The sequence below is a fragment of the Amblyomma maculatum genome, unplaced genomic scaffold (assembly GCF_055883805.1).
Source record: "Amblyomma maculatum isolate TAMU_Amacu unplaced genomic scaffold, ASM5588380v1 scaffold_15, whole genome shotgun sequence".
NCBI lineage: Eukaryota > Metazoa > Arthropoda > Arachnida > Ixodida > Ixodidae > Amblyomma > Amblyomma maculatum.
Window position 1 is genome coordinate 10,445,640 of NW_028146740.1, and position 72,089 is coordinate 10,517,728.

The 72,089-nt window shown below is 47.4% G+C and overlaps 1 protein-coding gene across 1 annotated transcript; it reads left to right on the plus strand.

The window, feature by feature from the left end:
* Positions 1 to 187: 187 nt before the first annotated feature.
* On the plus strand, positions 188 to 739 carry LOC146172025 (uncharacterized). Its single transcript, XM_084586236.1, has one exon. It carries the CDS (start codon positions 188 to 190, stop codon positions 737 to 739), a length of 552 nt encoding a protein of 183 aa, XP_084442362.1.
* Positions 740 to 72,089: the final 71,350 nt, after the last annotated feature.

Below are 72,089 nucleotides of genomic sequence, written 5' to 3' on the forward strand. Positions count from 1 at the left end.
GGTACTCGTTTCTTTGAAGGAATGGTCATGCTTAAATTCTTTGACGGTAAACAAAGAAAAAACAAAGGCAATAATATTTCATGCTAAGGGCAAGCTAGTAGGGAATGCGCCACCTATATTTTTCGGCGGCTTAAGAGTCGAATATGTCCAATCATTCACATCACTTGGCATAGATTTTAAACCCACAATGTCATGGGATACTCAGATAAACAAAGTCTGCACTAAGCTTTCTAAATTCATAGGCATTACCTCTCGTAATAAATATATTCTGCCAACAAAAACGAAACTTTACCTCTACTATGCATTCTTTTTCTCCTACTTAGGATACTGCCATTTGGTGTGGGGAAATACTACTATGTCCAATTTGAAAAAGCTTTTTGTTCTGCAGAATAAAATGCTACGCGTTATAACAAATTCCTCCTATGACGCCCCAATCCGTCCCATACGGATGAAATACAAAATATTTCCAGCCCTTAAGCTGTTCGAGTACAGGCTTGCTTGTTTTTATAAAAAACATGCCGCACGAAATGACCCATTTTTGTCCCGCATTGTACAGCTGGTGCCACACAACACGCCCTATGCTACAAGAAACCCCGAAATGTTTGAGGTACCCAGATGTAGAACAAACTATGGTTTTGCTATGTTGAAATATATACTGCCAATGTGTTTGAACTCTTTTCTTTACAGCAACATGAACAAAATGACTTTTTCTTTCCTCCGAGAAATGTTCACTGATTAGGTTGTATTGATAAGGAATGCGTCTATCGACAACTCATTTTTACTTTTTCCTTGTCATTGTATAATTTTTTTTTTCTGTTTCGAAGCACTGTCTCATTTTGTAACGCGTGAGATGTCCATTTTATATCGCACAAACTGCCGCTGCTGTTCATCGTCGACCTTACGGGTGGCGAAGCCCGTCAAGCGGTAATTACGAACTGCTTTTTTTTCATCACCCGCGCTTTTTGTACGACAAAAGCGGAATAAACATTCATTCATTCATTAATTCATATAGAATCGTTTCGCTTAAACGCGATTAAAAATGAAAGGTTTCGAGGATTTAGACTTATGGAAAGCGAAGTAAAGATATTGTCATATGCTCACGAGATAGCCGTTTTCTGTCAAGATCAAGACAGCGTTTCAGAAGCAATCAAAGATGCTAGTCGATTTTGTAGGCAAACGGCCTACGAAGACAACTGGGAGAAAGAAATGTTTGGGGCTATGGCATCGGGTTTGGTGCAACTCACCTTCCCTTTTCGAAAATGTTTCTTGGTCTGTCACACCTGCGAGGTATATTGGAGCGCCGCTGGAACAATACAAGGATACGAAAGATTACCGGAATGCTGAACGTGAACGTGTCCAGTCAAAAACAACAAAGTGGGCTGGCCTTGATTTATCAATGTACGCGCGTTCAACTGCATGTAAGTTGTTCATTGTTGCGAATGTCTAGTATGTTTTGCAAGCATTGTCTATGTCAAGGGTTAGCCTCCAGAAAATTCACCATTGCTGGCGGTTTTCGTCTGGATTTCGGTTTGGGAGAGAACAAGTCGTACAAATGTGTTTCGCTCGGTAAAAAGTGGAGGACTTGGTTTGACTCATTTACTTTTAGAACAAATAGTATCCAGGTTTATGTTCTTACGGAACCAAACCGACCCTTTTCTGCATACGGTTTTTCAAGTTAGACTGAGCCAAGACTTACTCGAATTTTTGGTGTCCTCTAGCAACTCTAAACACAGAAGACTGAGTGTTTTGTGCGTGAGGTTGTGGCTTTCTTTAACATTTTAAAAGTGAGATTCTCAAGGGAATACCTAAGCGCTGTAACCCAAAAGCAACTGTATAAGTACTGTAAGGCCGCAGTGAAAAGCGACTCGCACGTGGAGTCGAGCTGGCGGTCGAACCCCCCACGCGCCGAGGCCAAGGAGCGAGCGCTGTTGTTGTTTTTTCTCCTTTTCTCCCCTCTTCTCGGGCGCGGGCGCGCGCGAGGCTTGGGTTGTTTCGTCTCTTCGCCCCGAGGCGCCACCAAGAAGCGAACGGCAGACGCATCCTTATCAGCCGGGAACAACAGCGGCGCGCTTCTGCGAACCACTTTACGGCCGGCTCGTCCGGCGATCTCCCGCCGTGGCGCCAAGCATGGGTGCAGGGAGACGCCGTTAATGAAGCCTTTTGCACTGCCACAAGCGCTCACAAAATGTCCTGCAGAAGGCGACAATAGGCGCGACCCTTGGCCCTCCCAAGTAGGGAATCAGTCCAGAGACCTCCCGCTGTGCCGCCATACATCGGATGCAAGCAACGGCGACTGTACACTGCTCTGGGACAGTGCCGCCCCCCCCCTTTTTCCTCGAACGGGACGGCAGGTTGGCCTAGTCTCCAGATCCCCCGCGGCGTTTCTTTCACAAAGGCGCCAGCTGCAAGGTCGCGTCACAAACACGCTGAGGAGGGGAGGCAAAGACAGGCGCCGTGTGAGAGGGTTTGGGGACCAGCGAGTGGAAAGAGTGTGTGTTTTGAATGTTGTATTTTTATTTGACGTAATTAAGGACCTGGGTCCGAGATTTTTCCCAACCCACTGGGGTTGTGGCATGTTTTTAAATAATTTGATTGGCTGCTTCATTTTCGGGGCGGATCACCTATGGTGACCGCCCTTGGGTCTTTGTTGATGTCTGGTATCAAAAAGCGGTCCTCGGACCATGTTCGACAGTCACGATTGAGGCTCCGTGCTTTACACGTATTTACACCCCCTAGGTTTTAACCAAAACGCTCGGTAGGAAAGTAAGGGCCTGTAAAGTGAATTTTTTTGTGTGAGAGTCTTCATTTTCTTTTAAGTTACAGTTGTCTGTGTGACTTGTTGCTGTAACTTTGCCTATGTATACTATTTTTCTTCTATAAATATTTTTCTCCTTTCGACCATCATCTGATCATCGACTACTGCTTCCTCTACCTGCCGAAAACAGCATATTCATTACTGGCGCAGTACGACATGATTCGGCACCCTACCACAAAGCAGCAAGCAATAAGGCCTCGGGTAGCAGCAGCGGCAGCCAAAGGACGACTGTGCAAGCTACCTGCCGAGGACGACCAGCCAAGGCGTGACTCCCGGGCTTGGTGCTACTACCCGCAGCGACGCTGGTGACGGGTGAGTGGGATTTCTCGCGTCTGGTCGAGGTTGGCTTGGCTTGTGCTAGGGAAAGTGAGGTACTAGGCAGTAAGGACGCCAGATATGATTGAAAGCAAGGCTTACGCATATCCTCTGATGGAGGAAGAGCGTCTGGTAATTCGGCAACTTGAATTGGATTTTGAGCGAAAAAAACGGGAAATTCTGAGAGAGGAAGAGAGATTGATAAGAGCGCTGATGCGTGAGCATGCCGGCGGCGGAAAGGCTAAAACTGCGTCCGAAGCAACGGAGCAGCGACAGACCTGGCCCCGTGGCAGAAAGCACTAGTGCAGTTGAGGGCTGCCCCTCCCTGTATTCGACGAATACAGATACCCTGGACGAGCGAAGCGTTGCTAGCTCAGGGGAGGGAGCGGCGGAAACTGCTAGTGCAGCCCCACAGGCGCAGCTAAAGGAGCTAGCGTTAGGCGGCGAAACGAACTGCCCGAGCTGTCTTGTGGCGCGGATAGAAATTCGCGAAGATGCTGATGAGCCCTTGTCAGTATCAGCTATGGCTAAGTCTAGTGACTCCGTTCGAAAAGCTGTCGACACGGAGTGAGGCTCCGTGCTTAGCACGTATTTACACCCCCTAGGCTTTAACCGAAACGCTCGGTAGGAAAGTAAGGGCCTGTAAAGTGACTTCTCTGTGTGAGAGTCTTCATTTTCTTTTAAGTTACAGTTGTCTGTGTGACTTGTTGCTGTAACTTTGCCTATGTATACTATTTTTCTTCTGTAAATATAATTCTCCTTTTGACCATCATCTGATCATCGTCTACTGCTTCCTCTACCTGCCGAAGACAGCATATTCATTACTAGTACCTGCTTGATGTAATGATGCCACTGCCATTGTATCGATCATTACAATGTGGAGGGGAAGGTCAGGATGTCCTAAAAAGAGCTAAAAAGATGCGAGCACGGGCATCGGCAAGATTTTTTCTTCCTATTACACAGTGGTATTTTGTCTGTTAAACCATTGTTGAGGGAAAAAGGTGTCTTTTTTCCATGGCCGGTGGACTGTTTGATTTTCCATACGCCAGAAACCATAAACCATATTTTTCTTGACTGCTGGGATGCAGTCTCTCTGTGGGATATCTTGCAGAGGACTTTAAAAAAAGGACTTGCCAATTACACCCTACGGTATACGGTTCCTGCCATTCCATAATCAAAGTGGTGTGCCATAAGGCTTATTCATGTTGCTCAGCCTCCACAGTGTATGGAAAGCGAGAATGGCTGTGAGACACGCGGACGGGGATGCTCGCTCAGCGAAAGAATATTTCATTTAGAGTATCAACAACCTTGCAGCCATCTATAATAACCAAAGTCAGAAACCTGAATGGATGCCAGTTTTGAGTGAACTGGCTAACCTAAAGCGTTTTTAAAACTTTGTCAACCTGACTTTTGATAGAGCGCTTCGTGGCATTATACTTTGACTTTACCCCACTGTAGATATAATTATTAACAGGAAATAAAAAAAAAGCTTCACTGGCGAAATGGATTGACACTGAGCGAATAAAACATCTGTCGAATCCTGTAAGTGACACTTTGTTCTAATTTTTTTTAAATAAGAACGTTAAAATAAGCTACCAAGATCTTTCCGGGGGGCTCTTCCCCTTTAGGTTGCATTATGTGATGTTTTTAATTCTTAATAGCCGCAAAACCAGCCCTGAACAGAGCCACGAGGTGACGGCATGACAACGGTAACACTATTGACTTAGCTTCACCGTAATCATTTCCTGTCTTCAGTGAAGGTATGTTACCTGGATGGATGGATGGATGGATGGATGGATGGATGGATGGATGGATGGATGGATGGATGGATGGATGGATGGATGGATGGACGGACGGACGGACGGACGGACGGACGGACGGACGGACGGACGGATGGATGGATGGATGGATGGATGGATGGATGGATGGATGGATGGATGGATGGATGGATGGATGGATGGATGGATGGATGGATGGATGGATGGATGGATGGATGGATGGATGGATGGATGGATGGATGGATGGATGGAAAATATAGGAGCGTCCCCTTTGAAACTAGGTGATAGCAGTAGCTATCATGCTCAGTTTTCTGCCTATATCTTAATTATTGTTTTAGATTGGTTAACTATACCATCATTCTATTTATTAATGGTTTGTTTCTACATCATTAGCATAGTGTCACTTCTCTGCTTTTAAGCCATCAATCTTCCAGTCGTTTTTTGCTAGCTTCCACCACCGGTTTATTCACCCGGCCACAGGTATCTCTAAACGCCGGCCAGAGCTTCAGGAACAGTGACTGCGCCTGCATGAACTTCCGGATTGATACCATTACATTCGAGTATAATATGGTCAATTGTTTCACTGGAGTTACCACATACAGCACATGCGTCATCTTCATTGTTAAATTTCTTTTTGTAGCTGCGTGTCCTAAGGCACCCTGATCTAGCTTCAAAAAGTAAGGCACTGCCTCTTGAGTTATCAAAGAAAGCTTCCTTCCTGATCTGCATTTTCCACTTTCGGTATAATTTCACACTCTGTTTCTTTTCCATAGAATAATTTTACCTTTAGTGTTTTTCACCTGTTGCTTAATGCTCTTTATTTCTCCGTACTTGTGACTAGCATACTTGCTAGTTAGTTTCCTAGTTCTTTTCCTCCATTGTGAGTCAACGCTTTTTATGTACAGGTATTTAAATACTTTAGCTGCCCATCTGTTACTGTCCAATTTCCTCAGGCGTTCCTCATATAATATTGTACTCTGAGCTTCCCGTACTTCGGAAGATGCCCAGCCTATATCTCCTTGTACCGCCTCTTTTGTGGTTTTGCAGTGGGCACCTAGTGCTAATCGTTCAACGGCTCTCTGATTTATTTCTAATGTCGACTGCACCCCTGAATTTAGGCACAAAACCGCATTTCCGAAAGTAAGTCCGGGCACCACAATTCCTTTCTAAATACCCCTCAAAACCTCATACCTGTTGTATCCCCACAATGCCCTATGCTTCATTATCCCGGCATTTCTTCGTCATTTGGCCTTAAGTGATTGCTCATGCTTTCCAATGTATGCCAATCCTTCGTTTGCTCATACCCCCAGATATTTATATTCTGCTACTCTAGGTATTTCATGGCCTTGTATTTTAAGACCCTGATCAGTTGAGCCGTTGAAAATCATCAGACTCGACTTAACTGCGCTAAACCTGAAGCCTAGAGCGTCCCCTTCGTTTCCGCAATACTGAATTAGAGTTTGCAATTCTTCCAAACTCTCAGCTAGCAGCACAATATCGTCTGCATACATCAAACCGGGAAGGCGCTGCTTTACCGCCTTTCCACCTAATCTATATGACAGGTTAAAACCTAGGTTACTCTCTTGCATCCTCCGTTCCAGGTTTATCATATAAAGCATGAACAGCACCGGTAATAGAGGATAGACTTGGCTTAATCCTTTGCATACTTTGACAACTTCGGTACTTCTTATCCCTTCCCATGTAATTTCTACTTTGTTATCATGGTATATTTCCTGTAGGAACTCTATTATTTAATAACCGATACCTCTTTCTTTTAATATGTTCCACAGGAGTTCCCTGTTTAAGTTGTCGTTTATGTCCAGGAAGGCCAAATACAAAGGTCTATTTTCCACTCTAGATATTTCGATGCATTGGGTAAGCACGAACAGGCTATCATCTAAGCGCCTACCATTCTAAAGCCGTTCTGAGGTTCGGACCCAGCTGCACAAAAGGAGCTGGTGGGCTGGGCTCTAACAGTCGCTGAGAGCCACAAGCTCCCGGCCACCCTACGCGATATCGAGCCGACCCATCAAAACAATCGATAAACGTTTCAATAAACGTTTTTACCACCACCACCTGAGGTTCTCCGAGTATCTTATTTTCTACCCATGCTTGCACCTTTAATTTCACCGCCTGCACAACCAACCTGTACATAACAGATTTTATGGTAATCGGCCTCTAGGATTTTATGTGCATCTTTTCTCCTTTCCCTTTATAAATCAATTTCATTTTACTCTGCCACCAGCTGTCCGGAATTTGCTTAATCTTTACGACTGCTTCCAGAGCTTTTAACAACGTTTCCTTACGTTTTGGACCAAGTTCTTTAATCAGCTTGATCGGAATTCCAACTATTCCTGTAGATGTGTTTTAAGGAATATTTGTTTCTACCTTTTTCCAGTTTAGATTGGTCAGCTCTAAGCTGCTTTGTATTCTGCTACCTTGTGTTGCTTCCTGATTTGCGGAGATTACCCTATCGTCACTCTTAAATGTCTCGGCTATAACTGACGTAATGTAGTTCACTGCGTTGTCTTCCCTTAAACAATTTCCCTCGTTATATTGAATCTGATCCTGCTTTCTTTTTAATTATTCTGCCCTAGCCAGCTTATATGGTTCCAGAATTTTCTTGCTCCGCCTCTAGAGGCATCGTGTATGTCAGCCATCCAGCGATCGGTGGACTGCTTTATTTTACTTTGGACGAAGGCCTGTACCTCAAGTTCCTTTTGTCGATATGATTCCCATTTTGGTCGATTTCCTCCTGAGATACCTGTGCTTTCTTTGCCACTCGGTATTCCCTTGAAGCAGGCCGCCGTTGTTCACCTTTCGGATGCGTTCAGACACCTCTCGGAAACAATTGCTGTTTGACCCGCTCAGAGGTAACCAGTGAGGAAAAAGAAGTTGCGGGACTCTACTGTTGAGGAGACGGAATTACGCGCCCGCCACAGTTTTCGGGCAACGTCTGCCGCAAATCATGACGACCTTGACGGGGTACGACCCCGATGGAATGCGTATCGTCTCCATTCCACAAGCGAAAACGCCAGTTTTTTATAAGGTTGCGGAAGCGAATATCCAGTGCAAGATAGAGGAGTGGGAACGCGCATCAGCCCGAACAACAGCTCGGTACGGCAGAGAGGACTAACACCAGATGACCCTTTCCCCACCGCAGCTGACCGGACGCCGCAGCGGACACCACGCACGCAAGTCAAGCGTTGGAAGCCTCCTCCGCAGCCGCGTCTCGGCAAGCAAGAAGCAGTCATCATAATCAAGCCTAAAGGAACGCTGGATCTCAGCACATTCAAGGGAAGCAACATGCTCAGAAGTTCCATGCGCGTGGCAGCAGGCATGAACCACACATCAGCAGCGCTCAGCGTTTGGGCCATTTGGGAACAAAACACCATCGACGTCGGCGTCACCAAACAATGAGAAAATTCCTCGCAATTCAATAACTTAAATGAGGGGACACAGCACATGCAGTTTACTTCTACCTCCGGACCTCTGGTGACACGTGTAAAGGAGTAATGCAGGTAGACCCTAGGCTTTTCAACGAAGACATCACGGAAGCGCTTCGTTCCCTGGACGCCCCAGTGGTTAGCGTGAGAAAACTAGGTTCCTCCAGCATAGCGGCCGTCACTTTACAAGGCAGAAAGATCCCTTTTCACGCCTTTTACTACGGTAGGGTGCTTCCCGTATGCCTGTACAGGAAAACAACACCAGCCTGTATACTGTGCGGGAAACATGGACACTGAACGGATATCTGCCCTTGCCTTGCGCAGTCACGACGTCCACAGTGCGGTCAGGGAGATATTCAAAGAGCCCATGACTGCCAACCTAACTGCACAGTGTGTGAAGGGCGACGTCCCATGGGGTCGAAGCAGTGGAAGTATAAGCACCGAACATCACACCGAAAGCCCAAGACAGGTCAAGTCAGCCACCAGTCCAGGGCCAAGTTTCGAGACCGGTCCAGCCGTGGAGGCACATCGAGCAGCAGGGATCGACTGACCCACCAGGCCTAGTCCAACAGCAGCAACTCAGCAGCACACGGCTCACAGTCTTCAAGCTAAGGACCTGGCACTACCGACAACGCGTCACACCCAACCGGCAATCGTCCAGATGAGAAAACAACAGGATCTCATTACAAGGAGCAGCGCAACGACGGCAAGGTGAGCTGGGCAGATGTAGCTGTCTCCTCTCCCGAAGCGTTGGCTTAGAAACAACTTGAATCAGAGATCAAGAAACTACAGTCCGAAAATAGGAAACTATAAGAGCATTTAGGCATTGAAGCCAGTCCGAACAACATATTACCTCCATTGACGCAGCAGGCATGTCCGATGGAGGAGGGCAAGGTAGAGATACATCCTGCGCACCCAAAGCAGCTAATTACTGCACCCCTGAGAGGCAAATGACTTCATTAGAGACACCACAGCAGGCGCCACCGCCGCAGGTACCACAGCAGCAGACAGCGGCACCGCAGGCACCCACGCCGCAATATACCGAGAACACCCAAACGCAGGACCACACATTACCCGCTTGGAAAACACAGACCAAGATCTCATGGAGAATAAATTGCAAATTATGATCGAGACGACAATCAAAAGAATGTTAGAGACAGTTATCAAGCCCATGATGCAAAAACTTGAACTCATTCTAATCATGATGCAAGCGCAGGAGATTAGAATTGACCGCAAAATGCAGGCATTTTCGGATGTGTCTCACAACAAGGGCCCAAAACTACAGGCAGGGCAAACTGGGAAATCATCGCCTAGTCAGCTCTAAACTTGATTAGGAACCTGAAGGTGCACCAAAGGATCAGACACACCTTTCTAATCCTCCGCATGGCGCCACAGTCAGGACCTAAACTCACCATCCTACTATAGAACTGCAGGGGACTGACGCGTAAAAGGGAAACATCATAGCAATGCATAAACTCTTATGCTCATACGCCGCAAATAATAGACCTGCAAGAAGTGAACATGAAGGTAAAGATATGAGGATACTCAACACAACAAACTCCTCGACATGCATCTTGGTCCACAAATCATGCAAAGCAACCACTGTAGATCTTGATCTATACAGCGACTTTGAATATATCTTCATAACATTGCTACCACAACACAGACACAGCAAGGGCGCCAGTGCACTCAATACATATAGTCGCCCCAAAAAGCGGCGCGTAGCCTTTGACGCGATCTCTCTCAAAGCACTAAGAAAAGCTCCTACAGCTCCCCTAGCTATAGTCTGCGACTTTAACGCTTCTAGCCCATTATGGAGATTTCGAAGGGAAAACATGAAATGCAGGCAACTAGCATCCGCCATCGCTGACATGGCACTTACCTCACTCACGGACCCACAATACCCGACGCGACTCGGTACCAGCATAACACGGGATGCCTCCCCCGACTTCACGCGCGTCCGCAACGTCCGCAACTATGAGTGGCTTAATACGGGAGAGACCTTAGGCAGCGATCAGTACGTGCTGCAGACCATCTTTAAAAGTAACAAACACATCAAACCTCGAAGCCAAGCCAGAGTGACAGACTGGGAGATGTTTAGGAAGGACACCAAACTAGTTGCATCGGAACAAATAACTAGTTACGAAGAATGGACGGCATTCGTTCTCGACCCTAAAGAAAAGCTCACAAAAACTCTTGCCACCATGGAGGACCATCCAGCTGTTGACAACCATCTCCTACAACTTTGAGAAGCTATACGTAGTCTCATAAAACAACGGAAGTTGCAAAGACACAATCGAAAACTCAGAATTCGAATAGCGAAGCTAACTACTCAAGCAGACCAATACGTGTGGGACCCCGCTCGCACCAATTTGCTAAAAAGGTGCGAATTCCTCAACGATCGCCTAGACATCAAGACTACGTGGAACCTTCACGAACTGTGGCCAGCGCGTCTACCCGTACATCTACGATTTTCTTAAACACAGAACCGTCAACATCAGCATCGGCACAGAACGAACGACGCAAGTGAAGATGGGTACGATAGGCACCCCGCAAGGGGCAGTATTATCCCCTTTCTCGAAATCTCCCACCCCTTCTAAATCAAATACAGGGCATACCACACGTCCTGTACGCTGACGATCCATCCATCTGGACCACACTGGGAAGTATGGGAATTATTGAAGAAAAGCTACAAACAGCGGCAACAACAGTTCATAATTATGCACGAGCGTGTGAACTGACCTGCTCTCCCAAAAACATTCGAACTCCTAGTCTTCCCCGACCGCAAACTTTAGGCCATGATCGACATCCATGTTGACAACTCACCCATCAAGGAAGTCCAGACCGACAAGATACTGGGTATGTACATCAATAACAAGGGCAACAACCTCCTGGCCATTCAGAAACTCCGCCTTGGGAGCGAGCAAGTCACCACGATGACGTCCAGGATAACGACGCGGAAATCAGGGATTCGAGAAGAAGAAACACTCCGACTGTTGCAGACTTTTGTCGTGAACTGCGTTGTCTATGTAGCACCCTACCTCCGTCTCAAGACGTTTGGCATCAAGAACCTCGACTTCATGATCAGAAGAGCCTACAAGAAGGCTCTGGGCCTCTCTTACGACATCAATGAGCAGCTGTTACGACTGGGCGTCCACAACAAAGTATACGAGCTGATTGAGGCACACCTCAGGCGCAGGTGGTACGACTCTACACGGCTCTGACTAGCCCACAAGTCTTGAACGACTTGAACATCAATTGCTCCCGACAGATAGAGCCTAAAAGCGACATCCAGCCTCATGGAGAGGACAATTCAAGGGAACTCCATTGCCGACGAATATGCACCCCGAGTTTCACCAGCCAAGACAAGCGTGAGCGGAAACTATAAACGGCACTACGGCGGGCGCGAAGGCGTGTTCTATGTCGATTCTGCGGGTGCTGAACGAGGAATGGCGGCCGTTGCGGTAGTGCACTAAAATCAAACAGTGGAAGGACTAACATTGCCCAGCTAAGACACACTGGCTGCGGTAGAAGTGGCGGTTGCCCTAGCTGCAACACACACTATCGCAGAATACATTCTTACACATTCACAGACAGCATATCGCAATTACCTCAGGGGCAGGATTGCAACGCTAGCAACTAAAATCCTGCAAGATAGTTACACCCGTGGATACACAACCCACACAAACACATAATATGGCTGCCAGGTCACCAGGGCATCCCAGGGAATGAGAGCGCACACGAATCAGCCGGAGCATTTCTCCCTCGGGTACCCAATACGGATCGCGAGGAACTTCTACGCTATTGCTTGCTTACGCTGAAATACTTCAGCACGTAAGATTATCCCTCAGACTCTACCCTCCACCGGCTAAGACACTAGACAAAGGGGAGGAGATACACATCCGCAAGCTACCGAAAAACACCTTTAACAACCAACGAAGACTGCACGCAATAGATCCAGAGTCATTTGGCTCACAATGCTAATTTTGCGGGGTGAAGGCGGACCTGTACCATATGGTGTGGGCCTGCCAACAAAATCAGACTATCACTAATAATAACCACCCAACGCAGGAGGGGTGGGAGGCAGGTCTGACCAGCTCTGTCGCAAGGAGTCAAAAAGAACTCGTGGAAAGAGCGCGGACAGCAGCCTGCGCCAATGGAGTTCCGGATTGAGAACTCCAGCCGGCGCTAAAAACCTCCTGAACAATTCCATTAAAATATTTTCACCGCCAACAACATACGATACAGCCTCTTCCTTTCTCCAAAATAAACTTAAACAGCGAGAGGAGGTTACAGGGCGAAGAAATGGGCAGTAGAGGATTTCCAGGTCGGGGTACCAATGCAGCGTCACCTCCGGGAGCTGCATTGGCTAGTTTCCCATGAAGCGGCCGGCAGAGGATGGTGAGGAACTTCGAAACAAAATATTTGTAGAAATAAAAGGCGATATTAGAGTAAAAATTACAAATTCGCTTAGAGGGAAGGGAAGGCAGAATAAATGTCATAATCAGCAGATCGGCAGTAGGTGGGAGTGAAAGAGCGAGAGGGGCCACAGTGGAGGGCTGCGGAATGATTTCTACCACCTGGGGATCATTAACGTGCTCTGACATCGCACAGCGCACGGACGCCTATGCATTTCGCTTCCAGTACTAGCAGCAGTAGCAAAATTATTTGGAACAGAGGAATTTTGAGCTCGCCTGTCCCCAAACTACTGTACGGTCCCACTACACTCATTCGTTCACATATGCTTCATGACATAGGTAGTCCGGTATATGGCGTTCTTCTGCAGGACCTGACCCTCGGAATGTAACAAGGTCTCCATGGCCTCCGAGTTGAGGTGTACAACTCGCGACTAACCAGTTTAATTCTAAAGCAAAGTAAGCGTAGTAGGGGCGACAGAAAATTAGTTGAGTGGATGAGATTAAGAAATTCGAAGCGATGAAGTGTATGCAGCTAGCACAGCACCAGGTTAATTGGTGTAAAATGGCAGAGGCATTCACCCTGTAGTGGGTATAGTCGAGCTGCTGATGATGATGACCTCGCTGGTGATTATCCACGGGAATTAGAGTAGTATGTGGGCGACGGTGGCGCTGGAATGGTTGCAAAGGGTTGGTCATGGTTGCATCATAGCTGGCCCTAAATAAGGGTAAGGGAAGGTGCATGTTTCGAGGCGTCACAAGAGCGTCTGGTGATGGTTATCTAAAGACTAGTAATGTAGACGTAGAACAGCCGCACGGCCTTGACAGCGTTTTCTAGCTGAAGAATTGCATGAAATCGCGCGTGAATCCCAAGTTGGGCACCGCTGACGCTGGTTTAAACAACGTCGGGCTAACGCACTGGCGGCCTCGTTCGCGAAATTCCTAGAGTGCGGAGGGTACCGATATCAGCACCTCGTAGAGGGGCGGGTTGGAGGTTGGCGAGCTCGACGCGAAATTTACTATGGCGCGGTAAGGTTATACAGTGTGCTTCCGGGTTGCAAGCGACCAGGCGATGGCTGCTTCCTCCGCTGCTTCCGAATAGGTGACCGAGGAAAAGGAGACAGTAGAGAGATTTAGCCCACCGTGATCCGCGATCCGCTACCGTTATCCACCACCGCGCGTTCCACTGCGCATGCTCAGATCCCCTTGGCGCCGATAGATGGCGCCACATACTGGATGTTGGCACACAGACCTGCCGCATCGGAACCAATCAGCTTGTGCGCCCCGCCCACGAGCGGTAGAGGGCCACGGTGGCGGATCGCGGATCACGGTATGCTAAATCTCTCTAGTAGCAAGGGGTTGTGGGCAAGAATTGGTGACGGCTACAACCGCTTTCTTATCCGCGCATCCGGCGTCCCCCCATACATCTCTTTCGGTGCTATAGCTAGTATTTGTGTAGCGCCCCTGCTCGGGATCGGCGGCGCAGCTCGTGATGCTAGGGATGCATATTGCAAGGGAGATGTTTGATGAGAAGGTCTGGAAGGAGGGGGCGAGATATGGGAAAGAGGGTAGGGTCGTTTGCTGGGATATGAATGTGTAAAGTCTCCAGGGTATGGCCACCAGTGGGTGTCTGGCTGGTTGAGACGCCCACTGCTTTTCAAAATTGGACCTCTCTTACAAATAGTATAGCCACAAAATATTTCTTAAACAATTGCAGCGGGCGTTACAAGGCCCAAAGATAGGCGGCTTCATACAGTAAAAGAGCGTCAGCAGCGCTTCCGGTTTAGATCATTCGACAAATGAGCACTTGAGTCTGCCTGACTGCAAGCGCAATAACTGCGCGCATTTGGTACTGACGCAGTGGCTACCTGCAAGGCCGAGGTCGAAACGAAGTTGTCAACCAATCGCATTACGCCCGTCTGGCTCTCAGCTGATCCCAGCAGTCATGAAATGGAGATATCTGTGTCAGAAGCGCTGTGTTACTGTGGTATTTATGTACTGTAAGATGGGATTTTATTGGAAGGCAATAAGGCACTGGGGCAATAGGCAGTGACAACAGCAGTCCGTGGTCAAGCAGGTCCAGCCCGAAAACTCACACGAAGCGATAGCAATTCCACTCGCTAGAACGTAAAGACGTTCTTCATCGTAGCAATAGACCCCGGGCAGAAGAGCCACCCTAGCGAGTTAAGAGGTGGCCAAGATGACAGTGTTATATAGCTTAAGGCGCTGCATGAACAGACTAGCGTCCTTGTCGGGGAAGATTAGAAGAGGACGTCAGAGGTTCCGCTGCCTAATTAACGTGCTTCACGACTCGGTAAAGAAGTTTCGAGGAAAAACCCGGAAAGCTGGATGGGATTGAGAGCCACACAAAACTGCTAGAGGAAACGCTCGGGGTCATTTAATGGCTGTCGTGGCGCGATTTGTGAATATACTGGGTGCCAGTGGTGAGAGAGTGGGATTTTTGCCCACACTCTTCTGCGTGTCCAGCAGTTCGCGAAATTGAAGTATACTGATATGCATCAGGTTGGTAAGGGAGAATGGTATTGAGTGGAGCAGAAGGATGACGGCCGTAACTAGAGAACTGCGCCAAGTTCATTACATGGGTGTTTGCATTGCAGCCGTCGGAGATGTTGGTTGAGGAACACCCAATGCATGCTGAGCTTCTTCACTGACGACGTCCGCGAGCCAAGCTAGTTGGGGTTGCGTGGGCGATTGGAGGCGTAGGAGCAGCTTTCCCGGGCTACTTCACGGATCCGTTCCCGCCAGCCGTTGTTAGCTGTGGACCCAGTGTGCGGGCAAGCAGCGTAATCTTGCACTACACGGTTGTATTTTCGAGTGCGGGTGTCGAGGGTCCCTTCGACGTTGGAGGCTTCCAAGACGAAGTCGAACGGTTTTGGTGGGTTACTGAGAAGACAGGCAAACAGCGACTCCTTTACGCCTCGCATCAGAAATTTCATCCTTCTGCCTTTGGTGATCTCACAGCCACCTCTACAAAAAAGCGGTTTATAAGCTTCAACGTAAGGTAGGACCGACTCATTCGGGAGTTGAATTGGGTTTGAAGGTGGACCTGGACTCTTGTTCCGTACGACGTTTGCAAAAGCCATCGAAAACTCCCTCTTAAATGTCTCCCAATCCTTCAATAGACTACCGATTTTCGAACCAAATTCGTGCAGAATCTTTAAGAGCAAAGTAGACTTGCCAGAGCCTCGTTTCTTCATTCCAGACATTGTATGTGGACATGCGTTCAAATATGGCAAGCCAGACCTCCTCATTCGGCTGTCCTTGGAAGCAGGGGGCATCATGGGGCTGGACGAAAACGACCGGTACACTACAGGCCTAATGTTGGGGCCTTTTAGGGGTCGAACGGGGTTCGACAGCAGACCGTATCCGGGTTGGAGCCCTTGAAGTTGGCGGCTGGCTCCGTGACCAGCAGGCTGCTTCCCCAGGTTCCCCAGGGAGACAGGAACGATGCTGAGGTCATCGCGTGAAGGGGTAGGCCTAATCCCAAAAGACAGCACCTCCACCAGCTATCACGTAGTGGTGACAAGCCCAGTAGCCACAAATGAAGACATTGGTGCTGCACTTGAATAAAACTCTTACTTGGCTGACCTGCGCCTGCAAAAAGAACTGACAAGATCCGCGGCGGCGGCGATAACAAACCTGCTGGTAGGTCGTCGACCGAATTCCCGTCGTACCCGTCAACGCTCAATTTAGAGGCAGCCAAGAAACATCTAGGTAGAGCCGTAAACGGTGACTAGCACAACGTAGAACATTACAGAAACATACGCGAGTGGCCGGAATCGTCGAGACAATATCGCCGCATCCTGTGCAACTAATAATTTGATAAATCTGCATCTCGCGGCAACAAGCATGACCAAACAAAGAATACAAAACTGATCCGCGTGCCAGAATTACAGCAATAAGACTGCATGCCGCCGGCTGTCGAACAAAAAAAAAAAACAAATGCCGATTTGAATACTTTGCAGCGTATGTGTTAACATGGCCGACGCAGTCTAGTTGGTCCAGCACCGAGTCTAGGCATTCACCTAACATAACAGTTTACTCTTTGCCTCATTGAGGAGACGCCCAGAGAGCCGGGAGTACTCGGCACGTACTTGTGCAAAGCCCATCAAGCTATCCGCGTCGCGTACTAGAAGCGTGACGTCATCTACGTACAGGGGTAGTCACGACAGCGGTCAAGTCGTCAGGCAGGTACAACGCAAAAACATACACGAAGCGTTAGCATTGCCGTGCTCACTAGAAAGTTACATTCTTCACAAAATATATATGCGTGCGAACAAGACACACACACACACACACACACTATTTTCAGTGCTTCCTAATAAGTGATTGGTACACAGGAAAGGAAAGGCGAAGTATATCTCACACTTGATCTCTGCACACCGGAACCGCGCCGTAAGGTGGAAGTGAACGTTGAAAGAGGAAGAGCTACTGTAGTGAATGTATAGGGAGTAGTTTCGACCACCTGAGGATCTTTAACATGCACTGACATCGCCCAACACACAGACGACAATTCATTTCGCCTCCATCGACACGCAGCCGAAGGTGGTTGTGATCGAACCCAGGTAGTCTGATATAGTCGAGAATCTTAACCGCAGCACCACCGCGGCAGGGCATGGAAGTACACAGAAAGCCCGAAAGTATTGTCACGTGGTGGTGACAAGGTTGATGACACAAATGAAGACTCGATGATTGCACTGAAGAAACTCTTTATTGGGCTGACTTGCGCCCGCAAAAGAACTAAGCAACTCGGCGGCGGCGATAGCAACAAACGTGCTCTTCGATCGTCAAAGAATGCTCGTCACACTCGTCAACGCTCAATTTAAAGACTGCTCAGAACAATCTAGATAACGTCGCAAACTGCTACCAGCACAAGCTGGAACATAGTAGAAAGACACATGGTTGGCCGGAATCTTTGGGACAGATCTCCGCGCGTCTTGCGCTACAACGGAACTAATAAATGGGCGACCCACGACATAGAGCATTAACAAAGGAAGAATACAGAACTGATACGCGATCCAGATTCAGTGATAAGGCCGTATGCCAGCAGCTGTTAAAAAACAAATGCAGTCTTGAAGGTTTCGCGGCATTCATCCTCATCATCATCATCAGCCTGACTATACCCACTGCAGGGCGAAGGCCTCTCCCATATTTCTCCACTTAACCCGGTTCTGTGCTAGCTGCGTCCACTTGACCCCTGCGAACTTCTTAACCTCATCCGCCCACCTAACTTTCTGCCGCCCCCTGCTACGCTTTCCTTCCCTTGGAATCCAGTTTGTTACCGTGAGCGACCATCGATTATCCTCTCTTCGCACTACATGTCCTGCCCATGCCCATTTCATCTTAATTTCCACTAGAATGTCGGTAACTACAGTTAATACTCCGACCCACTCTGCACGCTTCCTATCTCTTAATGTTACCCCTACCATTTTTCGTTCCATAGCCCTCTGGCTTGTCCTCAACTTGAGCAGAACTCTCTTGGTTAGCCTCCACGTTTCAGCCCCATAGGGGAGTACAGGTAAGATGCAACTGTTATATACTTTCCTCTTTAGCGATACCCGTAAGCTGCTAGTCATAATCTGTGAGTGCTTGCCAAATGCATTCCATCCCGATATTATTCTTCTTGTTATTTCCTTTTCATGGTCCAGATCTACAGTTACTATTTGTTCTAAGTAGACATATTCGCCTGCTACTTACAGTACTTCGCTACCTAATGTAGACTGCTGTTAATTCCCGAGACTCTTGAACATTACCTTACTCTTCTGCATATTGATTTTCAAGCCTACCATTCTACTTTTCCTGTCTAAGTCATCAATCATTATTTGGAGTCCATCCCCCCAGTTGCTTAGCAAGGCGATGCCATCAGCAAATCGCAGAGCAGATTACTGAGGTATTATTCTGAGGTATTACTCCCCCTTTAAAAAAACATCGCCTCGATGTTCCAAAACAAAGCAACTTAAACATAAACAATTCAAAGTTTAAACACCGCAGATTCCTTAACGCGCGTAATATGCCTTCAGTCGTACATGTACAATTTCTGGGCGTTCGCGTCGCCGTTGTGATGCTGACGTTCCGTCGGGAATGACCATAGTCCAGCGGTCCGACGCGGCGAATGATTTTGTACGGCCCAAAGTATCGACGGAACAACGTTTCACTTAGTGCGCGACGGCGAATTGGTGTCCAATACCACACTTGGTCACCTGGATTGTACTTTACGTGTCGTCGTAAGTTGTATCGTCGGCTTTCGGTGCGCTTTTGGTCTTTAATACGCAGCCGTGCGAGTCGTCAGACTTCCTCTGCACGCTGCAGGTAGGCGGCGACGTCAAGGTTGTGCTCATTGGTTACGTGCGGCAGCACTGCGTCGAGCGTCGTCGTGGGCTCCCTGCTGTACACAAGCTTGAACGGGGTCGCTCTGGTCGTCTGCTGGACTGCCGTGTTACACGCGAAGATCACTTACGGCAAGATGGCGTCCAAGGTCTTGTGTTCAGCGTCGACGTACATGGCGATCATGTCCGTGATCGTTTTGTTCAGGCGCTTCGTAAGGTCATTGATCTAGGGATGGTACGCAGTTGTTCGTCGATGGCTTGTATGACTGTATTCTAGGATGGCTTGCCTCAACTCTGCCATAAACACCATTCCCCCGTCCGTGATGAGCACTTCTGGGGCGCCGTGGTGCGAAAGAATTTGTTCTACAAAACATTTGGCGACTTTTGTCGCGGTACCATTACGTAGTGCTTTTGCTTGGGCGTAACGGGTAAGGTAGTCAGTGGCCACGATGATCCACTTGTTACCCATAGACGAAGCTGGAAAGGGGCCGAGGAGATCCATCCCAATTTGTTGAAAGGGCAGGTCTGGGGGCGGAATCGGGTTTAGTAGTCCTGTTGGTCTGATAGGCGGCGTCTTGCGTCGTTGGCATTCACGACATGTCTTCACGTAGTGGGCAACTTCGGCAGGCAGTCGCGGCCAGTAGTACTTCTGTATTCGATGCAACGTGCGTGCCAATCCGAGACGGCCTGCTGTGGGCTCATCATGCAACGCCTGCAGAATTTCCTGCCGGAGGGCTTTAGGCAGTAAAAGAAGTTCTGCAGTCCTGTTGGGTGCGAAGTTCTTCACGAGGAGGCCATTGCATAACGCGAACGAAGATAAATGTCGCCTGAACACAACAGGAGGGGAAGCGGTCTTTTCTTCTAAGTAATCGGCTAGCGCTTTCAGCTCATGATCTGATCGCTGTTCTGCGAAACTGCTGGCGCTTACTTGTCCCAAAAAGGCGTCGTCGTCATCCTCCTTCGGGAGAGCGTTGACGGGAGCGCGTGATAAGCAGTCTGCGTCGGAATGCTTCCGGCCCGACTTATAGACTACAGTCAAGTCGAATTCTTGAAGTCGTAGGCTCCATCTGGCAAGGCCGCAGGAGGGATCTTTAGAATTAGCCAGCCAGCAGAGCGCGTGATGTTCGCTTACCACCTTGAATAGTCGGCCGTATAGGTATGGACGAAACTTAGAAGTGGCCCAGATTATTGGGAGGCACTCTTTCTCGATCATCGAGTATTTGACTTCGGCTTTTGTGAGGGATCTCCTAGCGTAGGCGATTACTTTCTCCTGTCCGGCACTCTTCTGGACGAGAACGGCTCCTAGGCCCACACTGCTAGCGTCGGTGTGAATTTCGGTCGCGGCGTTTTGATCAAAGTGGCCAAGTACAGGAGGGCACTGCAGGCGGCGCCTGAGTTCGTCAGAGGCTCCTCCTTGCGGCGCTTCCCAATTAAAAGGTACGTCAGCTTTTGTAAGTAGCGTCAATGGTTCGATGATGCGCAAAACGATTTTGATAAATCGTCGATAATAAGCGCACAACCCAAGCAATCGGCGCACAGCTTTCTTGTCGGCAGGCGGTGGAAACTGTGCGATTGCAGCTGTTTTCTCCGGGTCTGGGCGAATACCATCCTTGCTAACGATGTGACCTAGGAACCGCAGTTCTTCGTAGGCGAAGTGACACTTATCTGCTTTTAGCGTTAGTCCCGATGACTTGATGGCTTCCAGTACTGTCTGCAGTCATCTTAGGTGGTCTTCAAAGTTTCACGAGCAGACAACAACGTCGTCCAAGTATACCAAGCAAATTTCCCACTTCAAGCCTGCCACGACTGTGTCCATTACTCGTTGAAATGTGGCTGGTACGGAACACAGGCCAAATGGCATCACCTTGAACTCAGAGACCGTCCGGTGTGATGAATGCGGTCTTCTCGCGATCTCTTTCGTCGATCTAAATTTGCGAATATCCGCTCTTAAGGTCCATCGATGAGATGTACCTTGCATTGCAGAGCGGTCGAGAGTGTCGTCGATGCAGGGAAGCGGGTAGACATCCTTCTTAGTTATGCTATTCAAGCGGCGGTAATCAACGCAGAAGCGAATTGTGCCGTCTTTCGTCTTCACCAAAACGACTGGTGCCGCCCAGGGACTCTTCGATGGCTGGATTGCGTCATCACGCAGCATTTCCACAATTTGATCGCACATGGCCTGGCGTTCTCGCGGTGATACACGATAGGGGCTTTGGCGCAGAGGCCGGGCGTATTCGTCCGTTATAATGCTGTGCTTGACCAGTGGTGTTTGTCGTACCTTCGATGATGACAAGAAGCACTCCCCGTAGTTTCGAAGAAGACTGAGAATCTAGTCTTTCCTACTGTGGGTCAATGACGGGTTGATGTCAAATGTGGGCTGACGGAAATGGTCCGGTGCGTCTTCCAGCGTTTGGTCGTGGAGGGCAAATACATCTTTGAGTTCCACTAATTCGTCAAGAAAAGCGATCGTCGTGCCATTTTTTGAGATGCCGGTATTCTTCAGTGAAGTTTGTTACCAGCACCTGAGCTTGACTTCTCCGGAAATTCGCGATGCCTCTTGCGATGCCGACACCTCGTTCTAAGAGCAATTGGATATTTCCTTCGATGATGACATCAGCGGTTTCGATGTTTGCTCTACCTACGCAGACTGCGACGCTTGATCGGGGCTTCGTGGTCAATTCTGCATCGAGGACGTTTAGGGCGACGTGTTGCGTCGAAGTCGTCATGACAGGTATGGCTTTGTCTGCAGAGAGCTTGATGAGCTAGGATCGCAGGTCGGTGATAGCCCTATGCTCATTTAGGAAGTCTATGCCTACAATCACCTCGCGGGAGCACTGCTGCAAGACCACAAAGCTGGTGTGGTAAGTACGCCCATTTACGGTTATTCTTGCAGTGCATCGTCCCGACGGAGTAATCAGGTTGCCATCTGCGGTGCGAATCAGCTGGCCATCCCAAGCGGTTTTAACTTTCCTGAGATAGGAGGCTAACGGTCCACTGATGACAGAATAGTTAGCTCCGGTGTCTACTAGCGTAGTGACTCTGCGACCGTCGACATCAACTTCAAGGCCACTTGTGCACGTCCTCGCATTGCACGTGGGCCTTGGTATTCGATCTCGGCTCCATCGTTTCTTCAGGTCATGGCCGGAGCATACCGTTGTTACTTCGCTGGAGTGCGGTGTCGGCTTGCACTCTGGTCGTGTTGTCGTCGATGTCATCGTGAGAAGCGGCGGAGAAATGGTTGTGAATTCTGTCACGCGGTTGAAAAGGTCCATCCAGTCTTCTGCATCTTCACTGGGCAATCCTTGGAAGATGGGGGCTCCCTGGACTGCACGAAGACGACTGGGGCTGTTGACCTGGCAATTTCGAAAGTTGATGCCTTCCGGAGACGAACGGGGTCAGGCAGCAGACCGTGCTCGGGCCGTAGGCCTTGGTGTCGGCGGCTGGTTCGGTGACCTGTAGGCTGGTCTTCCAGGGAGAATAAAAAGGCTGAGGTCTTCGCTTGAGGGATCAAGGACAGCATCTCCACTAGATCTCACATGGTGGTGACAAGGTCGATGACACAAATGAAGACTCGATGATTGCTGACTTGCGCCCGCAAAAGAACTAAGCAACTCGGCGGCGGCAATAGCAACAAACGTGCTCGTCGATCGTCGAGCAAAGAATGCTCGTCACACTCTTAAACGCTCAATTTAAAGGCTGCTCAAAACAATCTAGATAACGTCGCAAACTGCTACCAGCACAAGCGGGTAACATAGTAGAAAGACACACGAGTGGCCGGAATCTTCGAAACAGATCTCGGTGCGTCTTGCGCTACAACGGAACAGATAAAGGTGCGACTCGTGACATCGAGCATTAACAAACAAAGAATACAGAACTGATACGCGATCCAGAATCAGAGTGATAAGGCCGTATGCCGGCGGCTGTTAAAAAACAACAAATACAGTTTTGAAGGTTTCGCGACAATATTGTGTAGCGAAGCATCCCTTTCCGCTTGCAGAGCTGAGGTCAAATAACGCTTGAAAATTACCTCTAAGGCGCGGCAGAGGCTTCCACAAAAAGTGTGACAGATATTGCGCCATGATGCATCACGCAGCAGAGTAGGCGACGACACACAGGAGAGGCACAGAAACACATAAACAAGGACAATGCTGCACTGACAACTGATTAAATCTAACACAAACATCTTCTTCTTTCTCCACTTCTAAGTACACACAAATTCTTTGACGGTCCTCCCAATGATCTTTTTTTTTCTTTTTTTCTTACACAAGCTTGCCATAAGGCATATTATAGAAACTCGTGTAAATTATTTTCGGTAAGGAAGCGGAGCAGGCTCCCACTCTTGTTGTCGATGAGCCATTTATAGAAATCCTCTTCTCGTGTTGTGGTTAGTCCCACTTCTCGCTGAACCTGTGTCCTTGATGCCCTTGTACCTGCACAAGTCCACAGCAGGAGGCGAACATCCGTTCTGCAGCTGGTGTGGAACACTTCGCACATGTGATTGGTCCGATGTCTGCTTGAGATTTCCATCGGCATGTTACCGACGGAGTAAGGGCCGCCCCAGCTTTTTTAAACCTCTTCCAACCTCGTTAAGTTACGAGGGAGTGGGAATGCACACGTGGGAATGAAGGTATGTGCACTTTTCCTTAAAGAGGATGCTAAGATGGGAACAGCGCAGATGGCTTCAAAAGGTAGCCTGGTGGTGGGAGCATTACTGCTTGGAACTTAGTGTGTAAGGTGGTCAAGTTTTTTCTGCTCAGCGTTCTCAGCATCGTCTTGTGTCCAATGTATCTGGATGTGTATCTTTGTTTTTTTATTGAGTGCGTGGATTTCCTGGGTTACACACAGCGTCGTTGTTACTTTCTTCAGTTGTTTTATGGCGGCTAAGGAGTGTGTATCGATGTGGGCTTCTGCTATGGAATCTATTTTATTTATGGCCTTCATAGCATTGCGGATTACATAGAGTTCCATCACAAGTGGGTCCGGGTGTTCTGAAACATATTCTTTTGTACCTTTAGTTCACTGTGTGTTGGACTAGTAGCTGCTGTTCTACCGCCATTTTCTATAATTTATGCGTCCGTATATGCAATGCAGGTACCTGAAAGTGCATCAACCAGAGGTCGACATGCCAGCTTTTCTTTGCGACGAAGCCGAGTTGTCTTGTTTGTCGTAATAGTCGGGAATTCCCACGGAGGAACATCAGCCACTGGTGGTGTTTGAACTGCCACTACGTTGTACAAGGATGCTATGGGCATAACGTACTTTCACCTCATATCCCTTGTTACCTCTCGTTGTTCAATTAATGCTGTCATCGTATTTATCTGTGCAAACTTTTGGAGAATAGGGATAGGGGTAAGTTTTGGTAATGGCATGTTAGTGCGCATTGCGTTTCTATTGATTGTTTCCAATTTCGCCCACAGCCGCCTCGTGAGTCTTTGGAATTGGGCCTGGTATAGTATCCTCGGCTGTAATACCGATTGTACAAGGCGTCTTGCCATGTCCGCTCGAGCTCCTCCTCCCCTAGACGAAATGCGTTTTATCAAGTTATCAAGGAAGTCGCAGCTACTTTTTTCACCTTATGAAGCCATTGTGTTCCAAGAACTCTAAGCTCGTTCACCTCTTCCAATTCCTGATTTCCAATCTTTAGGGTGACTCTTTGCGTTGCCATTTGTTTTCTTCCATTCTTGTTTGCAACATGAATGTAACTGGCTTTTTGAGGTGACAATTCCAGACCTGCATATTGGACGTACTCAGCTATAATATTTAAAGCCTCTTGCAGATACCGATTCTGTCTCTCAAGCTGTTTATGAACAGACCAAATTGTAACATCATGTCCGTATATCATGAACCACACTTCTCGTATTTCAGCTAACTTCCACGCCAATGGGATCAGTGCGATATTAAATAGCAAAGGTGCTAACACTGACCCTTGTGGCACGCCTCTGTTCGAGGTGTTATTGCCAATTTGTTTTCCGTTTATCCGGATAGAGAACGTCCTGTCCTTAAGCAGATTATGTACTGCTTTTATGACCTGCAAGGGAATGCCCATATATTCTAAGTTGCTAAGAATCTTGGCATGTAACACGTTGCTGTATGCCTTCGCCACGTCGGTAGCCACTACAGTGCGCACGAGGCGGCTATAAGGCGACACGTGTATGACCTCTTCAGCGAGCATAGCCAGTCCATTTTATTTGCCAAAGTTTGTTCGGAACCCAATTTGTCGAGCATGGTATTTTTATTACTTTCCAACCACCATGACAGGCGGGTGGCTATCATCTTTTCATAGATCTTGCAAATTGTGATGTTAGCGAGATAGGCCGCAAAGATTCTAGCCTTGTTGGAGGTTTCCCAGCCTTTGGTATTGGGACCACCACCGAGTGTTTCCAGCCGAGTCTAATGTCTCCTCCTTGCCATACCTCATTTACCACATCCAACAAGCTGTCAACTGCGGCTGCTTCTAAATTCTTGAAGACTTCATAAGGAATATTGTCATGTGCAGACGCAGTTTTACCATTCGCTTCTTCTATAGCAGCAAATAACTCCAATTCTGTAAATTGTGGTGTTATTCCTGTTTTATCAGCCGCATCCACTGTCGGTGAAAGCACCGGATAATGTGCACGGTTCGGTAAGAAAAGGGCAGCAGCCAGATTTGCAAATTCCTCTGGTGTAAGCTGTAATGCGAGTCTAATAACTTTCGCATGATCTTTAACCTGCCGCCTCTTTTGCATCCCAGGGAAAGTCCTCCAGAGGGCCTTGTTAGTCATTCCTGAGCCCAAACGACTGCACCATTCATCCCATCTTCTATGAGCCAGCTGTTTTTCATATCGGCGTGCGTGTGCTGTCACTTTGTTTACCACAATTTTCTTTGCCCATCTTCAGGATGCCGACCAGCCTGTATCTCGGCCCGTTTTCGGCGTTCCCAAAGTTTTAGTAGATGCAGGTCTGGAGTTGGCTCATCTTCGTTCATTGTAGTTGTAATGGTGTGATCCTTGAGTACCGTTTGAAGGGTGGTAACAAGAGTATTCGGGCTAACTGAATGAGTTCGAGTATCTTGCCGTACACCATTAAAAAGTGTTACAGAAGCTTTCTTTCGAATTTTATTCATATGTCCCAAACTAAGACCAATACTAATGGGACATGGTCCCTACCTCAAGCATCTAATTCCGCCTGCCACTGTGGTGCACCAGGGCCCTTCCACCACGTCAATTCTGCTGAGCGCGTTTGTGTTGCAGGTAGTGTTGCGACTCTTGGATGATTTAGAAGTGTAAATTCCATTTCTGTGAAGGCAGTATGAACTTGACCCCCCCTTTTAGAATCATAATCATATCCCCATACAAGGTGCGAAGCACTAAAATCTTCACCGATTAGTATTGCAATGGCAGGGTATGAATGGCAAATATGCTTAACCCATCCAAGATTAAGGAATTTCTTGGCCGAGCGTACACGAACACTAATATAAGGGGCGTTTTGTTTGGACGCGTAAGTACAGCAACGACTTCCTGCTGAGTGTTGCACCACTTGCTCAAGACAAGTGGCGTTTGGGGAATGTGGGCCCTAATATAGACGGCAGCTTTTCCTGGCGTTTCGGCCTCTGCTCTTGCTCGTTTATCACGGATAGGACACTGGTACCCTATATATCCTGTTATTGAATATAACCTATTGTGTTCCTGCATCAAGAACGCCCTTGGATGCAGCTTGCCATACAATATTTTTGTCCTGATTTCCCCAACTTTATTAGAGAGCCCTCTGCAGTTCCATTGTGTAATCTGTTGCCACTTGTTTTGGCTACTTCCATCTATAATGTAAGCTGCTCTGAATGAGGTGTGAGTTGCCTAAGTACGTTCAGTACTGCCTCGCATATTGGTGAGTTAGCGGCAGGTTTGCAATTCGGAGCATCCACTAACCTTGCTGTTGTACTGCCTGCAAGCATTTCTTTCTGTTTTTCTGAACTCTCCTTTCGGTGTTGGGCTATACGCGCTTTCTTTTGTCGCAGCTGTACAATTTGTGCTGAAAGCATCGCATTTTTTTTTCTATTGCATCCTGCAGGCTTGTGCAGTCTTCAAGTTCCGAAATTCATCAGCAGTGAATGCCACCGTACTCCGTTTTGTGCGTCGTCCATTCTTCAGCGTAGAAGCAAAAGATGCAGGAGGATCATCAAACAGGTCTTCGGCCAGAGCTGCAAATCTGTTTTTAACCACTAACGGTGCACATTGTTTCCATCGTCCAGCCCTTGCTAACTCGAGCTTTCGCTTTTTCGTCGGACACTGAGACGAAGTGACATCGTGATCATCAGATTTGCATAGGCCGCATTTGAATTTCACCTCTCCCGATTCAGTCATGTATTCGGGGTTAACTCCATATGGACAAAATTTCTGCATATGGCCTTCTCTGTAGCACCTGTAACAGTGCACCGGTCTAGGTTTGTACGTTTTGGGTCGCACTATGCGGCCATTGTAGTAAAATCTGTCCGAAAGAGTATCTGGTCTCTGTAATGTGATCAGAAAAATGCCTCTGTTCCCCATACGACGTGCGGCTAACAGGTATGTGTTCCTGATATGAGGTCTCTGGCAACCGTCTCCGGGGAATCTTGTAGGTCTAGGCCATAGACGACACATCGCCGAGTGTTTGTACCAGACGCAAAATACGTCTGGACGGGAAGATACTGCTCTGCCGTGATTGGAATCTGTGTTACTGTGCTCATTTTGTGGGCATCCTCAAGTGTGGCTAAATGTACTGTGACAGTATTAGATGCCCTGTGGCTTACAAACCCCTGGTAACCTGCGGTACCAAGCGCTGCGTCTATCACTCTCTATATAGCTTTGGCGGGTATCTTGTGATATGAAACTGCACTGTTGGTCTGATATGCACTCTGAAGGATGGCTGCAAAGCTGGTGTTGGATAAGCAGGCTCTAGCTTATCCGAGGCGGCCCTTACCTTTTTGCCGGTGGTGCTTTGACTGGTGGCCCAGGTAGTTTGACTAGCCGGGGTGTCCACTGAGAAGCGCTAGTGACGACTTCCCGTTGCACATCCATAGCCTGATGTGTATCATATAGCTCGGGTAGCTGCCCGAGCGTTGTCCTCGTATTCGAAGTAATGTACGCGTTGCTCTGTGGCCAAGTGTAACAGGTAACAGCTCGTTACCGCAGCCTGGAGTTGTAATTGCAGAAGTCACAGCTACTACCGGAGGGTCCATTGGCGTCCCCATTCTTGACATTGTATCGGCGCTGAGGCTCCGCGGAGCCCCAGTAAGCCTAGCACCAAGGCCGCGTCGGCATTCTGCTGCTCCTACCCGGGGGGCTTTGTCCTTGGCGGTCTTCTTGCCACGCACGGGTTGTTTGGCATTTATGCTCCTCTTCAAGAGTTTGATGGCCGCTGTGTGGGCGCGGACTACAGAAGTGGTTCGAAATCTTACTGGACACGATGTAGCCACGGTGCTCAGCGACACGTCTTCTTCCTGTTTTTCCCAATGATCTAAAAAGTTTTCTCTTTGACAGGAGAACAGAAGGCATGCTAGCGCAATCTTCACCAGCATAAGATATCTCCCAAGCTTCCAAAATCTATCTGGTTAATCTGTCCGTGTTCTTCCTCAACACTGCTACTTTATTAAGTTCTGTTCGAGAGATTCCTTTTTCACAAAGAGTGCAGTTCTTCAAGTGTATCGCAAGGTTAGTCCCGGACTTATCCAATATTGTAGAGGCATTTCTCTAATCCTATCATTTATGCATCTTCCGGTCTGGCCGACATAATGCCCAGGCAGATCGGCGCTGCAGTGCAAGGTCTTACCTGTAGTACCACGAAAGCCAGCATCTCCATGGGGCCGGTGTGGGATCATAATATCGTTGTAGTTGGAGTGAAGACAGAAACGCTGACCTCGAAGCTAATCGGAGAAGTTACGCTAGTGATTGGGGACTGCAAAATACCATTAATGGGACATTTAAATTCGTTTGTAGAAACCTGCAAGGGCGTTATCATCATTGCAGACAAGGAAACTTTGGAATCCCTTCACTACAAGCTAGACTCAATCGACGATGAAATCCTGTACGTGCGGAAACTAGGAGCGTCTAACGTTGCAGCGGTGACTTTCAAGGGACGTCGTGTTTCCAGAATCAATCACTCTTGTTCTGAAAACGTGCCAGTGCGTCACTACAAAGAACATTTCGGCATGCTACAGGTGTGGTAGGGTGGGCCACAGAGTGGATAGGTACCCCAATCGGAACGATCAGCGATGCATTCACTGTGGTGCGACGGTCGACATCAACCCGGGTGGCCCAGCGGCGCACACCTGCCAACTCGAGTGCCTCATCTGCGGTGAACGCCATCTCACCGGCTCATCGGAGGGAACAAAAAAAAAATCAGCAATGCGAGGAAGCCAGTTCCACTGTAGCAGAAGCATGGACAACCGGACCAATGCAACGCGGAGGACCCCCACCACATTTGAGGACTGCCGCTCAGAAACCACAGGGATCCAAAGAAAACCGTAATAGACAACTCAAGCCGAGCACTGTACAGGCCGGGGCGTGGTAGAAGCGCCTAGCCTTCGACACCACGGATTTCCCGTCGCTATTAGCCCACAACAAAAGGTGCGCCGTGGGGCACAATTCGCCTCTCAATCTGCCGGTATTACCTCCCCCTTCCCTTCCGAAGTCGAAATGAGAAAAATTTGGAAATTTACAAAAACGGATTGGCACTCCTAGAGCGAGAAAATCAGGCTTTGAAAGCAATGCACGCTTCATCACGACCAGAGTCGGAGTGTATGAAGATCTCGGCCAGCCTAAACGAGGAGCAAGAGTCCGGATCGGAAATATCATGCTGCCCTAGCTCCTCAAAAACCACAGTACCACTGTCAGAGGACATAGAGGCAGGTCTTAACAGACTGGAAATCAAATTTGAACAACAACATAAAATGGAAATTGAATAAAACAGGCTCATGCTGAAACAGATCACTCCACAGCAGGTAAACCTTGCAGTCCAGGCAGCTATCCAAGACCTGAAGCAGAGTCCTGTTTCGACCACCACGGGTAGCGTTCTTCAGCCTGAACAAAATTGGCTCTCCTCAACTGGAGTAAATCAAAGCCAGCATTACGAAGTCGGAACAACGCCGACTTAACATTGGTAATCGCAGTCAGACAAACTCTGAAGCAGATTGCGCCATAGAGCAACCTAGTGCATATCCAACTGAGATTATCATGCCTACTCAGGCTCCCTCGCAGGCCTCACTGGTGACGTCACCCCTTCAATAAGAAAATTACCACCGCGGCAGGGCATGGAAGTACACAGAAAGCCCGAAAGTATTGTCACGTGGTGTTGACAAGGTCGATGACACAAATGAAGAGTCGATTATTGCACTGAAAACTCTTTATTGGGCTGGCTTGCGCCCGCAAAAGAACTAAGCAACTCGGCGGCGGCGTTAGCAACAAACGTGCTCTTCGATCGTCAAACACAGAATGCTCGTCACACTCGTCAACGCTCAATTTAAAGACTGCTCAGAACAATCTAGATAACGTCGCAAACTGCTAGCAGCACAAGCTGGAACATAGTAGAAAGACACATGATTGGCCGGAATCTTTGAGACAGATCTCAGTGCGTCTTGCGCTACAAAGGAACTAATAAATGTGCGACCCACGACATAGAGCATTAACAAACAAAGAATACACAACTGATACGCGATCCAGGTTCAGTGATAAGGCCGTATGCCGGCGGCTGTTAAAAAACAACAAATGCAGTCTTGAAGGTTTCGCGGCATTCATCGTCATCATCATCATCAGCCTGACTATACCCACTGCAGGGCGAAGGCCTCTCCCATATTTCTCCACTTAACCCGGTTCTGTGCTAGCTGCGTCCACTTGACCCCTGCGAACTTCTTAACCTCATCCGCCCACCTAACTTTCTGCCGCCCCCTGCTACGCTTTCCTTCCCTTGGAATCCAGTTTGTTACCGTGAGCGACCATCGATTATCCTCTCTTCGCACTACATGTCCTGCCCATGCCCATTTCATCTTAATTTCCACTAGAATGTCGGTAACTACAGTTAATACTCCGACCCACTCTGCACGCTTCCTATCTCTTAATGTTACCCCTACCATTTTTCGTTCCATAGCCCTCTGGCTTGTCCTCAACTTGAGCAGAACTCTCTTGGTTAGCCTCCACGTTTCAGCCCCATAGGGGAGTACAGGTAAGATGCAACTGTTATATACTTTCCTCTTTAGCGATACCCGTAAGCTGCTAGTCATAATCTGTGAGTGCTTGCCAAATGCATTCCATCCCGATATTATTCTTCTTGTTATTTCCTTTTCATGGTCCAGATCTACAGTTACTATTTGTTCTAAGTAGACATATTCGCCTGCTACTTACAGTACTTCGCTACCTAATGTAGACTGCTGTTAATTCCCGAGACTCTTGAACATTACCTTACTCTTCTGCATATTGATTTTCAAGCCTACCATTCTACTTTTCCTGTCTAAGTCATCAATCATTATTTGGAGTCCATCCCCCCAGTTGCTTAGCAAGGCGATGCCATCAGCAAATCGCAGAGCAGATTACTGAGGTATTATTCTGAGGTATTACTCCCCCTTTAAAAAAACATCGCCTCGATGTTCCAAAACAAAGCAACTTAAACATAAACAATTCAAAGTTTAAACACCGCAGATTCCTTAACGCGCGTAATATGCCTTCAGTCGTACATGTACAATTTCTGGGCGTTCGCGTCGCCGTTGTGATGCTGACGTTCCGTCGGGAATGACCATAGTCCAGCGGTCCGACGCGGCGAATGATTTTGTACGGCCCAAAGTATCGACGGAACAACGTTTCACTTAGTGCGCGACGGCGAATTGGTGTCCAATACCACACTTGGTCACCTGGATTGTACTTTACGTGTCGTCGTAAGTTGTATCGTCGGCTTTCGGTGCGCTTTTGGTCTTTAATACGCAGCCGTGCGAGTCGTCAGACTTCCTCTGCACGCTGCAGGTAGGCGGCGACGTCAAGGTTGTGCTCATTGGTTACGTGCGGCAGCACTGCGTCGAGCGTCGTCGTGGGCTCCCTGCTGTACACAAGCTTGAACGGGGTCGCTCTGGTCGTCTGCTGGACTGCCGTGTTACACGCGAAGATCACTTACGGCAAGATGGCGTCCAAGGTCTTGTGTTCAGCGTCGACGTACATGGCGATCATGTCCGTGATCGTTTTGTTCAGGCGCTTCGTAAGGTCATTGGTCTAGGGATGGTACGCAGTTGTTCGTCGATGGCTTGTATGACTGTATTCTAGGATGGCTTGCCTCAACTCTGCCATAAACACCATTCCCCCGTCCGTGATGAGCACTTCTGGGGCGCCGTGGTGCGAAAGAATTTGTTCTACAAAACATTTGGCGACTTTTGTCGCGGTACCATTACGTAGTGCTTTTGCTTCGGCGTAACGGGTAAGGTAGTCAGTGGCCACGATGATCCACTTGTTACCCATAGACGAAGCTGGAAAGGGGCCGAGGAGATCCATCCCAATTTGTTGAAAGGGCAGGTCTGGGGGCGGAATCGGGTTTAGTAGTCCTGTTGGTCTGATAGGCGGCGTCTTGCGTCGTTGGCATTCACGACATGTCTTCACGTAGTGGGCAACTTCGGCAGGCAGTCGCGGCCAGTAGTACTTCTGTATTCGATGCAACGTGCGTGCCAATCCGAGACGGCCTGCTGTGGGCTCATCATGCAACGCCTGCAGAATTTCCTGCCGGAGGGCTTTAGGCAGTAAAAGAAGTTCTGCAGTCCTGTTGGGTGCGAAGTTCTTCACGAGGAGGCCATTGCATAACGCGAACGAAGATAAATGTCGCCTGAACACAACAGGAGGGGAAGCGGTCTTTTCTTCTAAGTAATCGGCTAGCGCTTTCAGCTCATGATCTGATCGCTGTTCGGCAAAACTGCTGGCGCTTACTTGTCCCAAAAAGGCGTCGTCGTCATCCTCCTTCGGGAGAGCGTTGACGGGAGCGCGTGATAAGCAGTCTGCGTCGGAATACTTCCGGCCCGACTTATAGACTACAGTCAAGTCGAATTCTTGAAGTCGTAGCCTCCATCTGGCAAGGCCGTAGGAGGGATCTTTGGAGTGTAATTTGGACTACTATTTATAAACATTCAATTGTTTGTAAAAGAAAGTGAACTATTTGAGCTTATTCCTCAATCACACACCGACACACGTACTTCACGGGTAGAACAGTCTAGCTTTTAAATGTGTTCTCAAACCTCATAGAGGGACGACGGGTAACCGTGAAGGGGACCCGGCGCCATTTTGATCATAAAGGCAGGAGTTTGTGACAACCACAATGCTGGTTTTGTATATATACATATATATATATATATATATATATATATATATATATATATATAGATATATATATATATATATATATATATATATATATATTGTTATGACGTTTATTTACACAGCTACAAGCTACAACCTTACAACGCTACGTTCATCATGGACATAGGATGAGCATCCACTATGCATGGCAGGGAAGTTCCTTTAGTCAGCACGAGGGATTCGTGGCAGCTACTCGCGCTGAGCCGCTGCGGAATCGTACAAGACTTGATGGGAAGGCAATTCGACGTGCAAGATGACGATGAGATGGTGCGATGAGTACATCCCCGTCAGTGATGTGTTCCGAAACAATGGTAACAAGCTTTTCGCACTGTGGAGGCAATACAGTATCAACTACGGCAATGAAGGAATGACGTCCTTCAGAAATGTCAGATGAAAAATCAATGTCTGTCATATGAAAGACACGGTCGCCACAAGAAATTAACGCTAAAGCGGTCGACAAAAAATCCCACCCAAAAATCATCTGATGCGCACACGGTGAAAGCACAGCAAACTGCACATGGTGGCGGACGCCGTCTATAACAATTCGAACTGTACACTTTGCTGAAGGATGTAGAGGGACGTCATTTGCTCCACGAAGTTCAGGTCCATCATATGGTGTTGTTACTTTCCGCAAACGGTGGCACAAATCAGCGCGAATAACAGAAATTATAACAGAAATTTCAGCCCCTGTGTCAAAGCTTCGACCGGTAATCCTTCAGCTAAAACGGAAATCATATTGTACGGGCGATGAGGAGGGCTTTTGGTAAGTTCGCAGAGTGCGGTTTCACCTCCGGAAACTGCATCGCTTAGTTTTCCGAATGACGGACAGGAACAGTTGTTGCTGGTTGAAGTGGAGAAACAGAGCAGCGGTATGGGGAAAGGTACCGGCGTCGGGATACATGTGCACCACTTGGTTCCGACGAGGATACCGGCGGTGGAGAGGATCGACGAGGTGGGCTGGGAATAGGTCGTCGCTGATAATATGAGGATACGTCACTTTCGAAGGCGTCGTAACCACGCCGCTCGTTCTGAATGCGTCGACGACAGAAGCGGGATATGTGTCCTCGTATTCCACAGTAGTAGCACACTCAGCGAGAGGGGCGCCAAGGTGCGTAATAGGATGACGTAGGCTAGGCCGTCGTCACGGCGTTGATGTGGTTGTAGGGCGATGCCAGTTGGGGCGGCGGAACAAAAGGAGGGGTGATGCTGCGACGTGCGCGTAAGTCGATGCTGGGCAGGGTGCAGGAGGGTCGGACGCCATAGGTCGGTTGACGGTTGCCAGCTTATCTTTAATGATGTTGCGGAGACCGGCATCATTAGAAGGTACGGAAGAATGATCGCACCCGTGTCGACAGACAGGCTTGACGGCTTGGAGCTCCTCCAGAATGATGGCTCGAATCAGTGCCCGCAGATCTAGGTCAGCAGAGGTCGGGCCAGTAGCAATGCCGGGCTGCAATCGGGAGGACTGCAGCTGGTCGATGCGTTGGCAGGTCGCAATAATGGCGTCAACAGTAGAAGGATTCTTGGCAATCAGGGTATTATAAGCCACAGAATTAATTCCTTTCAAGATATGGTGTACGCGTTTAGGTTCCGGCATGCTGGGACTAATACGCCGGCAAATTGCAAGTATGGCCTCAATGTAAGACGCGTGCGACTCATCGGGACCTTGGAGGCGAGAGGCTAGCTTGTTCTTCGCGACCTCAGTCCGAACTGCTGGGTCCGCGAAATATTGGCGGAACTGCTGCTTGAATGAGGTCCAGTTTGTGGTGTGGGGTTCGCGGTTAATAAACCAGGTTCTGGCGACCTCAATGAGGTAGAAAGAAATATTCAGAAATTTTAGAGCATCGTCCCACCGGTTGTAGTTACTGCAGCGTTCATAGGTGTCCAGCCAGTCATCGACGTCTTCATCGCGATCTTGATTCTTATAGCGCTGACGAAACACCACAGAAAGAAAGACACAAAGGGTGTTTCGTCAGCGCTATAAGAATCAAGATCATGTACCAACTAACCCGTCAAAACGTCCTGCTTCATCGCGACGACCAGCGAACAGCGGCGAGTCGCGTTGTCGTGTGGGCAGAGTCGGAGGGGGGAAGTGGCTCGCCAACTATCGCTCCTCCCTGCTTCTGCCGCAACCAACCCATCGATAGATTCTGCACTTCGACGCACCATCCAGGAGCAAGTTGCAGAAGTTTTACCGCCAAGCCCTCAAATTATGCCTGTGACAGCCCCGTTAACGTACGCCGCTGTCGCCGCCAGACCACCACCCTGCCCTGTCGCGTATGCTGCGCCGTTACCACCGCCACCACCTACACCCCGCCCTTATCTGCCTCCTCGACGTCCGGTCAACAATCCACGGCGGACCTCCGACAACCGCCCAATCTGTTATTCATGTGGCGTTCCTGGCCACGTCGCCCGGCTTTGTCGCCAGCGCGCGCAGTCATACCGCAATGGCCCCCGCCTGTACAGTTACAACTACAGTTCAAACTTTGAACCTTCCCCTCCCCCTGTCCCTGCTGGCACTTCTACGGATTCATTTTATCCTGACCGCTCCTCCCACTCCTCCCGTCGATCGCCGTCTCCCCGCCGTCGTTCCCTCTCGCCGCTGCGCCGTCGCTCTCCTGCTGGCCCGGAGGAAAACTAACAGCCGCAGTTCCGGAGGCAAGAACTGCGTTTTCCTCTACTTGTGTAAGTCCTCCGTCTTCCCCGACCAACGTTATCGCGTTATCGAAGTGCTTGTTGATGGCGTCGCAGTTCTCGCTCTTGTGGACACTGGCGCTGCTGTGTCTGTTATAAGTGCCAATCTTTGCCGCCGACTTCGTAAAGTTACGACGCCTGTTTCGAAATTTGTTCTCCGAACTGCCAGCTCACATCGCATTCAACAGCTTGCGGCGTGCACAGCTCGAATTGTCATTCAGGGTGTTTTGTACGTCGCCGAATTTCTTGTGCTGCCTCACTGCTCTCACGAACTGATTCTGGGTTGCGACTTTCTCACCAGTCATTATGCGATTATTGATTGTGCCCGAGCCAGCATCGAATTGTCTCCGCTTTCACCGGCCGCCTCGTCTGACACACCGCTCCACGTCGATAAGATAACTGTGACCGAAGATACTGACATCCCCGCCTGTTCTACCGTCCTCGTGCTCGTTTCCTGCGCCGGCTTTTCTGATTCGACAGTTCTGTTCACTCCGACTCACGCCGCTAATCTTCGTCATTGCTTAGTCCTGCCTTTCGCCCTTCTGACTTTCTGTGGTGGCTACAGCGCCATATACGTCTCTAACCCATCGCCTTGTCCGTCAACGCTTCTTCGTGGAGAACATCTTGGTCATGTCGAGTCCTTTGATGACGCTATGACATGTTCCGTCTCAGAAGACCCAACATCACTGTAGCTCGATACTATTGACTTGCCCGCTTCTGTACACAACGACGACTCCACTGCAGCTTTTTCTGGCTGTCTGGATGCCAGCCTTTCAGCAGATCAACGCGACCAGCTCGTCAGCTTGCTGCAGCGCTTCCGTTCCTCATTCGACCTTCCTCGGACATCTTTGGGGCGCACATTCATAGTCACTCACAGCATCGACACCGGTACGCACGCCCCGGTACGCCAGCGCCCTTATCGGGTATCGGCTTCTGAGCGTCAAGTTATCACCGAGCACGTTAATGAGATGCTTCAGCGTAGCGTCATCCAGCCTTCGCACAGCCCTTGGGCTTCTCCAGTTCTCGTGAGGAAAACGGATGGCTCTATACTGTTCTGTGTTGATTACAGGTGTTTGAACAAGATAACGCGAAAAGACATATACCCCCTTCCACGTATTGATGACGCTCTCGATTGCCTTCAAGGTGCCGAATTCTTTTCATTTCTGGATCTTCGCTCGGGCTACTGGCAGGTACCCATGGCAGCTGACGATCGACCAAAAACCGCCTTTGTGACACCTGATGGTCTCTATGAATTTAACGTCATGCCGTTTGGATTGTGCAACGCGCCGGCCACCTTCGAGCGCATGATGGACACAATTCTGTGCGGACTCAAGTGGCATGACTGTCTTTGTTACCTGGACGATGTTGTCGTGTTTTCAAAAGATTTTACATCACATTTGGACCGTCTCGAGCGTGTGCTAAAGTGTTTGACTGATGCCGGCCTGCAACTAAATTTGAAAAAGTGCTGCTTCGGGGCTCGCCAGCTTCCTATATTGGGACACGTTGTTTCGAAAGACGGCGTTCGTCCAGATCCTGCGAAACTCCGTGCAGTAGCTAAGTTTCCACGCCCAACTTCTCTAAAGGAGCTGCGTAGTTTTATCGGGCTGTGCTCGTATTTTCGTTGGTTCGTCCGCAATTTCGCTTCGATCATCTCGCCGCTGACTGATCTTCTTGCCGGTGACGCCATTCTTTCGTCTTGGACATCCGACTGTGATGAGGCCTTTTCGACACTTCGGCGCCTTCTAGTCTCGCCTCCGATTCTCCGCCATTTTGACCCTGTGGCGCCTACCGAAGTTCACACTGATGCCAGTGGTATAGGTCTCGGCGCTGTCCTTGCACAACGAAAGCCCGGCAACAGAGAGTACGTTGTTGCTTATGCCAGCCGTACCTTAACAATGGCCGAAAAGAATTATTCTGTAACCGAAAAGGAGTGCTTGGCCGTCATTTGGGCCACTGGGAACTTCCGCGCTATATCTCTACGGTCGTCCCTTTTCTGTTGTTACGGACCATCACGCACTCTGCTGGTTGTCCACCCTTAAAGACCCATCCGGCCGTCTTGCTCGTTGGGCTCTCCGCTTACAAGAGTACGACATTCAGGTCACCTACCGGTCTGGCCGTAAGCATTCTGATGCCGATGCCCTGTCTAGGTCACCTTTTCAATGTGGCTCTGACTCGACAGCTATCACCATAAGTGACTCATTTTCGCTAGAACTTGCCGACATGCCCAATGAACAAAGGCAAGACCCTTGGATCGCTTCTCTTCTCACGCTTTTATCTACACCTTCTCTGCGCCCAGCTTCACGAACGCTTCACCGCCAAGCTCGTCATTTTTCCATCCGCGACGGCATGCTTTACCGCCGAAATTACCTTTCCGACGGACGCAAGTGGCTCCTTGTCATTCCTCGGCATCTCCGTTCGGAAATATGCGCCGCTTTTCACGCCGATCCTCAGTGTGCCCACGCCGGAGTGTTGAAAACTTACACTCGTCTTCGCCACCGCTATTACTGGCAGGGTATGTACCGCTTCGTGCGTCATTACGTTTGCGCATGCCAGGAATGCCAACGCCGCAAAAACCCTCCACTCCATTCCACCGTTCCGATGCAGCCCTTGCCCTGCCCCAGCCGACCATTCGATCGTGTTGGTACTGATCTTTACGGGCCACTACCAGTCACTCCAGCTGGTAACCGTTGGGTCATCGTGGCTATTGACCACCTTACCCGCTACGCAGAAACATCTTCCTTACCTTCTGCGTCGGCGCCAGACGTTGCGTCTTTCGTCCTGCTCCATCTCGTTCTCCGCCACGGTTCACCTAAAGAATTGCTCAGTGGCCGTGGCCGTGTTTTTCTTTCCGAGACCATTGAAGCCCTTCTTCAGCAGTGCCGCATTGTCCACCGTTCTACCTCGGCCTACCATCCGCAGACAAATGGCATGACGGAACGTTTTAACCGCACCTTAAGTGACAGTTGGCCATGTATGTGGCGTCCGACCACTCAAACTGGGACCGGCTTCTCCCATTCGTCACGTACGCTTATAATACTGCCATACAAAGCACGACCGGCTTCTCCCCCTTTTTCCTTCTATACGGCCGTGAACCCACCTCAACTATGGACACGATACTTCCTTATCGCCCTGACACTTCCGAAGCGACCACCGTCTCTCAAGCAGCAGCATATGCAAAAGAATGTCGCCAGTTGGCCCGCTCATTTACAACCCAGAACCAAGGTCACCAGCAGTTCCTTCGCGCACCGTCTTGTCCAGCTCCTTCATACAGCACAGACTCCCTCGTGTGGCTTTGGGTTCCTGCCACCCCTTCCGGCCTCTCTACCAAACTTGCTTCCAAATACCATGGCCCATATCGGCCATGCCAGACCTTTCCGGTGAACTACGTTATAGAACCGCTTGTACCGACACCGGATATGCGCGCCGCGGGCGTGAAACAGTGCACGTTGACCGCCTCAAACCCTGTTACGACCCGCCTGTTGTGTCTACACCATGAGTCGGCAGGATGCCTCTTTTTTCTCCCGGGGATCATTCTAGTGTCACACCAACGCTGGGTGATTGTCGACAGTGACAAAGACGACGAGCGTGTGTCGAAAGGCGCGTGCTAAAAAAGAGAACACGGCAGACAAAGACGAAGACGCAAGAGACTGACGCACTAGTTAAACGGTCGACCTGAACACCAACATGAGCTTCAACGCACCCTTACAGTTTATAAATAGTGGTCCAAATTACACTGCATAATAACAGAGTACAATCAAAAAATAAAACGCCACGACAAGACGTTGATAAAATACTAGTCAAACGACAAGAGGAAAAACCCGAAAATGAACCAAACACTGCGACGAAAGATGACTATAAAGATAACAAAGCAAGTATTCTAGATATAATAAGTGTGGGCAAAATTTATATAGAAACACAGCAAAAAATATGAATAAGTAAGGCAAAGGTTAACAGAAGCGAAAATATTGTTCGATTGAACAACACTGTGGCGAAATGGAATTCTCGCGGCTTTCTTGCTAGTTGAGGCGTCGAAGGCTGGGTCGTTCGGTAGCGGAGGCCGTACAGGTGAGGCGAACAATGTGTCGATCGTGGGCCCGAGGAAACACAATACACTTTCCCGGAGCGCCGCGAGAGTGGCCGGAAGTCTTAATCTTCCCAGAACGCACTGGCACCGGCGTTCTGCGGTCAAATATTTTATACACTTGGCTAGTGCGCCGCGCCCTCGGTCGCTGCCCCTGCCGGCATGCTGAATCTTGCCCAGAGGAGCGGTGGGGTCCCGTGAATTTCGCTCTATATTTGAGGCAGAAGCTCCCGCAACTTCTGCTGTATAATAGGTAAGGCAGCTTGTGACAGTGGCCATGAAACAATTCATTTGTTTAAAAGTGATGGGAGCATATTCGTAGCATCTGGTAACCATAGTTAGTGCACGGCCGCTCGATGGAAGCGCACTAGGTGTGGCCTGCTACGTCGCCCGAAACCGGCGGGAGGCGCCTACTTCCAGTCGCTACCGCAGCGGCGCCACCGTTCGGGGACAGCCGCGCGCGGAGAGCTGCGCCTGACTGTGCTTTGGGGGAGGCGTCGGCGTGGTAGAAGCATTTTATTTTAAGAATATAAGAGCTCCGCTTCACACAATTTGTCAACAAGAATTAGTATATACTGTCATATCTAGTGTGACCATGTCAGCACTTAGCGCTTGAAGGATGTATATTGGAGTGTACCCCGAAAAACTTATAGTGACGGTGGTTCAAGGCCACTCGATTGGAGAGCTCGCATTACCATTCGGATGCAGTGGTTCGTCATATTAAAATGTGACCCGGCTGTGAAGAATTCGAAGCTGTTCAGCTGCCATGGTAGCCTAATGCATAACCACATTATTAACTATGTCGCAAATTCCGTGTGTCATTTTCACACCACTTACTCATTCCTGCATACAGCTTTTATACATAAATTGGTGTCAACCTGTTCTAAGCTGCCAGCACTATCCAATAAAAAAATGTTCTACTATGAGCAACCTCTGTGAAAATGCGACATGTAGCCAACCTTTCTATCTCATTGTGACAAATTTTACGGTGGAAATATGATGTTTATTAGGTTAAATCTATATGATAACCTGGGATCTTCACTCAGTTGGAAACCTTAAACTTAATACGCCAGAACGCTATCCGGCATGGCTTCCAGCATTTTGCATGACCGGGCAAAGTAAGCGCACTTGATAGAGCCGGTCTGCCTCAAGGTGCTTTGTATATGCACCGAAAGTTTTTATTACTATTTTTATTGGCTGCTTACAAGCCCATACAATTTTGCTGGTTCGTAGTTTTCAATGGAAGAACGCGCATCTAAGTGTTGCTGTTGTGAAACTCTTAGCTTTGATCACAAGAATGTTCACGCGTTCAGAGCGCAACTGCAGCCGAGATTCAGCGAGCAGCCGAGTAGGCTTATTTAATGGCCACACAAAGAAAGGACGAAAATTACCAATCGCAGATGAAAAACGTATCTTGAGAGAGGTTTATCCCATAGCCATAAACATCGCTCCACTGTTGAGCTGACATTTGCAGCCCAGCTCGCTATCAGTGAGGGCAGCAAATTAACGATATCTTGCATAGCCGCCTTAGCATGGGCACGTTCATTGTTTTTATAGATTAGCTTCAGGTACTGTGTACAGTGAGAAACCAATGATGAAACCAAAAGTTTACACAGCTTGCTACTTCGCAGTACCTCTTCAGACTTCATCATCCTGTTAATGAAGGTGCTCGTATGCTGACAAAGCTTGGTTACTTCCTTTGCGGGGTACATCAAGCCTCCATTGTCCTTGGTTTTCATTAACCTTTAACTGGTCCAATTGACTCATATTTCCTGCAACAGGCTCTTGCTCGACTGACATGCCGCGTCAAAACCATTACCAAATATCGCATAAATTAAGCAACAACCTGGTAGTGATAAACAAAACTTGGGGTTCTTAAGTCTCCTTGAGGAGCCTCGTTAGAGTGGCCGCACTTTGCTACCTGCTTATTCACCGTATCCCGTAATTGCTGCCTCTGTCGCATATCATTAGAATGCAGCCTTGAGCCACCGCATTATATTAAATAGCACCCTACACATAGCTATATAAAGCCCCTTTTTGCCGAAGCGGTACGAATGTGCCCTATAGGAGTATAGTGTGCCTGACTTGGGATCTAAGGGTCCCGCTTTCAATAATTCCCATTTCACCTTTACATCTGATTGACTCTCTCTGGTTTGGCAGCTCCTGCCACATTGAACAGGTCATGTGTTCTCATTGCCCCAAAGGTGCCTGGCCATATCACCAACTAAAGTGCCTCTTACCAGAGAGGTCTTTTTCCGACTTTCCGCCGACAGAGCGGGCGCCGGATTTTCTGTGGAATGTGGCTTTTCATTTTATCGCATCGGCTCAAATAGTCTCAACAGTATAAACAAATGTTGTATGCACAGTCTCCTTTACTTACAAGGCCACTCAGACTAGCGCGGCAACATTTAGAACAAATTGCATGCTTATATAAAAGAAAACCCTTCGTAGCTTTTTCTGATATGTTCGCACAACATAACCTGCGAGAAAAGCTTCTGGTCCTACCTCATTGTGTTCATCTGCTCACAACACATCGTTAAAAATCCTAGCTCACTGGCCAGCTCCCTGATAACTAAATAGGTTAAACAACGTGACGGGAACACAGGAAAAGAGGACGACACAACTAGAGCGGTTGTGCCGTCTCCTTCTCCTGTGTTCCCGCCACGTTGTATGCACGGTTAACCTATAATTAATCACCAACAAGTTCAATCTGCTGCTTCTTGTAGCAAATTCAATGGCAGCTGATAGAGCATTATGCTTCAGCATCTGGACTCTTTAACCTCAGCGCCACTTTCATTTCAGAGGAAGCGAGTGTACTTTCACTCCTCGCTGCTGTCTCTGCCTGAAGCAAGCTCAGCAGATAAAATTAGAGGGTCTCTTAGATGTCTCTTTAATGGAAGATGGCGAAAGCCTACCCTTCTCCTATCATTTGCCTCTCATCGTTTGCCACAGTTCATGATTTCAAGTCGTCGTTTGATATATTGGTCGTTTCTCAGTCATGATGAGTCTGCCTGCGTAGTCATGGTAGCCCTTATCACTCATAACTAAGTAGGTTACTTATTTAGAATCAGCAGTGGTCATTACATGTCGTCGTTTCACATATTGGTCATTTCGCAGTCATTAACAGTAATGGCGAGTCATGCCTAGCTATTATAGCCATTACCACACACCGCTAAACAATTTTACTCATTTCTAATCAATTGCGGTCATTAAATGTCGTAGTTTGATATACTGGCCATTACAAATCATTTTAGTCATTACTAACCTTTATTAGTCATTACATTAGTCATTACCTCTACCAATGTCTATTTATAACTATCAATCACTTTCATTCTTAATCTCCTTCCTTGCACGTCCGCTTTTGCGATTGGCACACCGGTGCACAGATGCGACGCATAGATTACAGGCACAGCTTCTGCGCACAGATTTTCGCTCCATGAGCCTAGAACGGCTTTCGGCTTAAAAAACAAACACATCTGGTCTCCGTTAATATGCTTGCACATGCGCACACAGAAAAGTTTGCGTTTACTACGCTGACGCGAGGCGAACGCGTCCAGAAAGAAAGCAAACCGCGTGCTCAGAGCCGGCGACCCCTGCGGCGACGTGTCCCCGAAGAGTGGCGCCCTCAGCAGAAATAGCGGGCGCAACTGTAAACTCTCCAAGGACGCGCTTGCCCATTGACGGCGGCGCGACGCAGCAGGCCGCACCCAGTGCGCTTCCGAGCGGCCGTGGTTAGTGCGTGCTCGAGATATTTCTCACAGTTCAGTACTGCTGGTATTCCGTGTTTGTCGTTTAGGAGTGAGGTTTGATATGCCGCCTTATATGTTTTTATTCGGCTCAATTCCGTTAGCATAAAGCTTAAGTGGCATTGTTTTATCAACATGTGAAGAGGTGTTTGGTTTGGTTTGTGGGGTTCAACGTCCCAAGCGACATAGGCTATGAGGGACGCCGTATTAGAGGACTGCGTAAATTTCGACCACCTGGGGTTCTTTAACGTGCAGTGACATCGCACAGCAGACGGGCGCCTTGCTTTTTGCCTCCATCGAAAATCGGCCGCCGAGGCCAGGATTCGATCCCGCATCCTTGGAAACAGTAGTCGACCGCCGTAACCATTGCGCCACCCCGGCGGGGTGTCAAGAAGTGTGACAATGTTCATTTCCTTGAAGAACGGTGCAGTGTGTGGCAACCGAATGCAGCGTTTGCCACTATACGAATTGCCTTTTTTGTATGATGTGAAGTAATATTTGACAAAATAGTTGTTCTCACACTAGGTGGCAGTAGTTCATATTTGAAATAAACAAGGCGCTCAAAATAAGGCATTTATTGCAAACAGGAGCAAAATATCGCAATTTGCACAGTATCCCCGTAATACGCGGTATTTGAGTTGTAACTTCATCTAAGTGAGCATTCCGAGACACATGTTTTTCGAACACAAAAGCAAGACATTTAACCTGCATCACTATCTGAATATTTTCAGTGCCTAGATGTAGTATGGCCTCCGTGTCTATGTTGCGATTTTTCGGCCCGGAAAAAAAAAAAAGCTTTTTATTTTAGTGTTGTTTATGGCGAGCGAATTAACCATATTCCAAGGATGCGATTTATTTAAAAGTAGATTTGCGCCTAAAATTAGCGGCTCGGCATCAGGGCCTATTAAAGGTATGCTGGTATATCAGTATATATCATACATTTTACTGTGTTGTGAATGGTAACCAGATCATTGATATAAAAAGAAAACAGCAGAGGCCCCAAAATAATTCCTGGGGTACTCTTGCGTGAACTTCCCGCACATCAGACAATTGATTGTTAACAACTCGCTTTCAGCAACTGAAGAAAAATGCCCCGGAAGGCATAATATAATTTTGCAACTTTAATAATAGGGTCTCATGGTTAATGGTATCGAACGTCTTGGAATATTCTATAAATATGCCTAATGCTCTCATTTCTCGCTCAAAAGCATCTAATATTATTTTCTTCTGTGTCAAGAGGCCCGTCTCCGCAGACAGCTGTTTCATGAACCCCAACTGCGCATCTGGGTTCAGTTTATGCTTTGTTGCGAATAACACTACGCGAAAATGGGTTACATTTTTCTAGACCTATTAAAAAAACTGTTAAAGATTGAAATAGACCTGTAATTAGAGAGTTTGTTTCTTTCACCGCCTTTGTGCAAAACCGTTACCTTTCCAACCTCAACTGTTTGGAAGAAAACCCATGCTGGAAAACAAGATTAAAAATATGTTTGAGTATAGGAGAGATTCGATCTAAGACATCTTTAACCGGTTGTAGTTGAAAGCCGGTTAATGTCACAGCAGCTGATATTTTTAACTGACATGAAAATTCCTCATTCGCATCAATTGGCGCTAAAAGTGCTCTGTGTTGTGTCCTTTACTTAATTATTGCACGCAGCTTGAATCATGAGTGCAGCTGGATGCAAAACAGTCATTGAATGAATTTGCCAAACTTTGCCTTCGATAGTAATCGAGTGTGTTTTGCCTACACTGTCAGGCAAAACGCGATAACGCGATTAAGGAGCCGCCAAGCGAAGTCTTCTTTTTAATTGCTTCACTATTAAAGAAGTTGTGAAGATACATACTTTTTTCATAGCCCAGTAGGCTTTTTACTTCGTGCTTTGAACTCTTTAGGCGAGTTATCGTTCTATCTCTTTAAAAAAACTTGGTGCTATTTACTTTTTCTGCGCATTTCTTTCTATGCAGTTCCTTGTGATCCATGACTTTTTTTGCTCTGCGTGACGGCTTCAATGATTTAGACAAAAACTATTTATCGTAAATACTCACAAATTTTGCGTGAAAGCAGCTGTAAGCGGCCTTCAGGGTCCTTTATGTTTAAACTTTCTGATCAGTCGGCCTTTGCTATATTTCGACGAAATATATCTAAACTGAAACCATTTGTCTCTACCTTACAAGAATATTCTCTTGTGCTTTATGGGGCTTAATTCTCGCAAGAATGCGCCACGGGGGAGGGGGGCTAGATGCTACAGTCGCCTTCTAGCCCCGACGTGCCAGCCCTAGCACACAGAGCTGAGACCCCCAACCCGCGTTGCGAGAAGTCGCCGCTGCGGCGGGTTCGGGCCAGAGGGGACAAACACCGAGTTGCGACTCGATCAAGATTTAATTTGCCCGAGCAGTTGTACACTGCACATCAACAGCACACAAATACAACCGCCGTAGCGAGCGAACGCCGCGTACGGAGGTGAAATAAAACCATCTAATGAGGAAGCACACGCAAGGAGGTGAGAGGAAGAATCTGCTCACCTCCGTGGGTTCGCGCTCACATCCCATCGCGGTAAGTGCGTACGGTGAGTGGGCGATTCTCGGTGACGGCGGGTCTCCCCTGCGGAAATCATGAACCGCGCGCTTGCGCGCTCAACCGCCGAAGAACCCCGAGCCAGTTGCGACAGACGCGCTCCTCGACTCGCACATGGGAAAGGAGGTCTCCCGGTTACGCCGGCAGGAAAGAGGGAAGCCCGCGGCAGCGTCGCCGCGGGAGACCGGGAGACGGCGGGGGGTGGCCAGCGTGCCCTCTCCTCCGCCATTCTCTCTACCAGCGTGTGTAATCACGCGTGTTAATTATGCGGGGCCGTTATAATGGAGGCAAGGGATTGTGAATCCCCACAGCTTCTAGCGTGTGAGCCGAGTGAGTGGTCATTAACATTATCGGTAAGTGATCACTTATATGTGCGCCTACAACACCTGATATAAACTTTGAGTCATGAATGTTTGTTATGAAGACATCAATTAGCTTCGAAGAAATATCCTGAATGCGGGTTGAGTTATGTACACCCCTGTGGCACAGGAGTTTTACTGAAATCAATATTCAAATCTTCAGCTAGTATTGCCTAAACAAAAAGGCACACCGAATACATAGCAGAACTCCAGCAAAAGCCAAAGAAAAGCTTCGCCAAATAACCCGTCGTGTACTCCGGAGTTGAAGGAAATCCGACCCGAACATTGTCCCCATTCCTAGTATCTGAATGTTTTTCAGATTCATTTGGTCCAAAATACTACATCACAGAAATAGAAAATGGAGACCTACTGCTTGAATGAAACGACGAAACACAATACGCAAAACTTGCAAACTCTCACTGTATTGGGGATCTCGCCTAGACCACACCAACCAGAGAACTTTGAACACCGTGCCTGGCGTAATCTTCGACAATGACTCCCTTCACCTATCCGAGAAAGAAATGCTCCAAGACATTGCTGAGCAAATCATTGTAAATGTCCGCAGAATAACAATCCGAAAAGACAAACAGGAGATACCGACTAAACGCCTGATTCTCACATTCAGCTCAAGCACACTACCACAAAATACAAAAGTATGATACATAAAAATTGGAGTCCGTGGAGTCCGACATTAAAGCTCTGGAACTGTCTGAGCGGGTTACTTTGTTTGCTGATGATTGTATTCTTTATAAATCAATAATTCTAAATCAATCAAAACAGTTGATAACCAGTTTGTTTTGAACGCTAACCTACAGCTGCTTTCAAATTGGTGCGGCAAATTGGAAATGGTTAATGCCTTCGATAAAACTGTTGCTATCCATGTTAGTAAAAAAATTGATGAATTAGAGTTTGCGTACCACATCAATAACAATGTAATTAAAGAGGTAAATGAGTACGAGTACCTAGGTGTCACAATATCCTCCACCATGAAATGGACAAATCCCATAAAGGGGTGTTTATTTACAGTGATGATGTAGCGGGAAAAGATGAAGCCTACTAGCGCCCTGAAACCAACGCTTCTTCCTCGTCGTTTGCCACATCATCACAATCCTTCATCGTCGTCTGTAGCGTGATATTTCCCCCCTATCAGACGAAGCCCTCTGAGCGTGTTCGTGAGTCGTGCGAGGCTGACACGGCTTCAAGCGAGCAACATGACATAGTTCGGTTTTGGCAGACCGGCGACCCGATGCTGTCAGGCGGTCTATTGCATACGTTAAATCACTGATGCGTTTGACAATCATAGCCGTCATAGTGGGCCAAAAGTTTCTGATGTAGGCCGCAGCGCCGAATTGGACCCCACAACCAGACTAAATCGCCTATGGAGTACGTTACACGCCTGTGACTGGCATCGTATCATGCTTTGGAACGTTCTTGTGAAGCACCAGACAGTAATCGGGCGATTCTCCGAGCTTCTTCTGCGAGACAGAGCATCTCAGCCAGGCAGGGATCTTCATGGCTTGAGAAGGGCAGGATAGTATCCAGGGGGTAGTGTGGCGGTCTGACATACGGCAGGAAGAATGGACTGTACCCAGTCGTCTCATGCGTGGCGGTATTGAACGCATACGTGATGAAGGGTAGTATAGTGTCCCAGTTCTTAATCCCTGCATCCACATACATAGCTAGCATGTTTATAAGCGTTCTGTTTACGCGCGCAGTCAAGCCATTTGTCTGGGGATGGTATGGCATCGAGTGCCTGGAAGTTACGGCGCATAAACGCATGAGCTCTTCAACACATCAGCAGTGAATTGTCGGCCCCGATCAGGGATGACAATTCGTGGCGGCCCGTGTAGTAAGATGACTAAGTGCAGCAAGAAAAGCGACACTTGATGCGCTGTAGCAGACGGAATAGCGGCGGTTTCACAGTAACGTGTGAGGTAGTCCACGCAGATTACAATCCAGCAATTTCCATCCAAAGACTTCGGAAACGGACCTACGAGGTCAATGCCTACTTCGGAGCTGTCGGGGTCATCACAGGATGCAGCAAGCCAGATGGAGTTGCAGTGGGACGTTTTTGGCGTTGACAGAGCTTGCAACTGGCAATGTATTGTTCAATAGTCGAGCGCATTCTGGGCCAGTAAAATCTTTCTTGAGCACGGTGGAGTGTTCGAACTGATCCCGAATGCCCAGAAGTTGGATAATCATGCATGACATACAATACGTCCGTGCAAAGTGTCTTGGGAACTACGAGTAGGTATCGCTGGCCGACAGACGAATGACTCTTTTTTCATAGGAGGCCATCACGCACACAAAAACGGCTTGTAGGTGCGCTGGCTTGGCAAGCGGCAAAGAGAGGCTGAGACTGCTATCTCTTTGCTGTTTTATTTTGAAAACATTCTTGTCGGGGAACGCTGACTCGAGGGTCGATATGTAATTGTCGAAATCGTCGCTGTCAGATCTGGTCGTGGCCATTGGCATCCTAGAAAGACAATCTGCGTCTGCATGACGCCTCCCACTTTTGTTCACCACGGCAAAGTCATATTCCTGTAACCGGAGGGCCCAGCGTGCGAGGCGACCACATGGGTCTCGAAGGTTGCGCAGCCAACAGAGTGAATGATGGTCAGTTACGATGGTAAAGGACCGTCCGTATAAATATGAACGGAAACGCTGCACAGTGAAAACGACAGCTAGGCATTCCTGTTCGGTGACTGTGTAGTTTCGCTCCGGTTTGCGCAAGGTACGACTTGCATACGCGATAACATGCTCTTGTCCATCGTGCCGTTGGACAACGACTGCACCGAGACCGATTCCACTAGCGTCCGTGTGTACTTCTGTCATTGCAGTAGGATCGTAGTGACGTAGGATGGGTTTCGATATTAAAAGAAACTTCAGTTGGCGGAATGACGCGTCGCAGTCTGGTGTCTGGTCAAAAGGAGAGATTTTGTGGACAAGGCACGTCAATGGGTAAGCAACGTGAGCAAAGCGATGTATAAAGCGTCTAAAATACGAACACATCCCTAGAAAACTGCGCCACTCCTTCACTGTCTGCGGGGGTTTAAAAGACTCAACAGTGGCAGTTTTCTGGAGATCCGGCATTACACCATCACCATTGACAAGGTGTCCTAGCACCAGCGCTTGGCGCTTTCCAAAGCGGCACTTTTTCGAGTTTAGAATTAGGGCGGCGTTGTGAAGACAATTCAAGACACGTACTAGACGGTCATTGTGTTCTTGGAATGCTTTCCCAAATATGACGACATCGTTCAGATAGCAAAGACAAATTTCCCATTTTAACCCACGCAAAACTGTGTCCATAAATCGTTCAAATGTGGCAGGCGCATTGCACAACCAGAATGGCATACCATTAAACACGTAAAGGCCGTCTGGCGTTATGAAGGCTGTTTTTTCCTATCCGTAGTATCCATTGGAATTTGCCAGTAGCATGATCTGAGATCAAGACAAGAAAAATAAGACGCACCAGAGAGGCAGTCGAGGGCGTCGTCTATGCGAGGAAGGGGATAGAGATCCTTTTTCGTAACAGAATGTAGACGCCGGTATTCGACGCAGAATAGCCATGAACCGTCTTTCTTGCGTATAAGAATAACAGGGGCTGCCCAAGGGTTAGATGACTCCTGCATCACCTTCTTCCGTACAATGTCCCCCACTTGCTCTGGAATGACTTTGCGGTCAGAAGGGGACACGCGATATGGCTTTTGACGGATGGGACGAGCCGAACCAGTGTCGATGGTATGATGTGTCCGAGGTGCAGGGAAAGAGGTAGGTCCATCTGTTTGAGAAAAGTCAAACATAGGCGAAAAGGGTAGAAGAATATCCACAAGAGCACGGCGTTGAGGTGAGCTGAGATCGGCGCTGTTCATGTGGCAGATCGAATTTTCATCAGCAGAAGAAGGTACGGTGGCACTCGTAACATCTGTGACCAAAGCAACAACAACGTGGGGCGCATCGGGTCCACAGGAAGGAAGCTTTAATCCGATGAGTAAAACTGCGGGCTTGACCGATGGATTGATTGTCCATAACGAGGCATTACCGTGATGCACGGAGATAATACAATGAGGAATAATAACATTTTTCTTCAGGCATGCTGAGTGAACTGGGTGCACCACGGCCTGAAATGAAACCTGCTCAAGAAGTGGAACGGACACGGGGACGAATATGGCAGACAATGGTGAAACTACTATGTCTTCGGTAATACTAAAAACTGTTTCTTCATTACGGCCGCTTTCAAAAACTGTCGGCAGATGCGAGCCGTCAAAATGAACCTCTTGACTTCGGCAGTCCACGGTAGCGCCACAAAACTTCAAAAAGTCCATTCCTAAAATGATGTCATGCGTAGAGTGGGGTACGACGACGAGTTCAGCTTGAAAAATTGCGCCACCCACAGACACGTCCGCACTACACACACCCAGAGGCCGCAACACCTCTCCACTGACACCACAAAATGTTGAAGCACGGTCACATTCAAACATCACTTTGCGTCCCAACAAACGCCTAAATTGCTCACTCATCACAGACACAGTCGCACCCGTATCCACCAAAGCTAATGTACACACACCATCAATAACACACGAAGTTTGTTTTGAGCATTGCAGTTGGAGGGATGTTGGCACACAGCACATTTCCAGCGGCCTCACTCCCATTGGTCGCGCTGGTTAGTTTTCGTGATGGGGCGACAAGGAGCGCCGCCGCGGTGATAGAGAACGACGCGCACGGAAGGCCGGTGAAGGAGTAACACTTCGATCAGATGCTGATGAATGGTCGCAGAGATTCTCGTTCTGGGTGTTGCGGTAGTACCCACGGGGAGTATTAGATTGCTGGAAAACGGGGCTGTATTGTCGATTGTTGGGTACTGCTGAAGGCGCCAGGCGGTTATAGCGTGGCGGGAACCTACTTCGGCAGTACCTGGCGATGTGACCTTCGAAGCCGCAGCGGTAGCATATCGGTGGGGAGGTAGAAAATGCTGTTGTGGATAAGAGCCAGGCACCGCAGGGCACGTCGTAGGTCTGGCTGAATGCTCATACTGCACAGGAATCCTGGTAGATCGAATAGAAGATCTAGGTGCACTTGAGGTGACGTCATACCTTGGGGCGTCAAGCATCGACGCAGTCGGGTTGGCAAAATGCATTGGCGGGTAGTCAATAGCAGCTGCAATTTCAGAAGCTTGGGAGAAACGCTGCACTTGAATCGCTTGTGGTGGTGAAGCCGGCCGTCTAGAGACTCTCTGGACAGAAACCTCAGCCGATTCATGCAGGGGAAGCGTGTTGATCCGTAGAAGTTCTTCGCGCACGATTTGCCGGATAGTTGACGGAAGATCTAGTTGGGCATGGTCATCAAGACTGGCTACGGTAGTCACGTTGGTCAGCCGCCCAAATTTCGGCGCGATACGACTTGTTTTAAAAGCTTGAAACGCGCGGATGTGTCTAATGACATCGGAGACAGTGTCAAGGTTGTCTTTGGCGATTAAGAAGTTGTACACGTCCGCCGCGATACCCTTCAAAATGTGACCGACTCTGTCTTCCTTGGGCATGCTGGAATCGACACATTTGCATAACTTGAGGATCTCTTCTGTGTAAGTTGTACAAGTTTCATCGGGCAATTGAGCTCTTTGAGCAAGGGTGTGCTCAGCCCGCTTTTTGCTAGGAACAGAGTCGCCAAAACGCAGTTTTAACTCGGTGGCGAACCGTTCCCAAGTCGTCAAGTTGTCCTCGTTTTTCTCAAACCAGGTCATAGCCGTGTGAGTGAGAATGAAAACGACTTTGTTAGCATTGTAAGAGGGTCCCACCGGTTGTACAGACCAACTCATTGATATTCAAGGAGCCACTTCTCAACGTCCTCACCTTCTTCGCCGTCGAAAGGTCATGGTTCCCGGTAAGGCTGTGACGGAATAGTGCTGGAGTGGGCAGGCATGCCGCCAGCCTGGCTTGCAGAGTCGCGGCTTGCACGGTTTGAGTCGGTGTGGTCTATGATGGTCGTGAGCGGTGGCAGTCCAGCGATGCAGCGACTACATCGAAGCTCCAGTCGGTCTTGCAGCGCTGTAGGTAGGGATCGTACGGAGCACCTTCCACCAAGTTGTTACGGTGTAATAAGAAGGGGTGTTTGTTTACAGTGCTGATGTAGCGAGACAAAATGAAGCCTACTAGCGCCCAGAAACCAACGCTTCTTCCTCCTGTTCTGCCACACCATCACAATCCTTCATCGTCGTCAGTAGCGTGACAATATACCTCCCCCCGTAGGAAGCTTTGTTTTCTCAAGTCTGGTATGGCCAGTTGTACTAGTGCATTACCGCGGGAGGCATATAAATCCATAGTTATGTAGAGCCTCGAAAATGCCCGCATCGCATGGGACCCCCACACAACAGATGATGTCCACAAACTCAACAAACACCAACGCCTTGCTGCTCGCTTCATCTTCAATCGGTATCGGTGCTTATCCGCTATGTTGGAGCTTGCGGATTTGGAACCACTGGTAGAAAGAAGAAATAAAGGATGTCTGATATTCTTGCAGTCACTATATTTCTCCCGAATAGGTATCCGACCTGAAAACTATATCGCCAAAGATTCCACGCAACCCTCACGCCATAAGCACAGTTTCTGTCTCGGACCAATTTTGGGCGCGCCAAAATATATACTCTTTTTTTCCACGAACGCTTTCTGAATGTAATGCTCTACCCCTCAGTTTCCTATTCTTTCACCCTTCTTGATTGATGTACTATAGTTGTTTAGTGCTGTGCGTTTTTTTATTTTGTCTCACTGCATCATGTATTTGCTGTATTATTCGACATTATTGCATAGATTGTATACCTTGTTGCTCTTGCTGGCCTTTTCGAGCTTGCTGATGTCTGGTAAAACTTTACTTCGATTTACTGGTATACTATCAATTATGTACCCTCCCTCTCCTGCTTGGAAATGCGACCCATCCGCGGTATTTCATAAATAAATAAATATACCTAACCTCTGAATATGTTTTAACTGCCAATAATACAGCCACTGATCACAAAGTTGCCGCAGCCAAAAACATGTACAAAATGTGATTCCAGAGACCATTAATGTGAAAAGTGTGATGCATCAGTGCCACACTGCATCAACTGGAAGGGAAATCATCCCGCCTGTTCTAGGTCAAGCCCAACTTGGAAGAACGAAAAAGAGATCATCACTACCAAAACAAAGAGCATATTGTTTCATATATTAGGCCTGCTTCGCTGAACGTTGAAGAAGACGACGATCAACAGTAGTGACACGGAAGGAAGACGAAGGTGTAGCAACGGTAGCTGGTGCAACGAGAAGGTTGGCACCTACCCAAATATTCACTCAAGTCATCAGCCGTTGCGTTCTCGAACTAACCTTCTTGCCGTGTATCATCTTGGTGGAGGTGCGGGGTAGGAGCTTGACAACAAAGCTCCTGAAACTTCAACGCTCCGTCTCCGCTCCGCTACATTTAGTCGCCTACCACCAGAAGCCACAGTGTATCTGCTCATGTCGCCTTTTCTCTCCGTTCCGGATGGTGACTACGTTGTTTGCCCCATAACCGACGTGACTCTTCAGCGTAGCATCGCTCTCCCTCACAATGTAGTGCATGTAGCGAATAACAGCACTTGTATTCCAGTCCTGAACTTCAGCTATTTTGTGTAAGTTCTTCCTTAAGGCATTTCTCTCGCCGAACTGACCCCATTGTCGGAGTTTAATGTGGCTGCTCTATTACGTGACCCTATTGCTGGAGTGCCGACACGACCTACACTGTTCCCACCTCAGGAGGCGCGCATATCCGGCATGGTTGCTCCTGAATTGCGCCCTGATCGTACTAGAGCACTTACGACCCTTCTGACATCGTACAGTGATATCTTTTTATTTTGGTGACCGACCCTTGGGTCAAACGTCCCTCGTAACACATCGCATCGGTACAGGAGACGCCAGCCCAATTCACAGACGACCTTACCGAGTCGCCATTTCTGAACCCCGCATCATACAAAATGAAGTCGACAAGATGTTGGCAAGGAACATTATAGAGCCTTCTAGCAGTCCCTGGGCATCACCAGTCGTGCTTGTTAAAAAGAAGGACAATACCTGGAAGTTCTACGTTGATTACCGACACCTCAACAAAGTTACAAAGAAGGACGTTTACCCGCTCCCCAGGATAGATGATGCCCTTGACTGCTCGCATGGTGCCAGTTATTTTTCTTCGATTGATCTTCATTCCGGTTATAGGCAGATCGCTGTCGACGAACGGCACCGAGAGAATACCGCCTTCGTCACGCCCGATGGCCTGTACCAATTCAAGGTGACGCCTTTTGGTCTGTGCAAAACGCCCGCAACATTCGAGCGCATGATGGACTTCTTTTGTGCGGTTTCAAATGGATGACATGTTTATGTTATCTCGATGTTATCTTTTGCTCGACCTTCGAGAGCCACCTCCATTGCCTTGATGCCATTCTTGGAGTCTTCCGAAGAGCTGGCCTTCAGCTCAACTCGAAGAAGTGTAGCTTCGGCCGACGTGAACTCAAGGTGCTCGATCACGTGGTCGACGCCAGTGGCGTTCAACCCGACCCAGTCAAAATACGTGCTCTAAGTGCATTTCCTACACCCCGCTGTACCAGTGACGTGGGTAGTTTTCTTGGTCTGTGCTCCTATTTTTGGCGGTTTGTCCCCAACTTTGCGGAGACGGCTCGTCCACTCACCAATCTTCTGAAGAACGACGCCCTATTTTGCTGGGACCAAGAACAATCTGAATCCTTTTCTGCGCTCATTGCGGCCCTCACAACCCACCCATCCTGGCACACTTCAATCCCTCGACACCAAAAGAGGTCCGTACCGACGCCAATGGTCACGGTATTGGTGCCATTCTCGCCGAACACCAGATGGGTCGCACTCACGTCATTGCTTATGCCAGTCGCCTTCTTTCTGCGGCTGAGCGGAATTACTCTATCACAGAGCGTGAGTGCTTATTCCTCGTGTGGGCCATTATAAAGTTTCGCCCCTACTTGTTTGGCCACCCGTTCTCCGTCATCACCGACCACCATGCCTTATGTTGGCTTTCTATGCTGAAGGACCCTACTGGTCGTCAGGGCGTTGGGCCCTCCGCCTTCAGGAATACACTTTTTCTGTCGCTCACAAGTCCGGCCGTCTGCACGCTGACGCCGACTGCCTGTCCCGCAACCCAGTAGATCCACCACCTTCGAGCGAGTGTGACGATGACACATGTGTGTTGGCCATCTCTGACCGTTTAGACATTCGCCATGAACAGCGCTTAGATCCCAAGCTTCGCAGCATTATCAATTGCCTCGGCACTAATCACCTTGATACTACCCTTGCTTTGTTTGTGCTCCACAACAGCGCCTTACACCAGCCGAATACGCGACCAGATGGCGCTGACCTTCTGCTCGTAGTCCCCGAACACCTGCGTGCCAACGTTCTACAGCAACTGCACGACGCACCCACTTTCTTGGTCTATCTCGTACGAACGATAGCGTCTGCCACCGTTTCTTTTGGCCAGACCTCTACCGCTCTGTTCGTCGTTACGTGGCTTCTTGTAACCGGTGTCAGCGACGAAAGAAGACCTCGGTGGTGCTTGCTGGATACCTGCAGCCGATCGATATTCCAGTAGACCCGTTTTCCCGAGTTGGCCTTGATCTTCTCGGGCCTTTCCCACTGTGTGCATCGGGGAATAAATGGATTGCGGTGGCCACGGATTATACTACGCGCTACACCGTCACCCGAGCAATACCCACCAGCTGTGCAACTGACGTGTCTGCGTTTCTCCTCCACGACGTTATCCTGCTCCATGGTGCTCCACGCCAACTGCTCACTGACCATGGCCGTTACTTCCTTGCTCGAGTAGTCGACGAAATTCTGCGATACTGCTCCATTAAGCACTATTTCACCACCGCTTACCATCCACAAACGACCGGCCTCACTGAACGCCTCAACCGCACGCTCCCGGACATGTCAATGTATGTATCGGATGGTCACCGTGACTGGGATGTCACTTTTGCCGTTTGTAACGTTCGCATATAATGCCTCCCGTCACGACACATGGGCTACTCCCCCTTCTATCTTCTATACGGCCGCGACCCTCCCCCCAGGCAGCACACCAACATCGCACCAACTCCGGCCCAACGTCGACAAAAATTGGTACCAACATTGGCGTAACACTGGTTTTTTGAGAAATTACTACATTTTTATATATTGGTCCGGCTTATATGCCAACTTTGCACCTTTCGTGGCACTGCCAACATAGGCTATCAGCTGGCCGTGTCCCTAGTGTCACGTATTGGTATGCCATTAGTATTCATTGGCACCTGTGACATTGGCAATAAACCGGCCATGCCGCTAGTATCACATATTGGTATTTATTGGCATGCAACAAGTATTCATCGGCACACGTGGCATGGCACTGCCACTGGTAAGCCACCTTTAGCCATGCAGTTATTTCACCCTTGCCCTTACTGCTGCCATTTGCTTAACTGTCACTCTGACAATTGTGGTTTTCTTATGCAGTCATTTTCCAATACTACCTTGCATGTCATCTCCCTAAGGAGTCATAAGAACCATGCAATTAAATGAGGCAAGCAAAATATTTTCCGAAAGCATTTTATTGAGAGCTCATATACATGTACATGCCACAAGGACATCAGAGGGCCAAAATGCAGTGCAGGAGGCATTGGGTACAGGGTTAATATGGGAGAGGCTAGTAGGTGTAATTGGAAACAGGGCACTAAGCAGCACATGATCAGGTAGTGCAGGTAGAGATTATGGGGTGCAGTGTGCATTGGTCATAATGGAAGGGGCTGGACATGTTGAGCAGGGTTGATGCACTATAGCCTTGTAGTGCGAGAGGTGTTGCAGGAATAGGAGGATGAGCATGGGTGCATTCCAGGGCAGTGTCCACCATGGATGGAAAATGGCAGTGGACTGTGTTGAGCATGATAGTTGGCATTGAAGGGTCAATGGATCAAGTGATGAGGATGAGGGGGCGGAGGAAGCGCATGGCCCAGGTAGTAAGCTGGGCGCCTCGCCGGAAACAACCATTCAGGAACAGTTTGTTGAGGAGATTGGCCCGTGGGTCTTACAAATGACATCTGCACAGAAGACAAGCATATATCACCATAAGATCTAAACTCACCTTTTCAACACTTATCCAAACACATATTTGAAGTCTGGGTGCTCTATACGATTGAGTACAAAATACAGAACCCCACTATAGTAAAACCTCTGATATAGTAAAGTGAAACTGAAGTCCCACTTCATCTTCCATAGGCAATTGTACATTTTCGCCCTTTACAGTAAAGATGTTTTTGGTAAAAATCGGTTAAAGTGATTCTGGCCATAGCGATGACTCTCGCGCACTACCTAGAGTCGCGAGGCCAAGACTTGTATTTGAAAACAGTACAATAACCCCCGGGTTTTCGTTTAGGTGGCTTTACTACTAGCCATAGCAGCAGTCAGAAGAAGCCTACTTTACAAAAGCCTTGGAGCCGTGAGGGAAAGCGCGCAGCGCGAAGAAGAAAAAAATAAAGTTGTCTACAAACACAGCAAGGAGGCGGCGTGTTCTATTCAGAAAATAAAGGAGTAAAAGTGGAGCAAGAAATATGGAAGGGAAAGAAATTGGTCAACATTCACTGCAATGTGCAGTACAAATCATGAGGCAGTGGTGGCAGAAAGTGGAGGTGCAGCGAGTAAGGTCTTACAGCACTGGAGTGCCATGCGAATTTATCATTTATTGCCTTTTAAAAGACAGAAAGAGCAAAAAGGGACACCATGTTCATGCAAAGCTTTAGGTTTTACATGAAATCGAAATTGGTTGCATTCGTAATCACGTCTTCATGCTTCAGATGTACTTCCACAAGATGTAGAGAAAATATATAATGAAAAAATCTCACAAAGAGATGATAAAAGCGAGATGGAAGATATTTAGTTTTTTTTTTTTTCATTAAGCAACAAGACGTGTTCAGTAAGTGCCTATTTAACTACTAGACAGCACTTTCAGGACCATGTCATCACAGACCACTGATACAGTAAAGACCATGAGATAGTAAATATTTTCGCTGGCCTCAGTGGCTTTACTATAAAGGGGTTCTACTCTATATATTGAAGGCCTATTGCCACACATTCTTCTTTTAGAGCACTTTGCGACAGGTTTCTGGGCCTGCAAGGGCATGCAGCGACGTAGGGATAATAAACATATATGCAGAATAATATCCATTCCAGATACAAAAGAGAGATATTTGGAAGGAAAAACGTGCTTCCGGCAAACCGATAACTTCAGGTGGATGCTTAGTGTTCATATAGACTTACAGTTCCTGAAAATATGACGGTTCAGGCTCCATAACTTTCATTTTTTTTAAATTCTTAAACATTCCTGCAATAGACAATATGGATTACTAAGCATGCAAAACTGGATATTAAAGAACACATTAAAGAATATTTTTCTGCAGTACACCAGTTACAGGCACGCATACATTACTGCGGCCAGAGTAAAGAAATAATTGCCCTGACAGAATCAATCAAGCTATCTTCAATCAGCTAGCTGAGGGAGATGTGTACATCGCAGATATTCTCAAGGCTGTGTACGCATATAATATTCTCAAGATAACCGTACCATTTCAAGTTCCAGCTTTTTAGTTTTCACAGCTTTGTCGCTTGCGGCATTCTACTATAAACAATTGCCTTACTTGTAATGTACCAAGGAATAGTTTTCATACAGTGCTCATTATAAATTAGACACCAGAACAACATGCACACAAACAAGAAAAGAAGAACGGGACAGAGCGCCATTCACAACTGATTTTTTGTGCACAATAAAGTACATATATATCTCACTGCCGGCATATGCGCAAGGAACCAATTCAGCATTATGTAGTTTAAGATATGTTCAAGAAGCCCATGCCTCATACCACAGCCTCTTTCTCTGAGAAAGCGTTTCTTGGACATAGCTTATCTTAAACTACAAGATGCTGAATGTGATGTAGCTAAATGTGCACTTTGTTCTGCACAATAAATCAATTGTGAGTGGAACTCTGTCCCGTTCTTTTCTTGTGTGCGTGCATTGTTTTGGCGCCTTCAGTTTATAATAAATAAACACGAACAAGCCCAACAAGAAGTTCTAGTAATCATACAGTGCATGCTTGTTCAGCTAAAATTATTACAGTCAGCCTACAATGAGCAATTGAGCAAGTACTAGAAATTTACTTTGCATAGGCAGGAAAATGTTATGCTAGATCTGAGTACAATGATATCGTACTTCCTTATCAGCTAGCAGCCTACCAGGTATACATTTTCCCTCATCACAGCTAATCATATGGCCATACCATTGGCAACCTTCCACATGCAAGATTATATTCAGTTAGGCATACATGGGTGATTTTATGTCCAGGTTCTCCGAAAACCGAGTAGAGGAGCCACACAAACAACAGAAAAACTAAGGCGCTCTCTGTTGTACAGAACGTAACATAAAAACGAATATTATTTTCAGCCTAACTTACTTGTATGTTCTACAACTGTATTGACCAGGTGTGGTGCTTGGGCATCTGATTTCTTCAAACCAATTCATAGTAGTTGTTGGCATAGAGAATAGCAATCTGCCTGAATATCTGAGGCCAAATATTATTTTCATTGCTTAAGCACACCTTAAAATACTTATTTATATTTATTTATACAAGTACCTGCAGCGCCCAGGGGCATTATAGCAGGGGGGGCAATAACGGAAAAAAATACCTAAAATGAGCATGTTACAATACTGAAAGTATACAGTAAAGCACATTTGTTTAACAATAAAAAGAACAACACTGAAAATGTGAGTGCGAGAAACAGGTTTAAAAGGGTGGAGAGCTACTACGACAAATTGGACGCCAGGAAAGACTGAAAATGTTTACCTGTTTTACATTGTGCTATGCTCTTAGGAAGACTATTCCAAAGTGAAGAAGTGTGAGGAAAAAAGGAATTACGGAACACATCAGTTCGACATCGCGTTACAAGAACTTTCAGCTTATGGTCGCGGCGTTCAGAGATAAAATGTGGAGGTAGAATGTACAAGCTCTTGTTTATTCCCGTAAGATCAGAGTATATTTGGTAAAAAAGTTCTAATTTTGCGGTTAGTCTCCGGTGAGCCAATGTTTTCCATCTAAGGTTTTCTTTAATTACCTTGCTTGATGTGACTGTGGGATCATAAAAAAACGAAACATCTAGCATGACAGTGATTTTTCACTTTCACCCTATCACAAGTTCCTTGAAAAACCAGTTTATTCCTGAGCTGAAAAGTTGTTTCGCACACATTTTATATTTCGGTATCTATAAAATGTTGATATTTGGTGAATATATGTCAAAATCAATATTTCTTAACAGCCTCACAAATTATTTTTTTTTTCAAAAATGGACAATATTTTGTACTCAAATTAAAAATAAGATTGTGTCTGGAGAAATAGTTGCAGAACCAAACAGCGCATACGCAAAAAAGCACGAATATCGCTCAAATTTAATGCGCAATACACCAACTGAGAGTTCACCCAAAATTACAAGTACAATAGCCCTGTGTATATGGACTCGACAGCACCGGGTTGAATCAGCGTTGAGTAAGCAAGGTCATCATTCTCGACCCGGTTGATGTCTACATGAACTCGGTTTCTAGTGAGTAAGTATCGTAGCAGAGCGTAGCATCGAGATTCGAAGTTATTGTGCAAGTTCTTACTCGTATTTGATCCCATTGCCTTTTACTATCGAGAGCTTCGATTACTTTTTATCGTTGATGAGCGCTAAAAAGCATTCATTTCGAGTGACGCTCGTCGCCGCTCCAGAGGCTTTTTCATATCCCAGAGTTCCCCATAACTAGACTTCCTGACTAGACAGCGTCTACATACCTTTAGATAAGCGGGTCAAGCGAATTAACCTACCCCCTGCAAGCGAGTTAACGCGACCAGCTCCGCCGCCTATTTTACTCGACCCGACTGTGTATACATGAACCCCACAACTGATTTTTCACTCGACAGACGTACTCGACCCAATTCTGCCGAGCTCATGTATACAGGGGTGGAACGCACGTGTAACAAGTAACAATGCTGCTAACAATCCAATCTGCCTTCTTCTGGCTCATCCAGTTTTCTAAAAAAATATCTTGTCTGACAAAGGAGGATATTTGGAGTTAAGCAGCTAAGCAACACAAGATCCATATGCTTGCTCTAACGCATGACTCCTCAGTGCACTTACAGTTGCAATTTGCTTGGTCATGTGGCAGTTCACTAAACCGTTTGACTAGACATAACAATAAAAAAAAATCGGGGGATCATTTCTACTTTATTAAGACATGCAAAAGCTTTTTTGTTGTTGGCATAGCATTCAGAGAGTGCGGGATTTTGGCAGTTTTATACGTCTTATTTCGTTTGGCAGTAGCAAGGGGATGTAGAAAAAGAAATATGAGTAAGGAATATAACGGGTGACAACATCCCGAAATGAAACTAATGGACCAAAGATGCACACTGCGTATCTTAAATGGCGTCACTGGCAACATCAAACGCAGAAAATCGGCCTTGAGTATGACAAATTGGAAGCCCAGGAGGTGAGTTGGTTGTGGGCAGGTAGTTGGAAAAGGGCAGTCCCCCTGAGAGGTAGGCAGCAAGATCAGTTCCACCCATTATGGGGAAAGCCCTGGCAAGCATGCAGGCAAATGTGCGCATATATAAGAGCAATAATGCACAAGGAATGCACGCCTGAATGAGAAGCTGCAATAATAATTTTTCTTTTGTCTTGCAGCCCACCCCTCCTGCACTGTAAGCAAGTCTGCTCTGTTTTCCGAACACAGAAACATATGCAAAAACAAACAATGTTCTCTAATATTTACAAAATTTGAACGAGTATTGAATGGTGATCTCCTTTCTGCAAATGTCTTGCTATAAATTCATTGCAGCTGCGAATAAAGCGAGTTTGGAGCTAATGGCGAATCTCAATAGCTTGGGGAGAGAATTATTTATAATTGTCCCTTTGAGCAAAGTAAATATCCTGGTTTAGATCAAAGTAATATTACATCTACATGGCTGAAGCCAGAGTAGGCAACCAGAAATGTAGAAGCGGTCAGTAACTGCATGTCTGTATGAACAAATACATACAGTGCAGGCAGCAGTAATGAATGGAGGGTGGAAAGCAAATAACCTGAGCAATACAGTAATTTTATGTTCGTTCGTTGCCAATCTTCGGAGCGGCTGAAGCCTCTCCAAACGTGGTCATTCGGCAGTGAAGAAGCAGTACACGATGATCAGATGATGGTCAAAAGGAGAATTATATTTACAGAAGAAAAATAGTATACATTGGCAAACTGTAAGTTACAGTAACAAGAGTCACACAGACAACTGCAACTTAAAACAAAATAGACTCTCGCACAGAGAAGTCACTCTACAAGCCCTTACTTCTCTACCGAGCATTTCGGTTAAAGCCTAGGAACTGAAAATACGTGCTAAGCACGGAGCATCACTCTTGACTGCCAAACATGGTCCGAGGACCGCTTTTTCATGACAAACATCAACAAAGACCCGAGGGCGGTCACCTTAGGTGATCCGCCCCGAAAATAAAGCAGCCAATCAAATTATTCAAAAACATGCCCCAACCCCCGTGGGTTGGGAATAATCTTGGACCCAGGTCCTTAATTACGCCAAATAAAAATACAACATTCAAAACACACACTCTCTCCACTCGCTGGTCCCCAAACCCTCTCACACGGCGCCTGTCTTTCCTTCCTCTCCCCGGCGTGTTTGCGACGCGACCTTGCAGCTGACGCCTTTGTGAAAGAAACGCCGCGGGGGATATGGAGACTAGGCCACCCAGCCGTCCCGTTCGAGGAAAGGGGGGGGGGGGGGGGGGCACTGTCCCAGAGCAGTGTACAGTCGCCGTTGCTCGCATCCGATGTCTGGCGGCACAGCGAGAGGCCGCTGGGCTGATTCCCTACTTGGGAGGGCCAAGGGTCGCGCCTATTGTCGCCTTCTGCAGGACATTTAGTGAGCGCTTGTGGCAGAGCAAAAAGCTTCATTAACGGCGTCTCCCTGCAGCCATGCTTGGCGCCACGGCGGGACATCGCTGGACGAGCTGGCCGTAAAGTAGTTCGCAGAAGCGTGCCGCTGTTGTTCCCGGCTGATAAGGATGCGTCTGCTGTTCGCTTCTTGGCGACGCCTCGAGGCGAAGGGACGAAACAAACCAAGCCTCGCGAGCGCCCGCGCCCAAGGAGAGGGGAGAAAAGGAGAAAAAACAACAACAGCGCTCGCTCCTTGGCCTCGGCGCGTGGGGGGTTCGACCGCCAGCTCGACTCCACGTGCGAGTCGCTTTTCACTGCGGCCTTACAAATACTGAATGGCTTTCTTCTCTGCAACCACAATACAGGCTTCCTGCGAATTCTTGTAATGCAAGCATAATCAAGTATGCTAAATATTCCATCACTTAAAGCACCTACACTCCCGTTTTAACCAAATGACAACTACTTCGTCAGTTCAACAAGCTATGTCTGTTATTGTGCTATTACACCACAGGTTCACTCAATCATGCCTCCACTTGAAATAGTCCCATACTGTTGAAATAAAGCAACGAAATATAGCACCAGCTATTAAAGCACTGCCAGGGACATGAAGGATATTATTTTCTGCATACTGTGGGCAAGACTTCTGAACAAGTAAGTCTTGAGCTAAAAAGCCAGAAAAAGTCATATAGCTTGCAATCATATAGCAAAAAGCCAGCACAGCATTTAAAGCCTTTATATAATGCAAAACAAAGGCAATGCGTCATACCTACCGAGGCAATGTTTCCTTACACACAGCATGTTTCATGGCTAGGCTCCCACAGTTGTTGACAGGTTTTGCAGCACCAAAATGCTGACGATTTTGTCTGCCTCACATTCAGGCAGCACCCCTTTGATGGCAGATGATTGCTTGTGCAAAAGCAGTGCGATGATACAAGTGGAGCAGCTGGACTGCGGGCGTTATAGAGCAAAGAGCCCTAAATGCAAGGAAAGAAAGTCTCCATTAAATCGATGCCGCTAAACCATGATAACAGCATACCACGGCTCTTCTCTGTTTAGTTAATATATAATTTCAATTGAAAGCTGTCTCAAAAATGGAATAATTGCAACTCTATGTTACACATGGTATAACATAGCTGTGCCAGGGTGGTGGGGCGATCAGTTAGCGTAACGACCGGAAAATGCATACTGATGTTTCATGCAGTCTTGATGCTGGAGCAAAGTGTCATGGTGCGAAGAACAAAATTAAAAGCATGCAAGGGCGCCAAATGTGTGCTACACAACCGACGCTACTAGAGGTGTGCACGGGTATAAATTCTGAGCCTGACCCGGGCCTCATGCTACAAACCCGAACTCGGCCTGGAACTGAAATTGCCTGAGCCCACCCAGCGCTCACACTTAAGGCTCCGGCCCTGCTGGACATGCTATAACATACCAGTTGCAAAACCTACAAGTCGGCTTCCCTGTGAGGCAGGAATTCGTGCACAGTGGCGACAGAACCTGATTCAGGGATAATAGGTGCACTACATGCATCTACCGCAATCCACGCTGCTTGGGATGCAGTTCCCCACGCACAGGCCATTGTCAAAGAAAGGTTTGCGGGCATTCTTAACACTGGAATAAATGGTGGAGCACTGTCATCCTAGGGGTGAAGAAAGAAAATTTAGAAAAGGGACACTAACCGGAGAGGGGAATAGTGGGGCGACAATGTGCACGCGAATAATACTGTGACGAATGGGCAAGAGGTGCGGGAATTACCTTACTCGTCAGGCGATGTGCTAGCACTGTACCCAACTATTACCCCAATGTCTATGCCGCCATTGTGCAGGAATGTCTGCCGCACCGGGAAGCTGACGTGTAGGTCTTGCAACTGATCTATTGCAGCTGAAGCAACGATACAGAAAGAAAAAAATAGGCGACAATCCCTGGCGATGCATCGCGCGACGACGACGCCAACGCCTGTCGCTGCCGCTGGTGCACATCGCCCTCAGCGCAGGACCTCAGCGACAGAGACGCGTTTTCAGCCTTGCTTTGTCAGCGCCGCCTCTTCATTTGGTAAATGAGTACAGTTACGCTATATCCAGTTTCTTGCACTAAACAGTAACACTGATGAAATTTCTTAAAAAGCGTCGAGCCCCCCCCCCCCCCCTTCCCCCCCCCCCCAAAAAAAAATGCTCCCAGCGCAGCGGCGTGCTACTCTACTGCTATGCAGACATGATTGAAAGCAGTGGCGTTTTTCTGCAACTTTCGAAAATTAGCAATATCTAGCCACACTAGCCTTTTTTGTTTTGCAATTCTACCTTACCAAGCTTTTACTAAACCGTCTCGATGCGCTCATATATGCACGGATCAGACGAAATGAGCATCTGCAGGATTTTCGCTCATACCGGACTAGGGAAACAAACTTTGCATGCAAAAAAAAAAACAAAAAAAAACAACGAAGGTGAGTACCCCAAAGCCTTTTGCGATTGGCTGCCTCGCGAGCTGGTTCCAGCATCATGAGCGATTTTCTAAAAACCCAGAACCTGGGCGACAGCGCTGAGCGGCAATGCTTTAGCGGTCCTAAGCGCACTGCGCATCGTGCTGCCCCGCGACTCATGCGGTTAGCGTTTTATCGCACCAGACACGAGAAAATATGCTTTTGCCCGGACTACGCCGACTCCGCCCGAAGTCACCTGAGGGAACCCGAGCGGCCGAGCCACGCTACGGCTGTACGCCGTTCAAGCCACTGTAACGCCGTGAATATCCGAAGTTGGCTTTTAGGGCTACGATGCCACGCAGTTGTTTACCTTAGAAAATCAGTACTCTGCAAAACAGTAAGTTCAACCGCATCCCCGTCTATACAATATACAAGAAGTCCGCATTTCATGCACAATAGCAAGGTTATCCAGAAAGCACATCACAGATGGGTTCAACCGCATCACCGTCATTACAAGAAGTCCGCATTTCACACACAACAGCGAGGTCATCCAGCTCCCTAACATCTGTTGAGAATCAACTGGCTCGACTGGCGACTATTTACAATAAACAAAAATGCGTGTACGCTTTCTTCCTTTTAGCAAAGCATTGCAGCGGGTACACATTCTAAAGGGGGTCTGAAAATGGTATCATACAGGTTGGTATACACATCATTAAACTGAGTTCATAGTATTCATACAAGTAAAATGAAACACAAGAGTACAATAATAATGCTCAGACAACTGAACAGTGTTCAGAAAGGGGTATCATACTATGTTTTGTGCATGGATGAAACTTACTAGCAGGCTCACAGCGTTTCAATCAAGACACAGGATAGTACATATCCCACACATTGGGATGCGAAATCAGCTTATGGTCTGGCTCTGTCGGCAGTTCGGAACTTTCATCCCTGTTCTCTTCTAGTGCCTGCAACCCTGCGGCCTCGGCAGTGCTGCTCACCATCTTCAGCATTTTTCGGCGGTAAATGTTGAGCTTGTGTCAGAATGCCGTGAACGATTTCGGCACCTATAGAGCTTGTTTCGCTCTGCGTGCAAGCTCCGATTCTTTCCTGTTCTAAATCACTTTGAGTTTCTTGGTAGCGCTTAAGTCTGTTCGCATGCACAGTGGAAGTTAGGTGCCTACTTCCACAGCTCCGAACACGAAATGTTACAGGGCCTAGTTTTTCCACGATGCGGAAGGGGGCTTTCCATTTTGGCGCCAGTTTATGTGACAGCCACCTTTCACTGTGCTCAACTTTGAGCAAGACCCGATCTCCTGCCATGAGCTCTGCTTCCGCGGCTTTAATATCATATCTCGCTTTCCGGACCGTGGAGGCGGAAGCCAAAGCTTTCTTTGCCATCTCGTGAGATAGCTGCAGTCGCAACGCCAGCTCTGCCCAGTAATCGTTCATGACGGAGTACTTGCAACCCCCACTCTCCTCAAATGCCTCTTGCGGAATGCCTGGGTCTCAGCCATACATTAGGAAAAACGGCGTCTCATGAGTACTCTCGTGGATGGCGGTGTTGTATGCGAAAATTACATACGGGATCCACAAACCCCACTGGTCGCGAGCCACAACATGGGAAAGCAGCTGCTTAAGAGTCTGGTTCAACCGTTCTACTGCCCTATTACATTCTGGGTGGTATGCTGTTGTTTTCAGCTTTTTGACCTTTAGAAGCTGACACACTTCTGTCATAACCTTGGAAGTGAAATCGCTCGCTTGGTCAGTCAGCAGCTGTTTGGGCACACCGTGGCGCAAAACGACTCTCTCAACAAAGCTCCTCGCCACTGTTGGCGCCTTCTGGTCAATCATTGGAATGGCTTCCGCGAATTTTGACAGATGATCGGAGAATACTAGCACGTACTTGTTCCCATTACTGGTTGTCGGTAAGGGTCCGACAACATCCATGGCCGTTTTCTCAAAAGTTGCGCTCAATTCTCCAAACTCCTGAAGCGCAGCGCGTTTCCTGTTTTTCATAACTGGCAGGATTCGCACTGAGCGCAGTACTCGGAAATCGACTTTCTCATTTCTGGCCAGAAATACTTGAATTAAATTTTCTGTCTCATTTTCTTGGCCCCGAAATGACCGGAGTATGGTGCGTCATGGTACGCACGTAAAACATCTCTAACCAGGCTGCGCGGTACAATGTATTTTTCTCTAGTAGCCGCGCCTGGCCTTTGCGTCGCGTACGGACACACCTTTAAGAGCAAGCCTGATGTGCTCAATGCGTATCCCTTTGAATACTCCGGGTCGTCAGGTAGTTTATCCCTTAATTCTTGAAGTTTCGCATCCATCAATAACTGGAATAAAAGCTGTGGTCCTTACTTCCGAGACTGGATACGAGCGACTCAAGACTTCCGCGTTTGCGTCCACTTTTCCCGCTCTATTTCAAAGTCATAGCCTTGAAGCTGAATGTCCCAGCGTGCCAGTCGCGAGCTAGTATCCCTGATGTTCATAAGCCACTTAATCGATCGGCAGTCTGTCACTATTTTACACTTGCGACCATACAAGTAACAGCGAAAGTGGCGGACCGCCCATACAACAGCCAAGCATTCTTTTTCTGTTGCGCTATAATTTTGTTCCGCCTTATTTAGCTGAAGACCTGTGAAAGCCACCGGATGTTCATTTTGTTTGAAGGTTTGAAGGTTTATTAAAACAAAATACAAATCAATCATAAGTGCATAAAAAAGTTTGTACAGTAGGAGGTCCCGAAGTAAGACTGTCTGGGGGACCTCCCATCAGGAATACATGAGTATAAATACACAAGTGTGGCAGAGGATCCAGAAAAAGATATAATGAAATTGAAACCTGTTATTAAAATTTCGGCAATGCATAAGTTACGCAATAGTAAGCCGGCGTACGTTTTCAAACAAAAAAAAAGAAAAAAAGCAAGCAAAGGCATACATCAGGCAAAGCGCAAGAAAACTATGAAAAACAAAAAAGATATCAGACATAGAATGGTCAATGGATGGATGCAGAGATAATAAGAACGGAAGCGGAGACAGATAAGAATGTTCACAATGACAAACACTTTGGCCGTTTGCTGTCGGAGTGGGGAACCGAAAATACGATCAAGGCATCCTTAGGTAAGGTATGAAGCTGAATTGTTTGATAAGAGATGTTTTTTAGTAGAGTGTAGAAAGCGGGTTGCGAACGGGCTGATTTAACTGCTAGCGGTAATGAATTCAAAGTTTTTATGGCGGAGAAAAAAGTAGTTTGTTTTCCGTAATTTGTGTTTACTTTTGGTAGTAGCATATTACTTTGTTCACAGAATCGAGTGTTATTATTATTAGCGAGGAAAGGTTCAGAGAAACAGAGAAGTTGACAATTACCATTGCGAGCGCGGTAAATTAGAAGGCCTAACCTAAGATTAAGGAGGCATTTCAATGGAAGAATATTTAGGTCAGAGTAAAGGCGTGAAGCAGAGGCTGTGTATGGGCTGAATTATATAATTCGAAGCGGTTGGTTTTGAAGCTGAGAAATACGTGATAAATCGCATAATAGGTATTACCCCATGATGATATGCAATAATTAAGATGACTGTTAATGAAGGCATAATATAGGAATAAGAGAACATGGTGTTGAAAAAAATGTCTAGTTTTTATTAACACCCTTATTCCAAATGAAATTTTTTTACTGACAGATTTGGTGTGTAAATTCAACTTTAGGTGACAGTCGATCGTGATGCCGAGAAATGTAACGGATTCGGAAGCAAAGATAAGATGATGTCCCAGACAAATGTGCGGGTTCGTGATAATTTGCTTTTGATGAGTGCGGAATATATGAAGGTGGTTTTTGTAGGGCTAAGTTGTAGCATGTTATTTTGGCACCATAAAACAATATTCTGTAAGTCTGTGTTTAACTTGTTTATTAGGCATGTGAGATTCATTTCCTGAGTGAATATCGTTGTATCATCCGCATAAAGTATACACTTAGTGTTAGGTAGGAACAAAGGCAAGTCATTTATGTAAATGAGGAAAAGAAGTGAACCTAAAATGGAACCTTGTGGCACTCCTAAATTTATAGTTACAGGGTCTGAGAGCGTGTAACTGGACAACTTGTGTGCGGTTAGTAAGATAACTACGTAAAACGGCTAAAGCAGGCTCACAGATGTCAAGGGATTCTAATTTAGTGTACAGTATTGTATGGTTAATTGTGTCAAATGCTTTAGTGAAATCTAAGAAAACAGCACCGGCAAAAAAGCCATTATCTATACATTGTTTAATGCTTTCTGTGAATTCGATTAAAGCTAGCTCTGTGGAGTAATTAGGGCGGAATCCAAATTGCTCATCTGCTAACAGTTTGAACTTAGGGAGGTAGTTCATTATGCGATTGACGATTAGCTTTTCTATTGCTTTACTAAAGAAAGGTAATATAGTAATTGGACGCTAATTAGTTAGGCATTCTTTGTTGCCTTTTTTGAAGATTGGTATCACTTTACCCTTTTTAAGTTCAGCGGGAAAAACACTAGTCCTAAATACTAGATTTATTATGTGACTAAGAGCATTTGACAGCTCAAGAGCAACCAGCTTTATTTTGAAAGACGGAATTCTATCGATTCCAGGAGTAGTATTTTTTAAGCTAGAAATTATCTGAAAGACTTCATCTGGTGAAGTAAGACGTAAGTAGAAAGAATGAGCGCATCGACTAGGGCTACAGAATCTGCTTGGAGGCAAGGAACCGCAGCGCGAGAAGAAGGAATTAAATGAATTGACAATGTCGGATTGATTAGTTAAAGTACTCTCGCCATCAGAAACTTCTGTTATGCTTATTTTATTTTCAGCTAGGTTAAAAAATTCTTTGTTTCCCAATTCTTACGAGTGTCATTTCCATTTCTAAGTATCTCATTTTGATAGTATTCTTGCCTACAGCGTTCAAGTGCTGCGGTGAGAATATCCGAGTATTTTTGAAAGCGCTGTTTTAGGTGGAAGGTAAATGGCTGTGTCCTAACCTTTTTGAGGAGGTTATTTTTTTTTCTTTATACAGTTTGGAAGGCTGTTGGTGATCCATGGGTTCCGCGGAACTGAATACCAATGAGTGATGGGGCTTATTGATGTGCATGAGCTAATGATTTCTTTGAGCTTCACGGAAAATTTACTGAACGCGTTATTGGCGCATGTTTCTTGTAATATGCTATCCCAGTTAGTCTCAGATACTATCTCAACAAACCGGCATCTATTGAAAGATTCCTTATGGCGTATTCTGGGGGTCGCCTTATTATGGCATTTGATTAACAGAAAAATAGGGTAATGGTCCGTGATATCAAAGTTGATAACGCCTGCGATCTGAGGCGTAATAACATTTGATAATACATGATCAATGAGTGTGCTTGAGCCTTGATGAGCGATGCGCGTAGGTGACTAATAATAACTCCAATCCGTGGCCGAGCAAGCAGTTTGTGTATAATGAACAAGAGCTATCAGAAATGTCAGTTATATCAATAATGTCACCTAAGATGACAATGTTCATGTTTTCACAATTTGAATTTTGAAGGATGACGTCTAGTTCACGACAAAAATGCTCGTAAGATGCGGAAGGTGAGCGATAGATACTACCAATGATAGTGTTTTTGTTTGAAGCAAAAATGGATTTGTCAAATTCTAGCCAGATTGATTCGCACTTTTCTGTATTAAACATGATGTCGTGATGGCATTTGTAAGATATAACGTTAGAGATAAAGATTGCAGATCCGCCGTGCAGGTCAGTTAACCTATGACAGTATTCATTTTGATAGCCGG

Coding starts and splice junctions, on each gene's coding strand:
- LOC146172025 (XM_084586236.1), top strand. CDS start 188: ATGTCATGGGATACTCAGATAAACAAAGTCTGCACTAAGCTTTCTAAA.